Source organism: Helianthus annuus, chromosome 17 (assembly GCF_002127325.2).
Source record: "Helianthus annuus cultivar XRQ/B chromosome 17, HanXRQr2.0-SUNRISE, whole genome shotgun sequence".
In the NCBI taxonomy this organism is placed as follows: Eukaryota; Viridiplantae; Streptophyta; class Magnoliopsida; order Asterales; family Asteraceae; genus Helianthus; species Helianthus annuus.
In genome coordinates, this window is record NC_035449.2 from 28,421,567 (window position 1) to 28,493,655 (window position 72,089).

The 72,089-nt window shown below is 39.3% G+C and overlaps 1 protein-coding gene and 1 long non-coding RNA gene across 3 annotated transcripts; both read left to right on the forward strand.

Moving 5' to 3' along the window:
* Positions 1 to 36,030: 36,030 nt before the first annotated feature.
* On the forward strand, positions 36,031 to 38,691 carry LOC110898520. Of its 2 annotated transcripts, none has more exons than XR_004886511.1 (7): positions 36,031 to 36,286; positions 36,405 to 36,602; positions 37,013 to 37,303; positions 37,569 to 37,659; positions 37,752 to 37,955; positions 38,039 to 38,226; positions 38,467 to 38,691. It is a non-coding gene; the product is annotated as an uncharacterized LOC110898520 (long non-coding RNA). The 2 variants fall into 2 exon arrangements; XR_002569468.2 differs by having other exon boundaries at positions 37,241 to 37,303.
* Positions 38,692 to 53,292: 14,601 nt separating this feature from the next.
* LOC118488815 lies at positions 53,293 to 55,043 on the forward strand. Its single transcript, XM_035986183.1, has 3 exons — positions 53,293 to 53,589; positions 53,911 to 54,318; positions 55,035 to 55,043. The coding sequence occupies exons 1-3, from the start codon at positions 53,293 to 53,295 to the stop codon at positions 55,041 to 55,043; spliced, it is 714 nt and encodes a 237-aa protein (XP_035842076.1).
* The last annotated feature ends 17,046 nt before the right edge of the window (positions 55,044 to 72,089 follow it).

Here is a 72,089-nt window from a genome sequence, read left to right on the forward strand (position 1 = left end):
CCACCCCTCCTGTGCATACATATTTAGAGAGAGATAGAATACAAATTGAGAGAAAAAGAAACAGAGGTTGTCGGAAAGGAACCTGAAGATCGTGTCAGTTTATGGTGATTGTTGCCAGAACAACAAACTAATACCAACACTCCATCTTGCCTTCTCCTCTGCTCCTATACACCCGAATCTGGGTCGCCGGCGACGAAGTTTCCAGCCTACACCACTCTCCGAAACCGACGCGACAGCTTCAGTTAAACCTCCGAAACGAAAGCTCAACCACCATACATCCTACGCCAGGTACGACACGGCTCCTCAACCCCACTAGTTTACCGTCATCCGTTGTGTGGTTTAGTGATAGCCTGTTTTCAGTTGGGTGGTTGTGGTGATGGTTGTCGCAATAAAGGGGAACCGTCAGCTGGCGATTTTCAGTTGGGTGGTTATGGTGGACCTGGTGGTGGTCCTCTGTTAAACAGAGGAGAAGATGGAGAGGGGTGGGGGTAGATAATAGGTTATAATATAATAATGGTGGGCCCATTAGTAATTTAAATTATTTTTAATAAGAATTTTATATGTTTATTACAGCTATAGTCCCTGTGGTAATTTAATAATTGTGGGCCCATTAGTAATTAGAATTTTTTTATTTATTAAATGCACAGATAGTCCCAGTATTTTGCCCTTTTTAAGAAAAAAGGTATTTTTGTCATTTCACACCCTCTTAACTGAGAAAACTAACTGATGTTAGGCATAGGGACTATCCGGGAACGAAAATTGAAAAGTTGGGACTATAGCTGTAATTTTAAAAAGTTAGGGACTAAAGATGAAAAAATGGCAAACCACAGGGACTATCCGGGCATTTAACTCAAATAGATATTATTTAATGAAAAGAAGAGAAAAAAAATAGTTTTTAGTGCAATTATATAAATATGATAAAAAATTCAATGTGAATGCTCTAAACTAAAATAAATAAATCTAAAGAGTAAAATGCATAGATAGTCCCTGTGGTTTGTCAAAATAACACCTTTAGTCCCCAACTTCTGGAAATTACATCGGTGGTCCCTATAATTTGATAATTTGTTACTCGGATAGTCCCTGGAATGGATGGGGGTTAGTTTTCTCCGTTAAGTCCATGTGAAATTACAAAACTACCCATTTCTTTTATTAAAATATAAGAAAAATCCATACACACACATATATATAACACACTCACTCTCTCTAAAACACACAGTCTGACTCTCTATATTCTCTCTCTCTCAGGAAAACCCCCACCACCACCTGCCGCCACCAACACCACCACCTGCCACCACTCCCACACCACCACCTGCCGCCACCAGCACCAGCACCAACCTTCCGATCAAACATATCCACTGATTTCCAATACAGTCGCAACACCGGATAATCCCCTCTCTGCAACAATACAACCTCTAGGCAGTAGTCAAAACTCAATGCATTCTTTGTGAATAATATCAACATCCAACCCAAACGGTGTCGTTAGGTACACTCACTGCCGGTCACCATCCTCCGACCAGTTTCTCGACGTTTTCTCTCCGCTTTTATCCTACGGCGTCATTTCCGGTGACTCCTCAGTCGTTGGCGATGAATGAAGTTAGAGGTGATTACTGATTAATGTTAATTGTTAATGATCTTATGGATTGATTGATTGATTGGACACTAGTGTTGTTTGTTAGTTTTCACTATTTAACTAGCTAGGGTTTTGTTGTTGTGGAGGTTGAAGGTGGTGGTGTGGTGGTGGAAGATAAAGTAGGTTGTGGGTGGGTCCCATAAATAAACTAAAAGTGTTTTTTTAGTTTTTAAAAGATTAAATAGTTCTTGATTGTTTTTTTAGTTCGTAGGGGTAATTTTGTCATTTTACTTCCATTTAACAGAGAAAACTAACCTCCATCCACTCTAGGGACTATCCGAGTAATAACCGAGCAAACCACAGGGAGCATGAGCATGAGTGTAATTTTCAAAAGTTGGGGATTAAAGGTGTTATTTTAACAAACCACAGGGACTATCCATGCATTTTACTCAAATCTAAACTAATAATGATAAAAATTAATAAAATAGCGGGGCCATGTGCACCTCACCTTATCTAACTTTAACCATATCCATCACCGCCACCAGCTCCAACAACCACCACCATCTCCGGCAACCACCACCATTTTTAGAGATTCTAATCTTTGCAGATCAATCTGGTTGTTCTCTTACTTCTTTACCCAGCTGGATCTTAAGGTTATTCTGGGTTTGAAAATTGGTATGTTCAAGTATCTAGTGCAATTAGGATTTTCTGGGTATAATTGAGGTTGGTTCAATCAGGAGGCGAACTCATATCGTCCTGTTTTTTTTATATGTGAAACAAGAAGCGCAGTGAAGAATGCTACATTAATTGACTTTATAATAGGTGAAGGTAAGGGTATGGCTGTTAAGGCCAGAATTATTGTATAGAAGATCTGTTGGAGTGAAGGCTGTTATCGATAATGGTGTACACATCATCACTCTGTCGGTTGGAGCTCACTGTTACACTCCCTAGTATTATGGTGATTCCATTACTATAAGAGCTTTTAGAGCGATGCAAGGCGAGATTCTTACCTCCTGTTTAGCTAGAAATTCCGGTCCAGGTGCTTACATCGCGGTGAAAATTACTCCTTGGATTTTTACAATAGGAGTTTCTACTATTTGCAAGTTTTACTAGAGGAATGGTAGTTCAGATAGGGTTGCCGGTTGAGAGATAGTCTAGGGTTACAACCTCGTTTTTCTTGTTCGTTCTTCTTCAAGGTGTTATTTTCCGTGTTACTGTTCATTAGAATGAGACGTCACTGGGAGTTCATTGACAATGAAGACCATCAATGTGGGATTCACTTTTAAGGCAAATAGAGAAGATGGTGGGCACAAAAATTTGCATAATTGAGTTAAAAGAAAATTACAAAAATGTCAGTTGACCAAGTAAGATTACCAAAATGTCACCTTTAAGCTCCCATGGAGTGGCGCCTAAACCATGGGAGGCGTCCGTGTGTCACCTTCAAGCGTCCATCAATGGGGTGTTGACACGTGTCAAGAATCATGGATTGAGTCGACGGCTGACTCCTCAAAGGCAAAAAGGTGGCTGATGCGTAGGGCTGACTCCTCCTAGTGGCTTGGTTGACTCCTCCGATGCGTCGGGCTGACTCCTCCTAGTGGCATGGCTGACTCCTCCCTACTCACTTCATCTTCCCCACCACTACCATCTTCACATGTCAAACGGTTTTTCACCTGCAAATGGAGAAGGTGAAATCCTCTTTCTTCCCCCAATTATTATGAACCAAACCCCAAATCCCCATTAATTTTCACAACTAAATAACTCAATAACAACTGAAATTAATTAAACAACTAACCATGAAATAAGGCAATGAAATAAGTCTCTGAATAAGAAGCCATTAAAGACCGTAACCAAACAAGCTAAGTAAAGCAGCCATGATCACTATAACACTTACAGAAAAATACACCAACAAAACACCCTAACACTACCCGAACAGTTTACCGAGATCGAACGCCATTGATAGCTAATTCAACTCCACTTGAGGTATCTGGAGTACGAATTTCAATTGGGTTGAATACGAGGGGAAGTCGAAATTGGTGCCCGTAAACACCTGTATCCATATTGTTGCTACTAATATCGTCCATTTTTTACATTCAATTAGTGTATTCATTGTTCAGTTCTCCGGCAACGTCACTGGTAAGAAACGGGATGAGAAACAGAGGAGCATGGGAATTTATTGACTGATGTAATTACATGCATGTTTTAAAGGTGTAGTTGTGGGGTTTGTGATGGAAAGAGGAATATTAACACTTCCAGACAATTTTTTACCTGCAAATGGAGAAGGTGAAATGTTGAGATGGTGGGGGTGGGGAAGATGAAGTGGTAGGAAAGCCACTATGAGGAGTCAGTCATGTCATTAGGAGGAGTCAGCCCGACACATCGGAGGAGTTAGCCAAGCCACTAGGAGGAGTTAGCCATGCCACTAGGAGGAGTCACCCATGCCACTAGGAGGAGTCAGCCTGACGCATCAGTCACCTTTTTGCCTTTGAGGAGTCAGCCATCAACTCAATCCATGATTCTTGACACGTGTCAGCACCCCATTGATAGATGCTTGAAGGTGACACACGGACGCCTCCCATGGTTCAGGCGCCACTCCATGAACGCTTGAAGGTGACATTTTGGTAATGTTACTTGGTCAACTGACATTTTTGTAACTATCCCTTGAGTTAAAGTGAGAAGGAGATGGTGGGTCCCACCAACTAAAATCTTTATTTATTATAGGGGTAAATGACGTTGAAATGACTAGTTTACCCCTCAGGTGATGGGCATGGGAGGGAGACTTAACTAAAAAGCTAACAAGCATTAAGTATAGGGACAAAACGTGTTAACACTTCAAATGAGGGATGAAAGGTGTTAAAGGTGGACTGAACCTATTAACCTCAGGGACGAAAACTCCAGTTTACTCATTTTCAAATAATATTATAGTTAATTACATGATGGTCCCTCTGGTATGCACATATTGCATCTTTGGTCCCCAAAACTTTGAAACTAGTAGATGCTTCTGATGGTTTGCAATTTATAATGGTGATGGTCCCTGACTTGGATGGTCATTACATATTTCTGTTAAATGCATATAAAATGACTTTAATACCATTACTATTAAAGTAATCATGGATTAAAGTAATTATGCTATAGTCTAATCATCTTCACACAAATAACCACCATTTTTTAAATCATCTATAGTTGTGACTATAGAACCAACAACTGTTTTGACAATCCTGGTGGCAACCACAAGAGGTGCGGTGGCAAGATGTATACTGTTTTAGTCAAAAATCACACAAGGATAATGTAACCAAATCTGATTTTTGTGAGGTTAGATGCTTTGGTTAAATGAACAAACGTATGAACGAATAGAAAATGAAATCAATGATGAACACCGAGATTTATACGAGGAAAAAGCCCTTGATCAATGAACGATCTCCGGCATAAAAAACCTCGGGTGATGGAAACTACCGATGTCACACCCCAACCGATGGCGGAATCATCGGGGCATGGCACTGAGCGAAACAGATTGTCCAGAAGTTTCCATAACAATTATCATTACTATTCAATTTAAATAATACGTCCCATACCATATCTCAAACAGTAAATAAATTATTACAAACGAAATCCAGGCAAATATTCTGTTCCGACAACTCAGATTTAAATAAACAGCAATTGTTTATCTGCTTCTAGAGACCCTTAATTTGGCTACTACAGACAACTATTTGTTAGGCTCTAGAGCTTAATTCTAGCCTCGCTTTCCTAGCAGCTAAGCATCTTAAGCACCTGTCACATACGTTAAAATAAAATGTAAAGGTGAGCATACAAGTTTGATAACAGCATAATAGAGTTCGAAATAGTTTACGCATAACCAGCACGTACACAGAGGAAAACGATGCATGTTAATTATCAACATGGATCTATCGATACCAATGACTGCGTGTTGACTGCCCGAGGCAGTTCGCAATACATGATTACCTCCGTAATCCATGCAAGTAATTGTCCTTAACAACCCCCGTGTGAACGGGTGCTAAGTCCAAACTATAGTACTATCTTCGTTAAGGCAGGTAGACAGCATTCCACGTGTAAACATAACAACAAGCATTCATTTAGTCACGTAATACATGCGATAACGGTTAGCGTTTAAAGTATTGCGTAGTGTGTTCGATTGTGATTTAGATTAAGTAACGTATGTAACACCCAAAAGTGCGAAAGCAAAAAGGGTTCGAGTATACTCACAGCGGTTGATGGATTGAAGGGAGCGCTTGAGAGTAAGGTTAGCCTGAATAGTTTGATAGCATAGCGATAAGCAACGCGTAAAACGGAAAACAAGTGTTGGAGGGTCGGACAGCTGGTCGATCGGACGATAGTCCGCTCGGACGGCTGACCGTTCGGTTGACAGTCCGTTCGGTCAGTTGTCCGGTCGGACGGAAGTCCGATCGGATGGCTGTTCGAGTGGATGGTTTCTTTCTTTGAGTAGGATGTGTTTGTGTATGATGGTTTGACTTTTGAAGTTTTCGTTGTAGCATTTGAAAACCTTGAAGTATCTTTACCTTTCAGGTCGGTCGATCTGACGGTCGTTCGATCGGCCGGCAACCTGATCGGTCAGGTACTTCAGTAGACAAGTTCTCAGCAGGGTGTCACCTGATCGGACGGCTGTTCGATCGGGTGGCACTCCGAGTGCGTCGAACATTTTGAAAAATCGATTAAGTGTTGAAGTCAAGTATCTCATGATCCGAAGAGTAATCCAATCGGACGGCAGTCCGATCGAATAGCAGTTCGTCAATACCCAACCTTCAAATAAATTGATTAAGTGTGGGACCATGTGCTAGCCGATCGGCTGGCCAGTCGATCGGCTGACTGTCCGATCGGCTGGCTGTCCGTTCGGACAGCAGTCCGATCGATCAGCACGCTGAACTGATCGGCCTGTTCGTCTAACACTTGGTTGTTCTGATTGTTTGTCGTTTGTTCTTATTGTTTGTCGTTTTATCGAGGTATTTTGAGAACGAGTCGAACCATAGAACCCTCGTCTTACTTGGTTCCCCTGATCGGACAGGAATCACCCAAATCCGGCCGGTGAACTGTTCTGGACGGAGTTTAACGTTTAACACGAAATCAGTGAACCTCGTGGGTAGAATCCGGATCTTGAGCCATGCAATCACCGGAATGATTAGCAAGTCGTCACAAGCTCCGCTCCTATCGGTTTTGAAGACATTGAGTGTAAAAGAGTTGAAAGAAAGTTGGAAAACCATCTTTCAATCCTTTTCACCGTGTATATGTTTAGATCTATGAAAGATCTTTGTTTGTTTATATGGAAATCGGCTAGATCCAAGTTATTCTTGGTGGAGTGAGGCCAAAACATGAAGTTCTTCAAGAACCCATGATGACATCATCCTTAAATAATTGAATCTTCGTGATTTCACGGTGAAAAGTTAAGATTTGAAAGTTAGAAAGGTGTAGGAGTGCGTGTAGATCAAGAAAGTACAAGATTTAGGATAAAATCTTACCGGAATCGAGAGAAATTTGAGAAAAAGTGAGCTGAGCGTGCTAGTCGGACAGAGGTTTCCAAAAGTAGAAAGTTTGACAATGTCAGGGGTATTTATAGGATGCCAAAAGAGGTAAAGGCTGGCCGATCAGCCAGGCAGCTCGATCGGACAGCCTGTCCGATCGGACAGCAGTCCGATCGGCTGGCTGTTCGATCGGCTGGTAGCCTGATCGTTCAGCTGCCTGATTCGAGTGTTCGGCGCGATGATTTCTGATATTTCGATTTTGATTGTGACCGATGAGGATACGATGGAGTTTTCTATTCAAATTACTTTTAATCCCATCTACTATATCTAACACACAAGCATCTATATTTCGCGCTATCTTTTCGCCACCAATTATCAAAATTCGATTTCGATTGAGTTCGATTGGGTTTCGATTGCGATTCGATTGATTACCACACATAACATAAAGTAAACATGCACAAGTAACACATAAGGCACACACACGCGTATAACAATAACCAATCCTTGCGATATTTGAGTTTCGTGTTCGATGATGATTAGATTAGTTCGATTATTGATCAATTGACTTTATCGCATTGTTACTTCCTATTATTCACAGTCGTAAAACGGTTCGCATCGAGAAATATACTTCGATTAATTCGATTGTAATTAATTACTCCACATAATACAACTAACGTAAAAACATAAAATAGACTAATCACAGTCAAAGAAGTCAAAACAGTAATTGAGCAAGGAGTGACAGATCGCAGTTAGCGATCTTTTCTTCCTTTGACTTCAATCTTGACTTTGACTTTGACTTTTGAAAACACTGGGGTGTTACAGCCTCCCCTTGTTTAGGGAATTTCGTCCCGAAATTAGGTCGAAGTCGTATCAAACAACTGCGGGTACTTTGCCTTCATATCACTTTCGAGTTCCCAAGTGAACTCTGCGCCTCGTTTGCCTTCCCATCGGACTTTCACGATAGGAATGCGCGAGCGTCTGAGCTGCTTGGTTTGTCGATCCATGATTTCAACAGGCTTTTCCACGAAGTGCAGTGTTTCGTTTATTTGAAGGTCATCGAGAGGTACAATTAAATCATGCTCAGCCAGGCACTTTCAGAGGTTTGGCACGTGGAAAGTCGGGTGGACGTTACTAAGTTCCTCTGGTAGTTCGAGTCTGTAGGCGACTTTTCTGATCCTTTCCAGAATCTTAAAAGGTCCAACATATCGAGGTGCTAGTTTCCCTTTCTTGCCGAATCTGACCACACCCTTCCAAGGTGATACCTTTAGGAGTACGTAGTCGCCAACGTCAAATTCAAGGGGCTTGCGTTGTTTATCGGCATAACTTTTCTGTCTACTCTGAGCTTTCAACAAGTTGTCTCGAATTTGGAGGACTTTGTCAGTCATTTCTTGTAGTAGCTCAGGACCGGTTAATTGCGAGTGACCAATCTCGTGCCATACAATAGGCGATCGACATCTTCTTCCATATAAAGCCTTGAACGGTGCCATTTGGATGCTGGTATGATAACTGTTGTTGTACGAGAATTCGACTAACGGCAGGTATTTGTCCCAATTACCACCGAAGTCTTTGACACACGAACGGGGCATATCTTCAAGAGTACGGATCGTTCTCTCAGTCTGTTCGTCGGTTTGAGGATGGAATGCGGTACTTAAGTTAAGCGACGTACCAAGAGCCGCTTGAAATGTTTCCCACAATCGCGAGGTAAACCGAGCATCACGGTCAGAGATGATGTCACGAGGCGTCCCATGATTACAAATGATCTCGTCGGTGTAGATTCGGGCTAATCGTTCTACCTTGTAGTCTTCCCGTATTGGCAAAAAGTGGGCTAATTTGGTTAAACGATCAACAACAACCCAAATGCTGTCGTGACCTGATGACGTGTTCGGAAGCTTTGTTATGAAGTCCATAGCTATACTCTCCCATTTCCATATAGGGAATGGGGGTTGCTCGAGTGAGCCAGAGGGCCTTTGATGTTCAGCCTTGACTCTTGCACAAGTCAGGCACTTCCCAACGTAGAGAGCGATATCCCTTTTCATTCCCGGCCACCGGTACTTGTAACGAAGATCCTGGTACATTTTATCGGCATCGGGATGAATAGAATAGCGAGATTTGTGGGCTTCATCCATCAAGATCTTTCGCAGTTCAGTCCGCTTAGGGATCCAAATTCGGTCCAGAAAATAGAAAATCCCATTCGATTTGCTTACAAGCTGAGCTCCATCGTGATAGATTCTTTCCCTCTTCATGGTGTGTTCATTAAAACAGGCGTGCTGGGCTTCGCGGATGAGAGCTTCGAGATCGTATTGGGCTTGGGTATTACGAATGTTGAGCAAATAACTCCGTCTGCTGAGCGCGTTGGCAACGACATTTGCTTTGCCTGGGTGATAACGAATCTCAGAGTCGTAATCGTTGAGAAGTTCTACCCATCGGCGTTGGCGCATATTAAGTTCTTTCTGCTCAAAGATATGTTGCAGACTCCTATGATCGGTGAAGATCGTACACTTGGTACCATACAGGAAGTGTCGCCAAATCTTTAACGCAAAAACAACTGCGCCTAGCTCGAGATCATGGGTTGCGTAGTTCTTCTCGTGGATTTTGAGCTGTCGAGAAGCGTAAGCTATAACGTTGTCTCGTTGCATGAGAACACAACCATGGCCGAGGTTGGAAGCATCACAATAGACAATGAAACCATCGTTTCCATCGGGCAATGTGAGAATAGGAGCATTGCAAAGCTTATGCTTGATGGTTTGGAAAGCAGACTCTTGTTCAGTTTCCCGAACAAAAGGCTTGTCTTTATGCGTAAGAGCGGTAAGCGGCACAGCAATCTTTGAGAATCCTTCGATAAATCGTCGATAATAGCCCGCTAGTCCGAGAAAAGAACGGACTTCAGATGGGTTCTTTGGCATAATCCAACTCTTAACTGCTTCAATCTTCGCAGGATCGACATGAAAACCTTGACTATTAACAATGTGACCCAGAAACTGAACTTCCTCTAGCCAGAATTCACACTTGGAGAATTTGGCATAGAGTTGATTCCTCTGGAGTAGTTTGAGAACCAAGCGTAGATGTTACGTGTGTTCGGCTTTCGATTTGGAATAGATCAAAACATCGTCGATGAACACGATGACGAATCGGTCAAGATATGGTTTACACACGCGATTCATCAGATCCATGAAGACCGCGAGCGCGTTGGTTAAGGTAAAAGGCATAACAACGAACTCGTAGTGGCCGTAGTGAGTGCGAAAACGGTTTTGGGTATATCTTCTTCCTGAATGCATAGCTGATGATAGCCTGAGCATAGATCGATCTTCGAGAAACACGTAGCACCTTGCAGTTGATCAAACAAATCGTCGATATGGGGCAGGGGATAGCGATTCTTGATGGTTAACTTATTCAATTCCCGGTACTCGATGCACATCCTGAACGACCCGTCCTTCTTTTTAACGAAGAGGACTGGCGCGCCCCAAGGAGAGGTGCTCGGGCGAATAAAGCCTTTCTCAAGTAACTCCTGGAGTTGGTTCAAGAGTTCACGCATTTCGAATGGTGCGAGTCGATAAGGAGCTTTGGCAACAGGGTTGGCTCCAGGAATGAGATCGATACGGAAGTCGAAATCACGACTTGGCGGTAGTCCAGGAAGATCATCAGGGAATACCTGAGGAAATTCATGGACCACTGGGACGTCTTTGACTTCTGTCTTCCTTTTCTTTACCTCCTCCGCTACTACAATGTTAGCCAAGAAAGCTCTGTATTCCTTGCGGAGATACTTGCTAGCTTGGACACATGACATGAGCTTGAGACCTTTCGAAGCAGTTTCACCGTATACACACAATAAATCACCATTCGCGAGCGAGAATCGAATCATCTTGTCGAGGCATACAACTTCAGCATGGTTTTCGCGAAGAAAGTCCATGGCTACTATGACGTCAAAACTTTCGAGTTGCATCGGAATGAGGTCGATTGGGAAGATGTGATTGTTGAGCTCGAGGGTACAATCACGAAGAACAGAATTAACGGCGACAGTTCTTCCAGTAGCGACTTCAACTTTGAATGACGAGGGCAAATAAGAGCGCTTACGACTAAGGAGCTTCTCGAATTCAAACGACACAAAGCAGTTATCGGCTCCAGTATCAAACAAACACGATGCATAAATACCATTCACAAGGAACGTACCATTAACCACGTTGTTGTCAGCCTGGGCTTGACGAGCATTGATGTTGAAGGTTCTAGCGCGTGCTGCTTGTTACTGCTGCTGAGGCTGCTGCTGCTGGGGCTCTTGCTTCACAACCCTGTTTGGGCACATGTTTGCAAAGTGGTTAGGATCACCACATGCAAAGCAGACTCGAGCATTGATCGCAGGTGCCTGAGCCGCATGTTGGCCTTGCGGGGCTGGGAGTATAGCTTGATGAGCAATGGCAGGAGCTGTGGTGTTACGGGGACCATAGCAACAGTTGGCAGTGAAATGACGTACAAATTGCAATGAGCGCAGAAAGGACAGGCAAGACCCACCGGATGATGATATGAGCATGTCGGGCAAAGCGGGTGGGGACCTGTGTATGCGCGCTTTGCTGGCGGCGCATGAGTAACTGGTGCTGGTCGATGATGAGACTGCTGCTGAGCCGGTATGGCTTGTAGGGGAGCAGCAGTGGTAGTGGCAGCACAGTTCTTGTTGCTGGAGCTGCTGTTGTTGTTCTTCTTCTTGCGGCGTGATGACTTGGTTCGTTGAGCAGTGGCGGTTTCAGCGGTCGGTGCAGTGGTGGCTTGGTGCAGAGACTTGGAGGGCTTATCCCAGAAACCAGCTTTTACTCGCTTGTCATTGATCTCGGTAGCAAGCAAGTAAGTCTCTTCAAATGATGAGGTCTTTACGGCGTGAACAAAATCGGCAACACAGTCGGGTAAAGCTCGAATGTACTTCTTGATTGCTATCTCTGGCGTCTTGACTTGATCAGGACAGATAATGCTGAGCTGCTTAAAGCGAGCAGTCAGGGCAGCGTTGTCTCCATCCTTCTGCTTAATGTTCCAAAACTCGTCCTCCAGCTTTTGGCGTTCATGGGGAGGGCAGAATTCGTCCATCATGATGGCTTTCAGCTCTTCCCAAGTCAGCTCATAAGCTGCATCATTCCCGCGTTTGTTTTGCTCGGCCGTCTACCAGTCTAGAGCTCGGGACTGGAAGACGCCGGTTGCGTTTAGGGTATGGAGATTTTCTGGACAGCCGCTTTGGCGCAGAGTGACTTCGACGGAATCGAACCATTGAAACATAGTTGTTGGGCCATCTTCTCCGGTGAATTCCTTTGGTCCGCATGCCTTGAACTGTTTGAAGCTGAAAACAGTCTTGGCAGCATCTTTGGGAGCTTCGGTTCTCGACTCCTCAGATGATTTGTTGACTTTCTCATACACTTCACTCACAGCCTTTGCTACTTGCTTGGCGATGATAGCAGCAAGACGTTTGTCTCTCTTTTCTTGACGAGTAAGCGGGGTTCGGTGTCCAGATGACGACATTGTCTGCAACAGACATCGTCGTAGGTCTCAGACACATCATAATCGAATCTCACCTCACACGTCTAGTTCTAACTAAGGCTCAGTAACACGCATAATCACATAACACATAGGCACGATATCACAGATTCACATAATCACAGAAGCACATAAGCACGTAGGGCACACAATCACGGAAGCACGTAATCACAAAATCACCAAAAGCAGTCAGAATACAGAAACCTATTATTCAAAGTCCGCGAGTCGTTCGAATATAGCGACCGCGTATAGCATATCGAGTAGTATAGTATAAGCGTATAACATAATGTCGTTCAGATTGTAGCGACCTGTTGGCGTATTGAGATAGGAGAGCAATGCGGGTTGTGTGTGTCGATCGAAGTGAGTGCAAAAATCGAATAAATCTCAAAATTTTAAACACAGAAACAGTTAAACTCATATAAGCACATAAAATCAACGAGTCATCAGAGTCAGCAGTTGCGGGCTTAGAACCAAAACATGTAAAAATCGAGAAATAGATTGTCTGCGGCTATTAGACATTGACTACCCAAAGTGATTCGACTATTCTCAAGGATCTGTCGTACACATTTTTGACCTTCAGGATAGGGCCTCTGCCTCGATTCATTGGCATCCGACGCGCATCCCTTCAGCCGTATTGTGAGTTCAGGTCGTTGGAGTCCGTCGAGACTTTGGTGAGAGTTTTAGTAGAATCTATGGACAAGCCATCAAGGTTAGGGTTTCACCCCTAGCTTGAAAACTTCCCCTTGATTTTAGTAAAATAGAGGAGATTATTCATCAAAATATGGATTTCACTCCTGGTTTGGTATAATTCTCCTCGTTAAACAAGCGTTCGTTATTGAAAAAGAATAATGAAGAGATCATTGATAAGTTGATAAAACAGCATTGACCAAGCAATTTAGTCGAGAGTTTGCGGTTTTCACACCTAATCTTGACTAAATCGCTTTCTCATTATTGAAAGTTCGAGCGCGGTGATAGTGTAGCGTAGGCGAGAATAGCGAAGAAGAGCAATAAGCTTATACTTAGTCCCTAATGGACATGCACGAGTTGGTCTATTGGGTCCTAACTATAGTCTAGGTCTCTAAGACGTCGACCCGGTCTAGCTCGAGTCTGCCTAATTACCTATAGTTATGGCTCTGATACCAATCTGTCACACCCCAACCGATGGCGGAATCATCGGGGCATGGCACTGAGCGAAACAGATTGTCCATAAGTTTCCATAACAATTATCATTACTATTCAATTTAAATAACACGTCCCATACCATATCTCAAACAGTAAATAAATTATTACAGACGAAATCCAGGCAAATATTCTGTTCCGACAACTCAGATTTAAATAAACAGCAATTGTTTATCTGCTTCTAGAGACCCTTAATTTGGCTACTACAGACAACTATCTGTGGGGCTCTAGAGCTTTATTCTAGCCTCGCTTTCCTAGCAGCTAAGCATCTTAAGAACCTGTCACATACGTTAAAATAAAGTCAATACATAAAATGTAAAGGTGAGCATACAAGTTTGATAATAGCATAATAGAGTTCGAAATAGTTTACGCATAACCAGCACATACATAGAGGGAAACGATGCATGTTAATTATCGACATGGATCTATCGATACCAATGACTGCGGGTTGACTGCCCGAGGCAGTTCGCAATACATGATTACCACCGTAATCCATGCAAGTAATTGTCTTTAACAACCCCCGTGTGAACGGGTGCTGAGTCCAAACTATAGTACTATCGTCGTTAAGGCAGGTAGACAACATTCCACGTGTAAACATAACAACAAGCATTCATTTAGTCACGTAATACATACGATAACGGTTAGCGTTTAAAGTATTGCGTAGTGTGTTCGATTGTGATTTAGATTAAGTAACATATGTAACACCCAAAAGTGCGAAAGCAAAAAGGGTTCGAGTATACTCACAGCGGTTGATGGATTGAAGGGAGTGCTTGAGAGTAAGGTTAGCCTGAATAGTTTGATAGCATAATGATAAGAAACGCGTAAAATGGAAAACAAGTGTTGGAGGGTCGGACAGCTGGTTGATCGGACGGTAGTCCGATCAGACGGCTGACCGTTCGGTTGACAGTCCGTTCGGTCAGTCATCCGGTCGGACGGAAGTCCGATCGGAAGGTTGTTCGAGTGGATGGTTTCTTCCTTTGAGAAGGATGTGTTTGTGTATGATGGTTTGACTTTTGAAGTTTTCGTTGTAGCATTTGAAAACCTTGAAGTATCTTTACCTATCAGGTCGGTCGATCGGACGGTCGTTTGATCGGCCGGCAACCCGATCGGTCAGGTACTTCAGTAGACAAGTTCTCAGCAGGGTGTCACCTGATCGGACGGCTGTTCGATCGGGTGGCATTCCTAGTGCATCGAACATTTTGAAAAATCGATTAAGTGTTGAAGTTAAGTATCTCATGATCCGAAGAGTAATCCAATCGGACGGTAGTCCGATCGAATAGCAGTTCGTCAATACCCAATCTTCAAATAAATTGATTAAGTGTGGGACCATGTGCTAGCCGATCGGCTGGCCAGTCGATCGGCTGACTGTCCGTTCGGACAACAGTCCGATCGATCAGCACGCTGACCTGGTCGGCCTGTTCGTCTAACACTTGGTTGTTCTGATTGTTTGTCGTTTTATCGAGGTATTTTGAGAACTAGTCAAACCATAGTACCCTCGTCTTACTTGGTTCCCCTGATCGGACAGGAATCACCCAAATCCGGCCGGTGAACTGTTCGTGTCACACCCCAACCGATGGCGGAATCATCGGGGCATGGCATTGAGCGAAACAGATTGTTCAAAGAAATTCCATAACAACTATTATTACCGAATAGTTTAAATATCACGTCCCATACCGTGACCCATAAGATAAATTTAGTTATTACAGACATAGCTATCCTTCAAACAAAACATGTACCGACAACTCAGATTTAAGTACATAAATATAAACTGTCTTTGTTTCTAGACTCTTTCCTAGCCTCGATTTCACAGCAGATAAAGCAAGTAAGCATCCTAAACACCTGTCACATACGTTAAAATAAAGTCAATACATAAAATGTAAAGGTGAGCATACAAGTTTGATAATAGCATATAGAGTTCGAATAGTTTACGCATAACCAGCACGTACACAGAGGGAAATGATGCATGTTAATTATCGACATGGACCTATCGATACCAACGACTGCGGGTTGACTGTCCGAGACAGTTCGCAATACATGATTACCACCGTAATCCATGCAAGTAATTGTCCTTAACAACCCCCGTGTGAACGGGTGCTGAGTCCAAACTATAGTACTACGTTGCTAAGGCAGGTAGACAGCATTCCACGTGTAAACATAACAACAAGCATACATTTAGTCACGTAATACATGCATTCGGTTAGCATTCAAATAGTTTGAATAGTGTGTTCGATTGTGATTTTGATAAGTAACGTACGTAACACCCAAAAGTGCTAAAGCAAAAAGGGTTCAAGTATACTCACAGTGTTTGATTATGGATTGAAGGGAGCGCTGAGAGTAGGGTTAGCCTGAATAGTTCGATAGCATAACAATGAGTAACGCGGAATTGTAAACAAGTGTGAATGGATCGAATGGCCTGGTCGACCGAACAGCAGGTTCGATCGAACGGGCTGTTCGATCGGCCTGAAAGTCCGTTTGAACAGTCCTGTTCGATCGGTCGATAGGCTCGATCGGCTGGACCATTCGAGTGGATTGTTTCTTCTCTTATGTGTTTGTGTATGATGGTTTGAACTTTTGAAGTTTTCGTTGTAGTATTTGAGGACACTGAAGTGTCCTTACCTTTCAGGTCTATCGATCGAACGGTCTGTTCGATCGGCCGGCTTAACCGATCAGCTAGGAACTTTAGAAGTAGTTCTCAGCAGGATGTTACTCGATCGAACAGCCTGTTCGATCAGCTGGCACTCCATACTATGAACGAGTTGCAAAATCGATTAAGTGCTGAAGCATAGTATCTCATGATCCGAAGAGTAATGTTTACCAATCGATTAGCATATTCGATCGAACATCACCTCGTCAATAGCATACTTCATGAAGTTTGAAAAGTGAAAAGTATGGAACCATGTGCTAGCTGATCGGCTGGCCCGGCCGATCGGCTGGTATGTCCGATCGGCTGGGCTGTTCGTTCGAACAGCCTAGCCGTTCGGCCAGCAATTCTGACCTGGTCGGCCTTTCGTCTAACACTTGGCTGTTTGATTATTTGTCATGATTTTAAGGTAATTTGACAGCGAGTTAAACCGTAGAACGCGGGTTCTTACTTGCTTCACCGGTTCGGACAGGAATCACCCTAGACCGGCCGGTGAACTGCTCGGAATGGTAGTTTGATGTTTAACCCGAAGTCGGTGAACCTTGTAGATAGAATCCGAATCTTGAACCTCTTAACTGTTAGAAGGATTAGTTAGTTGGTTCGAGCTCCGTTTCTATCGGTTTTAAGGTTTTGAGTGTAAAAGAGTTGAAAGAAAGTTGGAAATCCTTCTTTCAATCATCTTTTCCATGAGAATGTTAAGATTCTTACCAATCTTAGTTTGCTTATGTGGAAATCGGTCAGATCTAAGCTATTCATGGTTGAATGAGGCCAAGGTATGATGTTCTTCAAGAACACCATGATGACATCATCCAAGAACACTTAGATCTTGGTGATTTCACGGTTAGAATTCAAGTTTTGAAAGATAGAAAGGTGTAGAATCGTGTAATGATCAAAAACGTACAAGAATTAGAGTGAAAACTTACCGGAGTTGAGAGAAATCTGAGAAAAGGTGAAGAACAAGGGCTGGTTCGGTCAGAGCTTTCCAAAAGTAGAAAGAGTGACAATGATATGGCTATTTATGGGCTCTAAACGAGGAAAGTGGTAGCCGATCTGCCAGGATCTTCGATCGGCTGGGCTGCTCGATCGAACAGCATGTTCGATCGGCTAGCCTGTTCGATCAGGAACCCCTTTTCGAGTGCTTCGCGACGATTTTCGATATTTCAATTTCGATGGACGATGATACGAATACGATAGAGTTCCTAGTCAAATTACTTTCAGTCCCAACTACTATAGCTAACATACAATCATCTATAAGCTACGTTTCGATGTTTGTTTCGATTGAGTTTGATTGCTTTTCGAGTTTCGATTCGAGTTTCGATTGATTCGATTGAATACCACACAAAACATAAAGTAAACATGCACAAGTAACACATAAGGCACACACACACATATAGCAATACCAAAATTTGCATAATTCGAGGTTCGAGTTCGATGATTGATTTGATTACTTGATTATCGATTGATTAACTTTATCGCATTGTTACTTCCTACTATTCACAGTCGTAAATCGGTCGCATTGATTAAAAATTCGATCATTTTACTTAGACAACACTTACTCCACATAATACAAAAATAAGAAAAGACCATTAACAGTCAAAGAAGTCAAAGTTGACTTGGACTTTGACTTTGACTTTGACATTCGAAAACACGGGGTGTTACAGCCTCCCCTTGTTTAGGGAATTTCGTCCGGAAATTAGGCTCGAAGTTGCACATCACCGTGAGTCGTTTACCAATTTGACGTTTATAATCTTTATTTAAACAGTTGCGGGTACTTGGTCTTCATGTCGCTTTCGAGTTCCCAAGTGAACTCCGCGCCTCGTTTGCCTTCCCATCGGACCTTCACGATGGGGATGCGTGAGCGCCTGAGTTGCTTGGTTTGGCGATCCATGATTTCGACAGGCTTTTCCACGAAGTGTAAGGTTTCGTTGACCTGAAGATCGTCGAGTGGTACGATTAGATCATGATCAGCAAGGCATTTTCGGAGGTTAGACACATGGAAAGTCGGGTGGACGTTACTGAGTTCCTCCGGTAGTTCGAGTCTGTAGGCGACTTTTCCGATCCTTTCTAGAATCTTAAAAGGTCCAACAGATCGAGGCGCTAGTTTCCCTTTCTTGCCGAATCTGACTACACCCTGCCAAGGGGATACCTTTAGGAGTACGTAGTCGCCAACGTCAAATTTAAGGGGCTTGCGTCTTCTATCGGCGTAACTTTTCTGTCTACTTTGAGCTTTCACCAAGTTGTCTTGAATTTGGTGGATTTTGTCAGTCGTTTCTTGTAGAATCTCGGGACCGGTTAGTTGAGAATGACCGATCTCGTGCCACACAATAGGCGATCGACATCTCCTTCCATACAAAGCCTCGAAGGGTGCCATTTGGATGCTGGCATGATAGCTATTATTGTACGAGAATTCGACTAGTGGCAGGTGTTTGTTCCAACTACCACCAAAATCTATGACACACGCCCGGAGCATGTCTTCAAGAGTACGGATCGTTCTTTCAGTCTGTTCGTCGGTTTGTGGATGGAATGCAGTACTCAGATTAAGCGACGTACCAAGAGCCGCTTGAAAAGTTTCCCACAATCGAGAAGTAAACCGAGCATCACGGTCAGAGATGATGTCACGAGGCGTACCATGATTACAAATGATCTCGTCGGTGTAGATCTGGGCTAGTCGTTCCACCTTATAGTCTTCTCATATCGGTAAAAAGTGGGCTGATTTGGTTAGACGATCAACTATAACCCAAATACTGTCGTGACCTGATGACGTGGGCGGGAGTTTCGTTATGAAATCCATAGCTATACTCTCCCACTTCCATATAGGTATTGGCGGTTGTTCGAGTAAGCCAGAAGGTCTTTGATGTTCAGCCTTGACTCTTGCACAAGTTAAGCAACTTCCAATGTAAAGAGCGATATCCCGTTTCATGCCCGACCACCAGTACTTATAGCGCAGGTCCTGGTACATCTTATCAGCACCGGGATGAATAGAATATCGGGATTTGTGGGCTTCATTCATGATAATCTTTCACAGATCAATTCGTCTAGGAATCCAGATTCGATCCAGGTAATAGAATATCCCATCTACCTTGCTTACAAGCTGAGCTCCATCGTGGTAGATCCTTTCTTTCTTCAAGGTGCGTTCATTAAAACACGCATGCTGGGCTTCGCGGATGAGGGCTTCGATATTATGCTGGGCTTGAATGTTTTGGATACTGAGCACATAACTCTTTCTGCTGAGCGCGTCGGCGACCACATTCGCCTTGCCTGGGTGATAACGAATCTCACAGTCGTAATCGTTGAGGAGTTATACCCATCGGCGTTGACGCATATTAAGTTCCCTCTGATTGAAGATGTGTTGTAAATTCCTGTGATCAGTGTAGATTGTACACTTAGTGCCATACAGGTAGTGTCGCCAAATCTTCAATGCAAAGACAACCGCGCCTAGCTCGAGGTCAAGGGTAGTATAGTTCTTCTCGTGGATCTTGAGCTGCCGAGATGCGTAAGCTATAACCTTGTCTCGCTGCATGAGAACACAACCAAGAACAAGGTTGGAAGCATCACAGTAGACAATGAAATCGTTGCTTCCGTCGGGCAGCGTAAGAATCGGTGTGTTGCACAACATGTGCTTGAGGGTTTGAAAGGCAGACTCTTGTGCGGTTCCCCACACAAAAGGCTTGTCTTTATGAGTAAGTGCGGTAAGAGGCACAACGATTTTGGAGAATCCTTCAATAAATCGTCGATAATAGCCCGCTAGTCCGAGAAAAGAACGAACTTCAGACGGGTTCTTAGGCGTAATCCAACTTTTGACGGCTTCAATCTTCGCGTGATCGACGTGTATTCCCTGACTATTCACAACCCAGAAATTGAACCTCCTCTAACCAGAATTCACACTTGGAGAACTTGGCATAGAGTTGGTTCCCCTGAAGTAACTCGAGAACCAAACGTAGATGTTGCGCGTGCTCGGTCTTCGATTTGGAATAGATCAAGACATCGTCAATGAACATGATGACGAAACGGTCTAAGAAAGGCTTACACACGTGATTCATCAGATCCATGAATACCGCGGGTGCGTTAGTTAGGCCAAAAGGTATAACAACGAATTCGTAATGGCCATATCGGGTTTGAAAAGCGGTTTTGGGGATGTCTTCCTCTTGAATGCGCAACTGATGATAGCCTGAACGCAGATCGATCTTCGAGAAACATTGGGCACCTTGCAGCTGATCAAATAGGTCGTTGATTCGAGGCAAAGGGTATCGGTTCTTAATGGTTAGCTTATTCAACTCCCGATAGTCGATGCACATCCGGAACGACCCGTCCTTCTTTTTGACGAAAACGACTGGCGCGCCCCAAGGAGAGGTGCTCGGGCGAATAAAGCCTTTTTCGAGTAATTCCTGAAGTTGGTTTGAGAGTTCCCGCATTTCGGATGGAGCGAGTCGATACGGAGCTTTGGCAACGGGGTTAGCTCTAGGAATAAGGTCAATACGAAAGTCGATATCACGACTTGGAGGTAGTCCAGGAAGATCATCAGGGAACACCTGAGGAAATTCACGAACCACTAGAACGTCTTTGACTTCAACCTTCTTTTTCTTTTCCTTCTCCGCTACTACAATGTTGGCCAAGAAGGCTCGGTATTCCTTGCGGAGATACTTTCTGGCTTGGACGCATGACATAAGCTTGAGACCTTTCGACGCAGTTTCACCGTACACAGATAACAAATCACCATTCGCGAGTGAGAATCGAATCGTCTTTTCAAACCACACAACTTCAGCATGGTTTTCGCGAAGAAAGTCCATGCCTACTATGACGTCGAAACTTCCGAGTTGCATCGGAATAAGGTCGATTGGAAAGATGTGGTTGTTGAGCTCGAGAGTGCAATCACGAAGAACGGAGTTAACGACGACAGTTCTTCCAGTAGCGACTTCGACTTCGAATGACGAGGACAGATAAGAGCGCTTACGACTAAGGAGCTTCTCGAATTCAAACGACACAAAGCAGTTATCGGCTCCAGTATCAAACAAACATGATGCATAAATACCATTCACAAGGAACGTACCATTAACCACGTTGTTATCCGCCTGAGCCTGATGGGCATTGATGTTGAAGGTTCGAGCATGGGCTGCTTGCTGTTGTTGCTGAGGCTGCTGGGGCTCTTGCTTCACCACCCTGTTCGGGCACCTGTTTGAAAAGTGGTTAGGATCACCACATGCAAAGCAGACTCGAGCATTGACTGCAGGTGCTTGAGCTGCTTGTTGGCCTTGAGGGGCGGGGAGTAGAGCTTGGTTGGCAGTAGCTTGCAATAGGGCTTGACGGGGACCAAAACGACAGTTCGCAGTGAAATGACCGTAAAGGTTGCAGTGAGCGCAAAAACGATAGGCTAGACCCACTGGATGATGATACGAGCATGTCGGGCAGAGCAGGTGAGGGCCTGTGTATGCACGCTTCGCTGGCGGTGCATTGATCGCTGGAGCTGAGCGGTGGTGCTGTTGCTGCTGAGCTGGTACAGCTTGTAGAGGAGCAACAGTTGTTGCGGCAGCACAGCTCTTGTTGCTAGAGCTGTTGTTGTTGTGCTTCTTCTTTCTTCTTGATGACTTGGAGGGTTGAGCAGATGAGTCGGTGGATGCTGTTGCGGTGGCTTGATGCAACGACTTGGTTTGCTTATCCCATAAGCCAGACTTCACTCGCTTGTCATTGATCTCAGCGGCGAGTAGGTAAGTCTCTTCAATCGTTCTTGGCTTGGCGGCGTGAACACAGTCGGCTACACAATCGGGCAGGGCTCGAATGTACTTCTTGATGGTTTGGTCTGGGGTCTTGACCTAATCGGGACATATGATGCTAAGCTGCTTGAAGCGGGCAGTGAGAGCAGCGTTGTCTCCATCCTTCTGCTTGATGGTCCAAAACTCGTCCTCCAGCTTTTGGCGTTCATGAGGAGGGCAAAATTCGTCGATCATAATTGCCTTCAACTCCTCCCATGTTAGCTCGTAAGCTGCATCATTTCCGCGTTTGTTCTGTTCGGTTGTCCACCAGTCTAGAGCACCGGACTGGAAGACGCCTGTAGCATTGAGAGTGCGGAGATTTTTAGGACATCCGCTTTGTCGCAGAGTGACTTCGACTGAGTCGAACCAGTGAAACATGGCGGTAGGGCCATCTTCTCCGGTGAACTCTTTGGGTCCGCATGCTTTGAACTGCTTGAAACTGAAAGCAGCTTTGCTAGCATCTTTGGGAGCGTCTGTTCGCGATTCTTTAGACGACTTGCTGGCGTTCTCATAAATGTTGCTCACCGCCTTTGCTACACTTTTGGCGATGATGGCGGCGAGACGCTTGTCTCTCTTCTCTTGACGAGTCAAGTGGTGTCGGGATCCAGACGACGACATGGTCTGCAACAGACATCGTCACGGGACTCAACACAACGAAGTCGAATCTCACCTCACACGTTTAGACTACTAAAGCTTAGGAACACGTCGAAACACATATCACATAAACACATAGGCACATAACCACAGATACACGTAATCATAGAGCACAAAAGCACATAGAGCACATAGATCACGGAAACACACAAGCACGTAGCTCTCCTATAAGCACAGAATATTCTGACTGCCTCAAGATCCTATCATTCAAAGCTCGCGTGTCGTTCGTACATAGCACATCGAGTAGTTTCGTAAAGTCGTATAGCGTGTCGAATAGTATAGTATAACTGTATTTCGTAGCATAGTATCGTCTAGAACTATAGCAACTTGTTACCATTTTGAGATAGGATAGCGATACGAGTCGTGTGTGTTAATCAGAGTGATAGCAAAAATCTAGCGATCATCAAAATAAAACACATAAACAGGTATACACACATAAAACACATAAAATCGAAACACATGATATCGAGAAATAGATTGTCTGCGGCTACTAGACATCGACTACCCAAAGCGATTCGACTATTTGCAGTAGACTTGTCGTCACTTTTTGAATTTGGGATCGCGTTTCTGCCTCGATTCTTGGGCATTCCGCGCGTATTCCCTAGGTCATACTTGTGAGTTCAGGTCGTTAGAGTCCGTCAAAGCTTTGGTGAGATGAAACATGTCCGGAATAAATTGCCAAGGTTAGGGTTTCACCCCTGGCTTAGCAATTTTTTCCTTGTTTTTAGGAAAATCTAAGAAGAATTTTCATCAAAATGGGGATTTCACTCCTGATTTGGTATAATTCTCCTTTTATGTTATTGAAAATATCAGGATAAGCATGAGTAAATGGATAAAATCATCGTAAGTCAGGCAATTCAATCGGGAGTTTGCGGTTTTCACACCTATTCTGACTGAATCGCTTGGCCTTAAACTGGAAATTCGGGTGCAGTGGTAGCGAAGAATTGTAGAATAGAGCACATAAGCTTGGTCTGTTGGTTCCTAACTATAGTCTAGGTCTCTAAGACAGCGACCCGGACTAGGTCGTGTCTAGCCTAATTCCCTATAGTTATGGCTCTGATACCAATCTGTCACACCCCAACCTATGGCGGAATCATCAGGGCATGGCACTGAGAGAAACAGATTGTTCAAAGAAATTCCATAACAACTATTATTACCGAATAGTTTAAATATCACGTCCCATACCGTGACCCATAAGATAAATTTAGTTATTACAGACATAGCTATCCTTCAAACAAAACATGTTCCGACAACTCAGATTTAAGTACATAAATATAAACTGTCTTTGTTTCTAGACTCTTTCCTAGCCTCGATTTCACAGCAGATAAAGCAAGTAAGCATCCTAAACACCTGTCACATACGTTAAAATAAAGTCAATACATAAAATGTAAAGGTGAGCATACAAGTTTGATAATAGCATATAGAGTTCGAATAGTTTACGCATAACCAGCACGTACACAGAGGGAAATGATGCATGTTAATTATCGACATGGACCTATCGATACCAACGTCTGCGGGTTGACTGTCCGAGACGGTTCGCAATACATGATTACCACCGTAATCCATGCAAGTAATTGTCCTTAACAACCCCCGTGTGAACGGGTGCTGAGTCCAAACTATAGTACTACGTTGCTGAGGCAGGTAGACAGCATTCCACGTGTAAACATAACAACAAGCATACATTTAGTCACGTAATACATGCATTCGGTTAGCATTCAAATAGTTTGAATAGTGTGTTCGATTGTGATTTTGATAAGTAACGTATGTAATACCCAAAAGTGCTAAAGCAAAAAGGGTTCAAGTATACTCACAGTGTTTGATTATGGATTGAAGGGAGCGCTGAGAGTAGGGTTAGCCTGAATAGTTCAATAGCATAACAATGAGTAACGCGGAATTGTAAACAAGTGTGAATGGATCGAATGGCCTGGTCGATCGAACAACAGGTTCGATCGAACGGGCTGTTCGATCGGCCTGAAAGTCCGTTTGAACAGTCCTGTTCGATCGGTTGATAGGCTCGATCGGCTGGACCATTCGAGTGGATTGTTTCTTCCTCTGATGTGTTTATGTATGATGGTTTGAACTTTTGCAGTTTTCGTTGTAGTATTTGAGAACACTAAAGTGTCCTTAACTTTCAGGTCGATCGATCGAACGGTCTGTTCGATCGGCCGGCTTAACCGATCGGCTTGGAACTTCAGAAGTAGTTCTCAGCAGGATGTCACTCGATCGAACAGCCTGTTCGATCGGCTGGCACTCCATACTATGAACGAGTTGCAAAATCGATTAAGTGCTGAAGCATAGTATCTCATGATCCGAAGAGTAATGTTTACCAATCGATTAGCATTTTCGTCAATAGCATACTTCATGAAGTTTGAAAAATGAAAAGTATGGAACCATGTGCTAGCCGATCGGCTGGCCCGGCCGATCGGCCGATCGGCTGGCCCGGCCGATCGGCCGATCGGCTGGTATGTCCGATCGACTGGGCTGTTCGTTCGAACAGCCTAGCCGTTCGGCCAGCAATTTTGACCTGGTCGGCCTTTCGTCTAACACTTGGCTGTTTGATTATTTGTCATGATTTTAAGGTATTTTGACAGCGAGTTAAACCGTAGAACGTGGGTTCTTACTTGCTTCACCGGTTCGGACAGGAATCACCTAGTCCGGCCGATGAACTGCTCGGAACGGTAGTTTGATGTTTAACCCAAAGTCGGTGAACCTTGTAGATAGAATCCGAATCTTGAACCTCTTAACTGTTAGAAGGATTAGTTAGTTGGTTCGAGCTCCGTTTCTATCAGTTTTAAGGTTTTGAGTGTAAAAGAGTTGAAAGAACGTTGGAAATCCTTCTTTCAATCTTCTTTTCCATGAGAATGTTAAGATTCTTACCAATCTTAGTTTGTTTATGTGGAAGTCGGTCAGATCTAAGCTATTCATGGTTGAATGAGGCCAAGGTATGATGTTCTTCAAGAACACCATGATGACATCATCCAAGAACACTTAGATCTTGGTGATTTCACGGTTAGAATTCAAGTTTTGAAAGATAGAAAGGTGTAGAATCGTGTAATGATCAAAAACGTACAAGAATTAGAGTGAAAACTTACCGGAGTTGAGGGAAATCTGAGAAAAGGTGAAGAACAAAGGCTGGTTCGGTCAGAGCTTTCCAAAAGTAGAAAGAGTGACAATGACATGGCTATTTATAGGCTCCAAAAGAAGAAAGTGGTAGCCGATCGGCCAGGATCTCCGATCGGCTGGGCTGCTCGATCGAACAGCTTGTTCGATCGGCTAGCCTGTTCGACCAGGAACCCCTTTTCGAGTGCTTCGTGACGGTTTTCGATATTTCAATTTCGATGGACGATGATACGAATACGATAGAGTTCCTAGTCAAATTACTTTCAGTCCCAACTCCTATATCTAACATACAATCATCTATAAGCCACGTTTCGATGTCGGTTTCGATTGAGTTTGATTGCTTTTCGAGTTTCGACTGATTCGATTGAATACCACACAAAACATAAAGTAAACATGCACAAGTAACACATAAGGCACACACACACATATAGCAATACCAAAATTTGCATAATTCGAGGCTCGAGTTCGATGATTGATTTGATTACTTGATTATCGATTGATTAACTTTATCGCATTGTTACTTCCTACTATTCACAGTCGTAAATCAGCCGCATTGATTAAACATTCGATCATTTTACTTAGACAACACTCACTCCACATAATACAAAAATAAGAAAAGACCATTAACAGTCAAAGAAGTCAAAGTTGACTTGGACTTTGACTTTGACTTTGACATTCGAAAACAAGGGGTGTTACGGTTCGGGAAGGAGTTTAACGTTTAACCCGAAATCGGTGAATCTCGTGGGTAGAATCCGGATCTTGAGCCATGCAATCACCGGAATGATTAGCAAGTCGTCACAAGCTCTGCTCCTATCGGTTTTGAAGGCATTGAGTGTAAAAGAGTTGAAAGAAAGTTGGAAAACCATCTTTCAATCCTTTTCACCATGTATATGTTTAGATCTATGAAAGATCTTTGTTTGTTTATGTGGAAATCGGCTAGATCCAAGTTTTTCTTGGTGGATTGAGGCCAAAACATGAAGTTCTTCAAGAACCCATGATGACATCATCCTAGAACACTTGAATCTTGGTGATTTCACGGTTAAAAGTTAAGATTTGAAAGTTAGAAAGGTGTAGGAGTGCGTGTAGATCAAGAAAGTACAAGATATAGGATGAAATCTTACCGGAATCGAGATAAATCTGAGAAAAAGTGAGCTGAGCGTGCTGGTCGGACAGAGGTTTCCAAAAGTAGAAAGTTTGACAATGTCAGGGGTATTTATAGGATGCCAAAAGAGGTAAAGGCTGGGCGATCGGCCAGGCAGCTCGATCGGACAGCATGTCCGATCGGACAGCAGTCCGATCGGCTGGCTGTTCGATCGGCTGGTAGCCTGATCGTTCAGCTGCCTGATTCGAGTGTTCGACGCGATGATTTCTGATATTTCGATTTCGATCGATGAGGATACGATTGAGTTTTCTATTCAAATTAGTTTTAATCCCAACTACTATATCTAACACACAAGCATCTATATTTCGCGTTGTCTTTTCGCCACCAATTATCATAATTCGATTTCGATTGAGTTCGATTGGGTTTCGATTGATTACCACACATAACATAAAGTAAACATGCACAAGTAACATATAAGGCACACACACGCGTATAACAATAACCAATCCTTGCGATATTTGAGTTTGGTGTTCGATGATGATTAGATTAGTTCGATTATTGATCAGTTGACTGTATCGCATTGTTACTTCCTATTATTCACAGTCGTAAAGCGGTTCGCATCGAGAAATATACTTCGATTAATTCGACTGTAATTAATTACTCCACATAATACAACTAACGTAAAAACATAAAATAGACTAATTACAGTCAAAGAAGTCAAAACAGTAATTGAGCAAGGAGTGACAGATCGCAGTTAGCGATCTTTTCTTCCTTTGACTTCAATCTTGACTTTGACTTTGACTTTTGAAAACACTGGGGTGTTACAACCGATCACCAAATGTATTGCAAAAACAATAATGATCCTTGTACAACTTCAGAAGAAAACAAGCTCAATACAATGGATTGCTAGTGTAAGTGTGTGTATTTCGCTAAGTGTTTGCAGAGAGTTGTGTGTTTTGTGTGTTGTATTCGAATTATGCCTAAAATGAGCTGTTTTCCTCTTTAAAGATAGAAAAATATCAAGTAACAAACTTTCCGAAAAAGGTGGAAGTCACCCATGTTCTCCAAAATGGTTATTTTTCATCAAGCACGTACCTATGAAGCATATTCTACGAGATTCCAGCAAAGAGTAAGCCCATGTCGTCCATTACCTGTGTATAAACATTAAAAACGTGACAAATGTTAAATAAATAAACAATAGTAATGATCCTGGATCCTCAGCCTCCCTGCATCATCCGTTAAGGATCCGTGATCCATGCCCAGTCTCAGGATAGATGATCCTTAGCATAAAATTCATGCCTAACATATACAACAAGAAAACTATATGGTTGCAAACATTGGTGACAGATCCAAGGCCATAAGGCGAGTAAAAGAGTGAATATAGGCAAGGATATGGTGACACGAGCTACAACCATAGCGGTATGAAGGCTACCAAATGACACGAAAAGAGAAAAACTAGTAAAATATAATACACACGTGATATATATATGTATGTATAATATGTCATGGGATCGACATGAAGAGAGGGGGAGGAAATAATGAAAAGCTTGTAAAGTAGGATTTTTGTACAGAATACTTAATTCAATCATAGCTAACAAATATGATAAAAAAATATAATAGATTCAAATAAAAAAACGTTGGATACATAAATGGAAGTTGTGAATCAAGTATGATTTTACGTATGTAGCAAAAAATAGACTATATGTGGGTAGGTTGGAGGAAGAGCTCAAAAATAGACTACACATAAGTGTGACTTTATAGCGATATATATAGAAGATTACACTTATTGGTGTTCAGCGAGAATTTTCTAGAATACTCAAACCTTCTAGTCGTTCTTTGTCATGTTACTAGAACTAAACATGGTGTACTCAGCTCCTCTTGGTTTTCAAATAGACAAGAGGATAAGGAAATTAACATCTTGATACAGTCACAATTAGAAACACTCTTTGGTTTATGATTAATTATTGTAAGTGGTTGGGTTATAATTACCGTTCTACTCACAATGCCGTTTGGATCACCACATCCAAGTATTTTATTTGGTCGATTCCATCAGTGATATGTTATCCGAAAATGCTATTAAATCAACTGATTACGTACGGTCAAGTAATTAAATACTTGATAGCTTGGTTATATGAAGTATCGTTATGTTGATAAGTATAACCTTTGTCTGTTTAATTTCCTCCATGATAAATATTAATGATACCTTGTTATACCAAAGTTGATAAGTATAACCTTTGTCTGTTTAATTACTGTTAGTTTTTTCGACAATTTTGTGACCGAAATTATCTCTAAGTTCTAATCTATTTATCTTTTCACTCGTTGCGACTGTATAATATATTTAAATTTTAATTCATTATTATTCATATTATTGTTTGCGGCCGGATAGAACCAATCACAAATTTGTAACAAGTTTGCGGCCATCAGGGGTGAAGTCGCAACTCGGTCGCCAGATTTACTAAATAACAAGTTGTGTAGTAGTAAAATATGTATAAATTGTCACTCACTATGTTTGAACTTCTCTGTGAGGTGGTGGGAGTGGATAATATCCCATATTGTCTATTTGTCTTGTAATAATTTGGTGTAAGCAGTGCCTAAAATTTGGATTAAATCAACCTTTCAAATATGATTGATAATACCATCTATGTATCAGTGTTGGTTACTTGAATTAATTAGGTCAAAAGTCCTATAAAAATATCTTAATTAAATTACACCAACCAACATATTGGTGACTTGGTTTGATTGACGAGACAGTAGGCCTGTAATTAAAACATATATATATCCCGAATGTCTACATGCATTCATCCTGATAATTAGTGGAATCTGATTACTCCTGGTTAGATTCAAGTGATTAAATCCATTATTAGTTGGTGGCATGTTTGGATCGAAATTTAACAACCCTGAATCCGAATTACTTCGTGTGTGATTTAAAGATGGTAGGGCATGGCTTTGTTTCTTGAACCAAAAAAGACATATTATGTGATAGTTGTCTCTAATTTATATATGTCAACTTTGCATTTAACTAAATCCCCAATATCATGTTTTACTCTCAAATTGATTAATTATTTGATGTTAAATCCCCAATATCATGTTATACTCTTAAATTTATTAATAATTTGATGTGATGTGTATATATATGACACAAGGGCCCGACTTAAAACATAAATTTATTTTGATTTGTTTAGAGTTATATAGCCAATAAAATATATGAAAAAAGGCAAATCAAGGCAGACATACAGGCAGTTTATTCGACACTTCTACTCTCGAACGCTACAACATCGTCTCATGGCTTGATAGGGTGTGAGCATGACTAGCACTAGCTAGCCCAATTGCCTAGGCCTGGCCTAGCATTAATCATATGTCAAGTGGAGTGAAATGTTATCAATGGGGTCACCACATGTTAAATGAGTCCACAAAGGGACAACCAACCTTGTAGCCGACTTTGATGAGGGTGTGAATGGGAAATCAACATTAAAGAGCCAAATGACGTGATGAGTATGTTGAGGTGGAAGGGGGGTGTAATACATTTGTAGTACTAGAATCTTGTGTTCTCGGTTTTATTTTATTGCTTTTATTTAATTTTATGTTTGCTATAACGTTTTAATCCTATATATTTCATCAATTCACTCATTTATTTAGTTAGTATAATTTGAATTTGAATTTGCATTGTCAATTTTAGCTAGGTTGTAACATTTGACGTTAGCCGACAAATTTAAAACCATCTTATAAAAATGGGATTTGATGTAATGTTTTTTATTTAGTTTTTGTGTTACCACTATATATTATACCCATGACCTAGTGATATGGTATTTAGCTAATTACCCCACCAAAATTTTGATTAGAAAACTAAAATCAAGAACATTATTTTTAGTTATTAGTATTATGAATTTAAAACGAACTTATGTTTATGTCCGGTCATACCTTAACATCGTAAGTTAATTAGTTTGGTAGTTAACGTTAGCTATAGTTAGTCGTTGGTTATTTAGGATTATCTACTAATATATTTTTAGCGTGTTGTAAATCCATAAGGATTTCTAATTTGCATATGCATTGTGTGTTTTATCATTTACTGACCCATTACATTATCATTCTAACACTTTGTTCTTTCATTCTCGTTCAATCTTAAACACGATATCATCATCCTTACAACAAGTGGTGTCAGAGCCACAGATTTTTGATTACCATTCATTTGAAAACGCAAAAAGGGTGTGGAAAGCAAGTTTACGGTCGTGAAAAGTATGTTTGGGCGAAGAACAATTTCAAAGAGTGGAAGAAGGAAGCTTGTTAAGTCCAAGAAATTAAAACTAGATGATGTTATCCATCAAAGTTCTTTAAGTAATGTGATGAACAAATAAGGGTGAAAACTCTCAGCAAAAGAAGGAAGCATGAGAGTCGTGTTTTTATTGTAAAAATCCAGGGCATTTCATGAATTACTTCGAATATTGGGAGGCAAAACAAAGGGATGAGACCCTACAAAAGACAGAGTTTATGGTGATAGAGACAAACAATTAATCGTAGAATGAGATATCGTATGTGAACCCAACCTATAATAATCACATGATTTGTAATCACAACCTATTTACCATATCCAAGAAAATTCAAGGGATCAAAACCAAAAGAGATGAAAACAGGGCTTTGGTAAAATTGATCTTGAAGTTGAAGGTTCAATGAAAGAAATAGCGAGTGTTATGTATGTGCGATCTCTTAAAAGAAAGACACTTAGTTTCGACCACTTGTTAAAGCAAAGATTCGAAGTGGTTATGTAAGGTAGTAAATGTAGAATCAAAGAGATGTTTCTATCAGGTTTGCACCAGTGAATTGAACGATTTGAAGGCAATAAAGAAGAAGACATATAAGAAAGTGACCAAGTGAATTAAACATAATATTTGCAACAATATTTCAAAAAGGTAGATATCTTGTCTAACCAAGAGACATCCTTCACCATCAAGGATAAACGTAAGTTAGAAATTCCATCCAACATAACATTAATGATGGTTTCCTAGCCTTCTTTGATCTTTTACAAGTTTATGAGACAATCCTATAGTACATGGAAATTTTTAATTTTGGAATTTGATTGTTTAGTTAACTGGTTATTAAGAAATTTCGTTAAAACCTGATCAAAGGATAAACCGATTCCTCGCTTAATGGAAGATGGTAAGGTAATAGAATTATTTGAACTTTACTTGGCGGTTATTATGAAAACAAAAATCTTTGGTCACTTGTTGCACGTGACATGCGACATGACTAGGACAAGGGTATGTTAATGAAAATGGTGTAGTACAATACCTTGAAGTATTAGGATGGTTCTATAAAGATACCAAGACAAGAAGAATATTGTTTGAAGATACTGATAACAATGGAGATGTTGATATTGTAGTGAAAGCAAACGCAACAAAAAGGCAAAAATTTTGGTTAATAAATAAGATGCATAGATAGGGGAGACAAGAAGTGATCAATTTACAGGAGAAGCAAGTTTAATGAATCATATGATGAAGTCATGAACTTCTAAGGAGATTGGAGTGGAGATTGAAGAAGCTGGGAAGCAAAGAGTAAAGATTTGAAGCATAGAACCTTCACACAGACCATTTTAGTTTGAGGAGGAATGTTGATTAGTAAACTAATATCAAGAACATTTATGTCCGGTCACACCTTAACACAGTAAGTTAGTTTGGCGGTTAAGGTTGGTAGTTAATGTTAACTACAGTTAATCAGTTATTTAGAGTAATCTATAAGACCATGTGTAATGGGCATTATAGGCGCGTGAAGGGGATTGAGAACACCCTCTCGTGGGCGTTATAGCGGTATGAAAAGGAAGAGACGTTTCTAGTATATAACGTCAAATGAGAATAAATAAAATTGGAAAGAAGGATTGAAAGAGCATTAAGGGGCGTTAACCCTTACACATATTTTTAAGGGGCGTTATAATGCTGATATGGCGAAAAATGCCCTTTATGGGGCATTAACCATTACTAATTACTAATGATCTAAATGCATATGCAAGGTGTGTTCATCATTTACGTAATGACCCATTACACAATCATTCCAACAATTTGTTCTTTCATTCTTGTTTAATTTCAAACTCGATATTCCAGTGCATACAACAAAAACGTGAGACACGTTTAAATTCTTATAAGTGCAAGATTAAGTGATATTTAGATGTTAAAAAATGTTTAAAATATAAATAAAAAAGTTGCTAATAATATTATTGATTCAGATACCACCTGGTCCCATATATATCATATGATCAACTACACGTGTTACTTTAAAGAAAATTGCTGTAAAGACTCTTTTTATTGGTTTTGTATACCGGTTCATGAATTTTAAACTGAATGTTCCCTAATCCTTTTACCCAAAAAAAATTTATCAAGTTTTTCCTTGTGATAGTCTATATGTTTTCAAATTTCAACATACCGTTTTCAACATACCATGAAATGTAATTAATAACTATTATCATTAAGAGATCTCCCAGACTGAAGTTTATTATTCTCTAATGTCTAAAATACCAATAGGAAAAAAAAAAACAAGAAGAAATTAAACATACAAGATAATATTAAACCTAATTTATTTTAGGTCTTACTAACAACAACCTTTAGCGTTACAGTATTAATATAAATATATTTTTAAGAAGATTATTTTTAACAATATCTTTTATTGATTTAGTTGATCCAAGCCTTGCATCTCCTTGTCTGTTTCTTTTGCTTTTAACACCTTGCTACAGTTTTGCTACAGTTATTTGCGAAATAAACACCACATATTGCATTTGGGCATGAAGGAGCTGGAAAGTTTATTTCACGTGACCTTGTCTTTTGACAGCCTAATAATTCAAAGTAAGAAAACAAATCAAACTAGAATAATTAGATGGTAATGATATATGTACATGCATCTAATCAATTTTTTATTATAAATATTTACCCCGATCAACATCTCTTAGCAAGACGTCTCAACGGATAGTATACTAGAAAACTGCTACTATTCTCATGTCAATTTTCGTGGAAAATCCGTAGGTAACTTGCACGATTATCATATTCATATTCTATCAGGATCGGTTGTTGGCCAATCGTACAATCAGAAGTGGATTTAGTATATGAAGATTGTGTCGGTAGTGGAGAGTTCAAATGAGAACAAATTTTTTGTAAGAAGAAAAAAGAAGAAATTTCAATCAATAAGAATGTTTTATTTTACTTCATTTAATATAAGTATTTAATTTTACTATAAGGGTACATTGGTAAATCTACATAGGTCACTAATTTGTAGTCTTCCTCTTTAATAGCTAACTACATTAATTTTTTTGTAACTTATCTTCTAAAAATATATTTTTTCAAAAAAAAAATAAAATAAAATAATTTAAAGTGTAAGATAAATTACTAGTTGTGTAGGATAAATTACGAGTTGTGTAGGATAAATTTCAACGTGTAGGATGAATTTCGAAATATGTAGGATAACTTTTGATGTGTGTAGGCAAAAAAAGTTAGTGTGGAGGATAATAGTCTTTATAACTAATTAATTAGTAAAAAATGATAATAAATGAGATAAGGAAAAACTATTTAATGTTTTACGAAACTACCCTTTGTTCTTTTTCTTCTCAATTAAATTTTCTTCTCAAATGAACCTTCCTCTGTGTCGGTATCTATGTCATACCTGTACACAAAAAGTTATTTGCTATATTTGTTAACCGTAGATATTTTTAGAAGGTGACACTGTAAGCCCAAAAGAAAGAGAAGCGGGGGATCTATTCACCTCTGGTAAGAATATTGAAATTCAAAGAATGTTAAATTAAATATGGTTATACTTAACCATGTGTGTTTGTGTCATGAATCAATCACAAGTATAAGAAAAATTGAAACTGAAAGTGGTAATATTCGCTCTGTTTATCATTCATACAAAGACCCCATAAATAATACAATTTCTCTCCATTATTTTAGGAGGAGATTTCTGTAAAAAAAAAATACAATATTTTCCTATAAATATATATCAATTTTCTCTAAATATATCAAGTCTATTAGAAACTAGATTAACAAGTTTGATAGTGGCTCTCATTGAATTTGTATGTATTTCTTGATTGAACATGAAATGCAAATTTCTCTAATAATGCTTTAAACTCTAGCTGACTAGCTTGCCATGTTATGCGGATTTGAGAGGGATTTTAAGTTGTTTTAAGTTTTTAGTGTGTGCTGTATAATTAAAGACATTGTATTAGTATATTTAACTACTATTAGGTGTATATCTAGCTTTATAACACTTTGGTGGTCAATTTTTCAAATTTGGCAGGGTTTCACCTTATTGTCTTTATGATTTCTTGATTCCCAGCAATACATAAAGTTACTTTAGTCATTGACTCATTGTGTCACTGCTAGGCGTACAACTAGTCAATTAGATAGTGATAGATAGTTGGACACTGGGATCACTGTACCCCAACTAATGAACGATGTCCTCTTCATCAGTTCGGAAGATAATTTATAGTCCGTGCCTGTAAATTTCAAGTTAGAGTGGGTGTCGGTGCAGGACGGTATAAGTATACATATGTAGCAGGAAGGAGGTATCGCTAGGGAACGACGCCCCATCCAATGCGGGATGGTGATGGGCAGGTATAGCTATACCGATGAAACCTTTTTTATTTTGTGATTTTTTAAAGTTTATTTGACAATATTATTCAAACATGCTATCTTTAATTTATATTGTACAAACCATTCATTTGGGGATGTGAAAGATGATCATTTCCATGCACTACTAGAAAATGGAGTATTAGACGGTGTTGAAGTTTTATTTTAGACGGGGTTAAAGCAATAACACCGTCTTAAAATCAATATCCATAGTTGTTTTGATTAAAATATTCAAGAAAATTCAAAAAAACCCCGTCTAATGCTTAAACACCGTCTTATACTATTTTATGCAACCTTTAGACGGTGTTGTCTTGAACACCGTCTTATAATCCGTGTTTTGGCAACTTAGATGAGAGTCTGGCCCTTGATCAACAAAAAGATCCAACGGTTGGTGTTATATCTTGATATATCCCCCCTAACATCAACAAAACCCTTAGGCGGCCTTTGCTTCCCACTTTCCCCCCAAATCGCACAAGCCTGAGAAGACACCACAACCACCTGAGATGGGCACCACCACCGGAGCACTAGGCACCCACCACTCGAGACCCCTAAATAACCACCGTATCTCACCATTCGCGTCTGCAGTGTCCGAGACCCACCATTCACCACCACCGAAATACGCCGCACCACCGCCGGTTTCAAGGAACTTACCACCGTATCTCAACAATTGATGAATTTGGTAATTTTTTATATATTGTGTTAATTTTTTCTTCTGGCACTTGGAATTTGGATAATTTATAGTCTAGGGTTTGTTAGAACTTGATATCTACAGCTAATTGTTAAAACTTGATATTTAGGGCCACTCAGACCAGCATTTTTCCACTCAGACCAGCAGCCCGGCAGCATCCTCTTACCCTGACAGGACCAGAAATCCGGTCGGTTATTATGCACAACTTGTTTTTGCTCTAAGTGTCGTAACATTTCCGCTGGTTTTAATGTCTTACCCTATAATTACAAGCCTAATTCCAGCTCAAACAAGTGTCCTCAAGCTTCAGGTATTCTAGTTTTCAAGGATTAATGCTGCTGTTGTTTTCATACTGTGATGCATATTATGATTTGAATTGTATGTTTTTCTATGCATACGACCAGTGGCGGACCCAGGATTTTTGGACAATGGGGTCCAAGAAAAAAAAACACAAAAAAAGTAAGAAACAGGTATTGAACCCATGACCTTTTGTGTGTAAACAAGGGGTTTTACCACTGCACTAGGCTCAATTTCTTTGTTATGGGGTCCAACTAAACTATTTTATGGGGTCCATAGACAATTTTATATACCGTTTCTACTACTTTTTAAAAAAAGACTGGGGTCCGGGGACCCCGTTCCTCGTAACGTAGGTCCGCCCCTGCATACGACGTAATAGTCTAATGCCATGTGTGATAACTACTAATCCTTTAAGTTTTTAAGGTTGGCCTATTCATGTTCTTGAAGATGTTAAAGATGCAACTCACAAGTTTTTTTGAGTTGCCAGCAGCTAAAGAAAAGAAGAAATACTCGAAAGATGCAACTCACAAATTATTTGATTACATATAATAATTATCTATCGCGGATCACGTGTGGGTCTAAACGGACTTAATTAAACTAACGAACGATACATATACATCTATCAATGATCACTGAGATTTTTTACTACAGGGTCCCGATTTGTCTGAGCTTTACAAGTCCGCAGTAGAGGCGGCGACTGTGACTGCGTATCTGGTTAGTTATTCGGTTACCCTTACGACTTCCATACGCCCGATTTAAATAAATCGAACCGTCTACGTGAACAAATAAATCTGACCAAATGTCTTATAAATGTTTTCTATACGCCCGATTTGAGCTTGATTACAAGCATTTGTTCTGGGTTAGTATTTGGTTTAGCCGATAATCCTAAAATCAAATCCAACAACATTGGAATAAGGTTTTAGATGGGTCAAATGTTTGACTATTTTTTTGGTAAAATGATGAATACTGATTGTTGTAGGTTAGTACAAAATGGACTATGAAAATGAATACCACCAACAGATCCCACAGTCAAGATATGATTATATGAATGCCTGATTGCCTTCTTTTTGGTAAGCATCTAAATTTTCATTTCTGACTTGATTAAATTTTAATTTATTTTTTATTTAATGGGATTTTGAAATTTTGTTATGTTGACTTTTAGATGTGGATGACACCCTTTATCCTCTAAGCTCTGGGCTGTCAGCTGAGGGCACCAAGAACATCAGTATTTAACAAACAAACACAACCATTTCATCACTATTTTATGGGCATAATACCTGAAACAGTGAAACTGCTACCCTAAGTTGATGAACATGAAAATCAACCTGTTTATAATCAACATCTTATGTTGATTACGCCTTAGAGAGTATATCCAATTTAGATAAACTTTTCACTACAATATACTTTAAAACCTATTAAACCTCTTTTTTTTTTTTTAATTTGTGACAGTTTTAGACATGCATCAATTGGAGTGATGGTTTATGACCAGGGATTTGTTGCGGAGATGAGTAGCCGAAGAAGGATGTGGTTTTGCTGGCAGTGATCTTGTAGTTATGTGTGTATGAGAGAGAGAGAGAGAGCCGATCGATCGCTCCCAAAGACTGGAAACCTTTTTTTTAACATCAAGCACATTAAAGGTATGTGGTGGTAATGAAAATTGGAAAATGTTGGGTGGTGGTGATGGTGGAATTGAAAATCGGAAAATGGTGGGTGGTGCTCATTTAAACAAAGATCAAATGAAATTGTCAAATGGAATACGTTTTCATTTAATAGTATAAATTCGAGTTTCAATATGTTTTGACACTGATGCCGCAGCAACGCGCGGCGGTTATAATACTAGTTTATGTTAAAATTGATAAATATATTTTTTTGTCCAGCTTGCATATGAGTACTTAACCCCCCTCCAGGCAGCTGTTTGGAAAGTATTTGACTAAGTATCTGATGAAGAAGCGGATGATGACACGGATATGACGTACAATTATTACATTTTATATCTTAGATAGTTTTATGACGTGTTTGTGAATTATGACTTAAAACGAACCCGGATTGTGACGTTTATGCTTATATTTTTTTTGAAAGGCAACCATTTATGCTTACGTTTATGCTTATTAGTTTATGTTTATTTTGTTTTTGTGTGTCATGAACCGGAACTTGGCAGGTTTGTATTGAAAAAACAAGAAAAACAAAAAAAAAAACGTTTTTTAAGCATCAGCGACGACGGAGAAATAGTGACGCGACGATTTATATCATAATATCAAAAGACGGTGTTCATCAAGTTTATCAAATTGAACACCAAAAGACGGTGTTCATCAAGTTTAAGCCGGTGTTCAAATTGAACACCAAAAGACGGTGTTCACCAAGTTTAAGTCGGTGTTCAAATTGAACACCGTCTAATAAGTCTTGATTTTAAACCAGTGTACATTAAGACGGTGTTGAAAACACCGTCTTAAAACCCATATCACCCCGTCTAAAGCTCTGTTCTGTAGTAGTGATGGTTTAAGACCGGAATGGAAAAATGAAGTGAACTCATGTGGAAGAGAGAGTAAGTTAGGGGTGTTAAGACACCCACCACTCTTAGTTTTTTTTATTCTATAAGTTTATAATTAATTTTGTTGATACAAATATTGAAAAAAGGCGTATGTTGATTTTTTTTCTTTGTAAGCGCATGTGAGAAGCCATTAATGAAAAACTTGGAAAAAAAATCCAATTTTGCAGGACCCAACTGCACTTACGAGTTCACCAACCACATTGAAGGTTGTCATTTTTTAACTTAGAGAACTCACGTTGAAGTCTTCATCTCCATATTTTAGAGATTTACTCATCCATCTGAATCCCCATCTCTATCTCCAAATTACAAAAAAATTGGCTATTGTGAATCTATATATAGAGAGATTTACTATCCACATCTCCAGAATTTAAAGATTGTATCTCAAGCATATTTGTTTGTACCTCATGCATGACAAAAGAAAGAAATAATAAAAAAAAAAATATAAAGATAACATAAAGAATGAGATGTAGGAGGTAATCAATGCACTACTTGTTAGACAAGCATGGTTAAATATATAAGCTAGATACAATACATAATTATGTTACATATTAGATTAAATATTAATTAGAGTAGTATGTCTTATTTATTTATTATTTGGGGACGGTTATCACATGTATACCCCGGATACATACATATACTTTCAGATGTATCACTTTTATTTTTTATCAATTCATTTATGAACAAAGAGAGATCTGCAGAACCCTAATCACATACGAATACTGCAAGGAATTCCAACATAGTGGTATCAGAGCCACAACGATCCGGACATCGTTTCAAATTAATCAACTGCATTCATGAAGGATCAAACGAAGATGAATCAATCACAGGGAATTCAAACCCAAATTCCCAAACTCACTGGACAAAATTATTACCACTGGTATATTCAAATGAAAGTGTTACTCGAATCGCAAGAATTATGGAACATCGTCGAAGATGGATATCAAGAGTTGGGAAATAATCCAACAAATGAAGCCAACACTGCATATCGAGAGTCAATCAAGAGAGATAAACGCGCTCTGCACATAATATTTCAATCAGTAAATGATACCGTATTCGAAAGGATCGCTATGGCAAATTCATCAAAGGAGGCCTGGAATATTCTGCATAAATCATACAGAGGAGAAAATCGAGTAAAAACTGTAAGACTTCAAACTCTTAGATGTGAATTTGATGCGTTAAACATGAAAGATGGGGAATCTGTTGAAGAATATTTCAATAGAATAACCCTAATAGTGAATCAGTTAAGAATGAATGAAGAAAAGATTAGTAAACAACGAATTGTAGAAAAAATTCTACGTAGCATGACTCGAAACTTTGAGTCGGTTGTAATCACTGTAGAGGAAACTAAGAATTTAGAAGATGTCTCCACCGAAGAATTAATGGGAATTCTGCAATCCCACGAATTACGAATGAAAAGATACGAAGATCCTCCGATTGAACATGCATTTCAAATTCAAAATGCCAATCAAGATAAGTTTCGACAAAGTCGAAACAGTGGAGTAGGAAGAGGACGTGGTAGATTTAGGGATCGATATTCAAGTTCCATTAGATGTTATAACTGTCAAAAACTAGGCCACATCGCCAAGTTTTGCAAACAGAAAGAGGAAAACGGAAGTACAGATAACATGTTAATTCATCAAGAGGATGAACCGGATGGAAAGGAAACAGATGATTCGATGTTCATGATTCTGAATATGGAAGAAACAGTGAATGATGATCATTGGTATTTAGACAGTGGTTGCAGCAACCACATGACAGGAAACCGAGACTTGTTCATAACGTTAGACGAGTCAATAAGAAAAGAGGTACGAATAGGAGACGATAAGAAGTTAGAAGTCGTAGGCAGTGGGGAGGTCATGATTATAATACAGGGACAAAGCAAAAGGATACAAAATGTATTTTATGTCAAAGGTTTAAGACATAATCTTCTGAGCGTGGGACAACTCATAAAAAAAGGTTACATGGTTAAATTTCAAGAAGGTAAATGCATTATAAAGGATGTTAGAAATGAAACCTTGGGTGTCATAAGGATGACAAATAACAAAATGTTCCCTCTCAATCCTGGAAAAGATTTAACGTTAGCATTGACCATGACTACCAAGGAAACCTCTACACTATGGCATAAGAGGTATGGACATGTGAATCTAGATACACTAGCAGATATGGGGAACAAAGATTTAGTGTATGGACTACCAAAAATTTCGAGAGACATAAGCATATGTGATGGATGTATATCGGGCAAGCAAGCGAGGAAAGGTTTTCCAAATAAAACGAAGTGGCAAGCGACTAAACCACTTCAACTTATCCATTCAGACATATGTGGTCCGATGAGAACGGAGTCAATTAGTGGATGCAGGTACTTCATTACCTTCATTGACGATTATTCTAGAAAAAACTTGGGTGTACTTTCTTAAACTCAAGTCCGAGGCATTGAATTATTTCAAACTATTCAAAGCATTAACCGAAAATCAATCGGATCACATGATAAAGACATTAAGAACAGATCGTGGAGGAGAATATTGTGGAAAATTATTTCAAGACTATTTGAAAGAGAATGGAATTCATCATCAACTCACCAACAGTTATACACCCCAACAAAACGGGGTAGCTGAAAGAAAAAACAGAACACTAATGGAGTTAAGTCGAAGTATGTTGAACATGAAGAAATTACCAAACAAATTCTGGGCAGAGGCAATAGCCTGCACCACATACATACTGAATCGAACGGTCACAAAGACTAGACCAAATACAACTCCATTTGAAACATGGAATGGAAGAAAACCAAATGTGGAGCACTTCAAAGTTTTCGGTAGTGTAGCTTATGTTCACATACCCAAACAGCAGTGGAATAAGTTGGATGATAAAACGGAGAAGATGATATTTGTTGGGTACAGTGGAAATAGTAAAGGATATAAGCTGTTTAGTCCTTTAACTAACAAAATCACTATAAGCAGAGACGTGATCTTTGATGAAAATAAAAGGTGGGTCATTAACAATGAATCAAACGAGACTCCATACATGATAATAGAGGATAATGCAGTACCAATGAGTCAAGGTATAAATGATCAGATTTATACCGATGATCATCATGAATCAAATCCCGTTCAACCTGAAAGCATAACAGACGATGTGGAAGTAAACCCTTTGAGTAACTGAATCACAGCAAACACAACAAAATCAAGACGATAGTGAGTTAGATCCTACACTAAGTCAAAATCAACATAATGAAGAAACCTCCTCTACTGATTCTGAAAACGAAACGATTCGTACAAGAAACATCAACAGTGTGTATAGAGACACAAGGGCATTAACTAATGAAGAAATACTACAAAAGTATAATGAAAATCAAGTGATCAACTTTGTACTCTATGCTAGTACAGATCCCACCACCTACGAAGAAGCCAGTAAAGATGAAAAATGGATTGATGCAATGGATAAGGAAATGGAATCAATCTACAAAAATAAAACCTGGGATCTGGTTGATCCCCCGAAAAACCAGAAACCTATAGGGGTTAAATGGATCTACAAGACAAAGTATGATGAGAAAGGAAATATAGATAAATACAAAGCAAGACTGGTGGTAAAAGGGTATAAGCAAAAATTCGGGATAGATTACCAAGAGGTATTTGCACCGGTGATTAGATTCGAGACAGTACGTTTAGTACTGGCACTAGCAGCTCAAAATGACCGGTATTTACATCAAATGGACGTAAAAACAGCGTTCTTAAACGGAAAACTGAAGGAACAAGTCTATATAGATCAACCACAAGGATATATCAAACCGGGAGATGAAGCTAAGGTATGTCATCTAAAACGAGCTCTGTATGGTTTAAAACAGGCACCAAGAGCTTGGTACAACAGAATAGATACGTACTTCATACACCACGAATTTAGAAAATGTACATATGAGCATACGTTATACATTACAGATACCAAAGACGGAAAACTGGTAATATGTTTATATGTGGATGACTTAATCATAGACAGTAACTCTATGAAGTTAATTTCTGAGTTCAAAGATGAGATGAAAAAGGAATTCGAGATGACAGACATGGGAAAACTGCATTACTTCCTTGGCATGGAAGTCTCCTATGAAGATGGCAATATAATCCTATCACAAAAGAAATACATGAAAAATTTGCTTGAAAAATACAGAATGAGTCAATGCAATACAGTTTCGACACCGATGGAATACGGAATAAAACTATCAAAGGAAGATCCGGAAGAGTTCATAAACGAAAGCATGTATAGAAGCTTAGTAGGAAGTCTAATGTACCTGACAAATACTAGACCAGACATAATGTTCGCAGTAAGTAAAATAAGTAGGTTTATGGAAGCTCCGAAACGAAGTCATTGGGAAGCAGCCAAGCGCATACTCAAATATGTTAAGGGAACTCTTGATCAAGGGATTACATACTCCAAGGGTGGAAAACAGAAACTGATAGGGTTTAGTGATAGTGACTATGCAGGAAATGTGGATGATAGTAAAAGTACATCCGGATACATCTTCCACCTAGGATCTGGACCTATATCGTGGCAATCAAAGAAACAAAAGGTAGTTGCACTCTCTTCAACGGAGGCAGAATACATGGCTCTAACATTAGCCGGATGTCAAGCAATATGGTTAAAAGGAATTTTAGATGAATTACAAGGAAAGGACAATTATCCAATACCTATTTACTGTGATAATAAGTCCACTATATGTCTGGCCAAAGATCCGGTGTATCATGGTAAGAGCAAGCATATACGTGTCAAATATCACTTCATAAGAGACCTGATCAGAAGAGAAGAGAAGATGTAACAATACTGTTCTGTGCAACCAAAGATCAATTAGCCGATATTATGACCAAGGCACTACAGCCAAAGGATTTCTTACGCTTAAAGACTCTACTACGCATGATGTTCCGATGATCTAGCTTACGGGAGGGTGTTAGACAAGCATGGTTAAATATATAAGCTAGATACAATACATAATTATGTTACATATTAGATTAAATATTAATTAGAGTAGTATGTCTTATTTATTTATTATTTGGGGGCGGTTATCACATGTATACCCCGGATACATACATATACTTTCAGATGTATCACTTTTATTTTTTTATCAATTCATTTATGAACAAAGAGAGATCTGCAGAACCCTAATCACATACGAATACTGCAAGGAATTCCAACACTACTAAAAATGAACCCTTAAATAATTATATGTTTTTTTATGTATGTAAAACAAGGGAAAAAAATTTTGGGCCCTTCGAAATATTGGGTCATGTGCGGTCACATCTTTGCACATGCCCAAGGCGGCCCTAGGAAGGTTAAACAAAATTCAGAGAAAGCTAATTTGTTTTTGTTTTTGTTTTTTTTTTTTTTTTGGGGGGGGGGGGGGATGGATATAGAGATTGGGATGTGGAGTAATAGTAAAGATATAGCAAGTCCGTATGCACCAGGCATGTACTTCCAAAACATCTAGAATACGCCTTCAATTATTTTGCCAAAGTGTAAGGTGTCTGTTGGACCAAGATTATCCAACCTAATCCTCTTATTAAAATGATCACCACTTGTGCAAACCGTTTTCTATCTTGGCAAACTTTTGTAACAGCAAGCAAAGGTGATGAAATTATATTGCCAATTTTGAACAAATTTGAAGTTGCTCAAACACACAGGCCCACCAGTGTGGTTGTTCACTAAGATATAATGGTTCTAATCCAACAAATCTACATTCATTATCTCATTTGATCCTGAAAATGCAAGTGGAACAAGTTTCCTCCCTTTTAACAAATTTTAAATACTCAACATTCCACTAATAGAAACAGCCTTGGTCAAAACACTGTGTGCGCAAGTATAATACCCTAACTTTTAGGTGATAAACCTTCAATATGGTAGGGCACTATATGCCTCTAATAAAGCTAGTCATACCCATGTGCTTCTTTTTGTAATGTCAAGTCCTTCATTAGTTTCATTGATAATTGTAAGTCATCATGTGATGAGTCCTACATTTTGTTTCCATCTTTTTATTTGAAGTATCCCTAGGGGTATATATACTAACGTCATATAGTTTCATTTTAAGACACAACACAATAGAAACTCCCCTAGTCTTCTTCCATTTGAAAAAACCCTCAAACCAATCCATTTTACTTTTACCAAAGACTTGAGAATTTCATTCCAAGATTCATTACTGTCAACATATGGGTATGGGGATAATCAAAATAGCCAATGCTAAACAAAAGCTCAAGAGATCCATTACGCCGAAGAAGAACGGATTGCTAGGTGCGACAGATTCGCCGAAGAAAGGCCATTTTGCTGTTTATGTCGGCGAGACAAACAGGAGATATGTCATCCCGATATCTACATTGGACCACCCTTTGTTTCGGGAGCTCTTACATTGGGCAGAAGAAGAATTTGGTTTTGACAACTCAGAAGGAGGTCTTAAAATTCCTTGCAGTGAAGATTACTTTGAAGGTCTCATTTCCCTAATAAATTCTACTTGAATTAGAGTATGTAACTTAGAGTTAGAGTTGTATTTAAACAATTTCGATGTATTCTTGTTTCGTCAAGAGAGTTGAAAAGCATGCCATTGAAAAGCTCATCCTTTTTAGAAGATCAAGGGAACCACAAGTGTAGGGATGAAATATTATCGTCCCTCGATTGGAAAACCGGCGATAAATCATTAGGTTGCACAAATATTAGACCAAATTCATGATCTCTAAGTTACTTTGAGCATTTCCAAATCATTTGACAGTTGTAATGGAAAATGTTTTAATCACTAGTGTTATTTTTGAAAGTTAATTTTATGATACCTCTACCACAATCTGCTATATAACTTAGTCAAATTGATATAGAAGTTATACATATATGGCATACTTTAGAAAGTTCATATGTTAATGATTTTCGTGGATCGAGAATTGATGTAAAAGGATATAACTTGATTAGCGATCCAAGAAGCATAGGCTGTTAGGCTCTGTCTGTTTTGCTCTCCGGTGTTTTATTTCTTACTGGCAGGGCCGTCCCCAAGAATCTTCGAAAATCCAGAGGTCAGGACGAGTAGAAAACTTAGGCGCCTAATAAAAACTTAAAAGATATATAATTTTTTATAATAAGTAGTTTTTTCTTTTTTTTTTTTTGAGTAAACTGCCATTTTGGTCCCTGTGGTTTAAGCACTTTTGCCATTTTAGTCCAAATCTCAAACTTTTTACATCTGGGTCCCTGTTGTTTGCATTTTGTTGCCATTTTAGTCCAAAATTCAAAAAACCTTTTTTTTACTATTGTAACCTGCTTATTTTGTCTTTTTGTTCAGGGGTATTTTGGTGATTTTAATTTTATTATAACATATTAAAACAATCAACATCTGCAGACCATCATCTTCTTCAAACAAACCCAAACCCTAACCGGATCTGCAGCCCACAACAACCACCTCCACCGTCACATTCAACCACGACAACCCTAACTGGATCTGGGCCCCACTAACTCCTCACCCTCTATCTCATTCCCCATTTCCCCTGCCCATTTCTTCTTCTTCATACAGACATCTATCTAGGTCAAAATCAAACAAAACACAACTCAATCAAAGCAACACAAATTCACAAACAAATCAAACCACCTGAAGTAATCTCTAAACAAATCAAACCAAAGTAACCTGAAGTAATCTCTAAACGATTTAGCGTTGCACAAGCAGTTATGTTTATGGATCTGAAGGGTGGCGGCATTAGGTTTCAGAGTGGAGAAAGAAAGAAGAGATCGGAGTTGAGGGTGGAAAGGAGGTATTAGTGGTGGTGGTGGTTTATTGTGGTGTTCTAGTTGACGATCAGAGATGGTGATGGAAACACCTCCACTACCGCCGCCGCTACCGCACCCAACCAAACACCTCCACCGCCGCCGCTACCGCACCCAACCAAACACCTCCACTACTGTAATCATCATCATCTTCGTAACCCAAACACCTCCAGCGCCGCCATCACTATCATCAATATCATTAACAACAACCACAACACCAGTCATCATCATCTTCGGCCAGGTGTGTGTATTTTAGAGAGGATGCAGGCGGGGTTGGGTGTGTGGGTGTATCGGCGCCGCCGGCTCCGGTGACCGGTGAGCAGAGAGAGAGAGAAGGGAGTGAGTCGGTGATGGTGTCGGTTGGGTTTATTGTGAAGGTAGAAGGGGAAAAAGAAGAAAAGGGGTGGGGTGGGGGTGGGGTGGGTAGTGGGGGTTGTGTGTAAAATGACCAAAATGCCCTTCAGAAAAGGACAAAAAGCCAGGTTTTTTTTTTTTTAAATCTGAGTTGACTTTGCTTTTGGACCAAAATGGCAACAAAATGCAAACCACAGGGATCCAGATGTAAAAAGTTTGAGATTTGGACTAAAATGGCAAAAGTGACCAAACCACAAGGACCAAAATGGCAGTTTACTCTTTTTTTTTTTTTTTTAATTTTGGGCCCCAAAGAGTGGCCCTGGACTATTGCCCACCCTACTCCTCCTCTAGGCAAGCCCAGCTCGCTAGCTACTTTTTTGATGTCAGAAAATGTACAGGTTGAACATGTTAACCATCATAGTCATTAAGTGATTTGATCAGAACCGGAAAAAGTTATTTTAGTTTATATGATTATCGAGTATAAACATGCATAAGGTTTTCTTTTGAGCAACTAAGAAGAAAAAATATATTTATAGAAAACACAAAAGCCTAGCGAGTAGCGAGTGCCATGATCAGAAAATAGAGCCCACCTCAACTATTACAATGTCATAGATTCAGTGACGAAGCTTGAAAATTTCCACCGGAGGGTCGGAAGTCACTGAACCTAAAAATTCTATACAAGTAATTTTTTTTTATAAAACCGGGGGGTCGAAAACGTATATACCTAAAAAATTCTACACGAAACGTACATACATAACACTACTGAGCGAAAAGTTCGGGGAGTCGGGCGCCCCTCCCAGCGCCTTGAAAGCTACGCCCTTGCATAGATTCATTCAACCCAATTTAAAACGATTACTTTTCAGAGCCTGAACTCAACCCACACCAGAACCATTAATAGTTCGAAAAAATGTCTAGGACATCATGTTAATCGTATTTGAAGTAATTTTTTATTAAAGTTATTTGGCAGTACTTCTCAAATCTTGAATCGGATAATTCAAATAAAAAACAAGGACGGCTATGATCTTCTGTATAAAAATTTGTACCCCACTTTGTATGTAAAACATACCAAAGACCTTTTTATATAGGCAGGTGACCATCACAACATTTAAGTTGAAACGTCACAAGTTTTCATCAAAGGGTATGTTAGCTGGAAGTTAAAACCTATAGCAGTTATTTTGTTATATCTCATTTGCCAACTATCATATCTGAACTTGAGCAAATGAAAAGAAAGCGAAAGTGAAAGCAGCTATAACCTCAACTTGTTTGACACATACACCAATCTTTGTCGTCGATTGAGATACAGACGGGTTGACGATTGACAAGAAGATAGGATGAAATTATTGGCATATTTCTTTAGAGAAATTAAAAATGTATTGCATAAAAGTTAGTCAAATCATGTATCGTGATTGAAATCATAAGAAGAGGTAAAAGAAAAGAAGATTTATTGAAAGGGACTTTTGATTCTTTGAATTAAGCTTGGATTCTGTCACGGCCCAAATAGGGTTTGAGTCAAATGGATCACCTACCTCAAAGTTTAAAGTTAAATGGGCCTTCAAAACGAAGAGCACCTATCAGCTTCATCGTCATCCTAGTGGTCTACATATGACCATTCAAGAAGCTAAAGAAAATCATCTTCCATGGAATAGATGTTGGTACTTGGTAGAAATAAATTTCAGATTCTCATATTAATTAAGTTAAATCCGATGATCTTAATTGCTTATGGAAGTATGGTCTTTGGATACACTAGCAGAAATTAGCGCGTTGTTTTACGACCAAGGCTTTGGTAGGAAAATCGTTGGAAAAGGGTGTTCCCGACTGTAAAATACAGGTGAAAAAAATATCCAACAAAATTCAGACTACTTACTAGCTATACATATATATTTATTTATGTTTTATTGTTTTTTGAATTTTCATCAACCATATTCCGACCACTTATTTTATTTTTATTTTTGCTTTTTTCCGACCACTTTTTTGGTCGAAAGACATGAGTTTTCTTGTAGTGATAAGGCCACACGGGGTGGCATCGTTATGGGCCGTGATACAATAGTATCACTCATGGAACACCGCCCCGCCTAATTTCATCACTAGTGATGGAGTATAACGAGTTATATGTATAACGCGTTGAAAAACTTTGGTGATGAATGTGTATCTTGTACATTGTGCATTAAAACTTGTACATTGGAATCTCATCACTAGTGATACCACCCCCCCTACATTTCTATCATTAGTGATAGAATATTGGGTGATAACATGGCATGATTTGATTGGATAGTGAGAGTGATAGAAACTATCACTAGTGAACCACCCATCCTCCCCTAACATCAAAAGCTTGTCTCGCATCCTCACTTGCTTTTATTTGTCATCCTAGTTAAAGTTCAACTTTTGGAATAGATGAATCTTTCTAAAAGTAAACTTATGTATCAAAATGTAGATATATAATAATAGTTTGCAAATATATTTGAAATTGATTTTCATTTTGTTAAAAAAAAAGCAAGTGACTTTTGATCGTGTCATGTCTCAGTAATAAGCAAGTGACTTTTGATCATGTCATGTCTCAGCAACACGTTCCATTAGTCTACATGGTATGGTGACCATCCTCCGATGATCCGTCACCTAAGCGCTACATCATAGTCCTCTCTTGAGGATGGTTCATCCCACAAAAACAATGGAAATGGGAGGATGATCCTACCCCACTAGTTTATTATTATTTTTTTTAAATCTTCCACTTTTTTTTAATATTCAACAAATAAAATAGGAAAATACTTTCATTAATATTAAAAAAACAATATATAAATATGTACTAATCTTGTGGGATGGTGTTTGGGTTGGCGCCGGGTGGGATGTTCGAGGGGACGTTCCCCATACCGCTAAGCCTTAGGTCTTGATATTATCGAACAATCAAACTACTGTGTGGGAGTGTAAATATGTACTAATCTTGTGTCTATTTATAAATTGAAAACTAAAATAAAGATGTAGCTGCAGACATTTGTCATTTTTAATACAGGCTAAAACTTCAATTCCAAAAGGTTTTGAGAACCAAAACCGTGGGCTGTATATTAAAAGTAATACTGCCCCAAGTTGGGTACGTGGTTGATGTACTCTTGCAAAAAGACAATACAACATGAGAATCAATTTGTAACATGGATTTGTTTCAGAATTGAACAGAAATATTGATATTGATAACAATTATAAATAACAAAATTACTATTTGCAATTATTTATTTCTAGACATAGTTGGTCAGTTGCGACGTTGGGTAAGAGCATAGCATCCACATCTCATCCACCATCACCTCCCTCATCTTTAAATTTAAAAGAACACGGAAAATCGTAAAATTAAACATTTGACTCACCCACTTTATCAAAATAAACATTGATTGGGTCTGGGGACTCAAAGTTTGTATCCGGCAAAAACTCGATTTTATTATCTTAAATTTGGTGTGTGTTTTATAAAAATTACTATCGTATGAAAACGTTATACTTGTTTAAAAATCGTGGTTGAAAAGAAAAAAAGTAGGTATGAAAACCCATGGCACAATCTCAGACACAAACTTTGAGTCACAAATGCAAACTTTGCAGAGTTTTTTTTCTCAAAAGGGTGTTTGTGGAAAAAGTAATTACCAAAATAGGTGATTTCAAAAATATTTACCAAAATAAGTGTTTTTACACTCTCACCCTCTCATCCTTCACATTTCTGTTGTTCTAAGAAAAAGACTTCTTTTATCAAATTTAGACCATTTCAATAATCCTCATACTTCACCTTCAAATTTATTCACACACAATAGAGGCTCTCGTCCTCCCAATTCAAGTTCCCATGAATATTTATGATAAATCCTTGAATTGAAATCTCTCACATCAGTTTCTTTTTCCTCCTATTTTGGATGAATTGAAATCGTGAGAGGGAAAGCTTCTTGGGTTTTGATTTTAGTTTTTTAAGTTAAAAAGAAAAAACCACCTATTTTGGTAAATATTTTTAAAATCATCTATTTTGGTAATTATTTTTTCCACCAACACCCTTTTGGGAAAAAATTCAACTTTGCATGGATTTCAAGGATCGCGTCTACCACAAACGCGATTGATGTTCATTTTGGTAAAGTTGACTGGTCAGTCCATTTTCGTGATTTTCCCTTTAAAAATGCGAAATTGGATTTTAGTAGTCTCACCTGCAAGTGGTTGGCCATTGACAACCCACCTTTGAATATTACCACCGAGAGTCCCACCTTTTAAGTATTTCTCTCTCATTGCGCCTCCGTTAAAGAAAACTTAATAGAGTTAAGTTTTTTTTTTCGAATTACAAACTAATGTTTTAGGGCTTTTGATCAGAACGAGTATACGAGTCGACTGATGTAAAACTTACCTCGAAACATTGCTCCAAACGGCTTGATTTTTGTTAATTGGAAATTTAAACACCCGAATTAAAGCACGGTTTTCATCGTTTGGAGCACTGTTCGGAGGTAAATTTTACATCAGTCGACTCGTATCCTTGTTCTGATCAAAAACCCTAAAATATCAGTTTGTAATTCATGGAAAAACTTAATGTTAGGTGTTTTTAACGGATGTGTAGTGAGAGAAAAATACTTAAAAGGTGAGACTGCTAGTGGTAATATTCAAAGATGGGATTGTCAATGACCAACCATCTCTAATATGGGATTATTAAAATTCAATTTCCCGAAAAAAAATCTACTAAAAAGCCACTCCATCCCTTCTATTATTTATCTACTCCACCTTAACTTACAAAAAGATGCTACACTATTTTTCTTATATATAAAAAACTATTGTGCATCATCCATTAAATTGTTGTGACCGTATAAAAACAAGAAATATAATAAAAAAAGGGTTTGTAAATAAGATAAAAATAAAAATAATAGATGTTATGTAAGAGGTTTTTTTTAAAATGAGAGATAAATTTTAAAAAGTATAATTTGAGAGATAAATTATATGATTTTTAGATAAATTATATGGTAGTGAATCATACCCATAGAAAACTCACCTTGAAGCGTGAGAAAACCCACTAGTATTATAAAGTCGAATATTAAACGTAATTGATAGTATAAAACATGCATTAAGTATATTAAAGATGTATGAAGTGAGTTTATTTATGGTAAAAAGTTGCAAAAATTAAATTACACACACTAAGATACGAAAACTCCTAGTAACAGATATAAAAATAATTTTAAAAAATATAAATAATTTAAAAATATATATATTTGATATGTGAATTGAGTGTTAGATAAGTTAAATAATTTAAAAATAAGTAAAGGGTGGCACCTAAGTGAAAAAGAAGGCCAGAAAGGTACATTTATTCAATTCCAGGCTCTAGATAATTTAAGGGTCGTATTATTGACACACCTTGGCTTATTAAATCGACACCCCCAATACGCATCGTATAGGTCTATACGATGCGTATTGTGTTGGTAATTAATTCTGTGTCAGTCAAAGACTGACATTGTCTCACGGGGGTTAAAGTAATACGCATCGTATAGGCCTATACGATGCGTATTACTTTCTTTAGAAAGTACGATCAGCTTTCCGTCACTATTGAGTGACGTAAAGTGATTGACGTATGCCCTATACGCATCGTATAGGGCTATACAACTCGTATTCTTTTCTGAATTTGAATTCTTCTTCCCCTATTTAAACGACGAAGAAGACGATATATATATCATCTTCGTTATATATTCACATTCACTATCAAACATGTCTTAGTACAACTATGTTTTCGGTGAGCCGTCTGAGGCGGACACGAGCACGTTTATTTCGGATAGCAGTGTGGTATATCATTTTTTTAACGTATTCTGTTTTTTTTTGTTTATGAAATACTTAGCACACCGTTTGTATTAGGCGGGGTCTAATGTCCCTGATTCTTACGATTTGGGTGGAAATGATGATCACGCGCACGAGGTCATGTCGGGCTATTCTCCCCGTCATAATGAATCGTCGTTGCCAGACCTCAACGAAGTAAGTATATATATTTACTTTTTTCTATTCGGCGTTAAACTTACCATTACCTTTTACTCGTTGGTTTTTTTAGTCTGCTATGCCCCGCCAACCGTTGCTACCAGATTTGAACGCGTGTAGACATGATCAAGGTTATAGGTCTCCGTTTTATGAACCCAGTTACGTTCCCTCGTACGGACAGGAAGAATATGGCAATAACGTTTTCGTTAGTGGTCCCTCGGGAGTACAAGGAGACCTTAGTCACCCTTCTTACGTGCAAGAGTCATTGGGTGATGATCCAGCCATGCAAGAGTCATTGGGTGACGAGCCAGCCGTGCAAGAGTCATTGGGTGACGAGACACCCGCTTACCCTGAAGTTTCGTACAAAACTGATCAGGTACGAACGATATATATTTTTGTTAAATGTTATATTTTTTTTCTGTTAAATTATTATACAATTGTTAATACAAAATACATTAAAATTGTTATATTTTTCAAATAGGATAAAAATTAATTAATAAATGTTATATGAAATATATTTATAAAATTAATTAAACCTATTATATTTTTTACATATTATAAAAAAATACATTAAAATATTTTTTTAAATGTTAATCAACAATTTTTTTAAATATTAATCAAATATTTTTTTTAAGAATTTTTAAAAAAGTACATTCAAAATTGTTATATTTTTTAAAATTACTTGTTATATTTTTAGGATTTTTTATCCCGCGATGATTTGGAAAGTTGGGTAAAACGAAGGGGTTTAGCCAACGGATACATAATTGTTACCAGACGGTCCAAGGATAACCGGGTGTGGCTCCAATGTTGTCGTAGCGGCGAGCATGAGAGTAAGGCCACGGTTAGGAAAACCGGCAGCAAAAAATGCGCGTGCCCTTTTATGGTGATAGGTTGTCTCGACCGGGGCTGTATGTCTTGGCGGATAGATTATCTGAACAAAAATTTTAACGAGGCGCACAACCACGGCCCTGCTGAACATCTGGAGGGTTACGCGTATGCCAGGAGGCTTACTCCTAATGAGTTTAGACTGGTGCAAGAGCTGACAGATCAAGACATACAGCCCCATACAATTTGGAAGGCCGTAACCGAACAGAACCCTGAGAACGTATGTGTTCCGAAAGACATACACAACGCTCGCCAAAAGATTAGGGCCGCGAAGTTAGAGATAAAACCGTCTCCCATGCAGCGACTAGAACAAATCCTCCAGGAAAAAAATGACCTATTACATACAGGCGGAACCTTCCACCAACGTCGTTCAACATATATTTTTCTGTGACGATATGTCCTTTGAAAAGTGGAGGGCATTCCCGCATGTGCTTATGATCAACGCTAACTACAAGACTAACATGTACAATCTTCCATTTTTGCAAGTTGTGGGTATGTCGTCGACAAACCACACCTTCTGTGTTGCGCATGCATTTCTTTCAAACGAGCAGGAGGCAACGTACGTCTGGGTATTGGAGAGGGTCAGATCTATGCTGCATGAGTGCATGGAGTCGCGTGTAATTCTAACGGACAGGGACCAGGCACAGATAAACGCGTGTAGAAAAATATTCCCTGGCACACACAGATATCTCTGCAGGTTCCACATCTTACAAAATATTGTGAAGCACTGCAAGGGTTCGTTTAATGGCAAAGATTGGGAAGCCTTTATAAATCAGTGGAAAACAGTGTGTAATTCCGCTACCGAAGAGTTATACAAATATAACGTCCTCAACCTTCAGAGACACCTTGTCAATCAACAACTTACATGTATGTTCTCACTAAGTAAATACATTCATACAAATTGATATAAAATTTGAATATGTTTATTTTTTTCAGATGTTTTGAATTACCTATGGAATAACTGGTTAAGCACCTCCAGACAATTGTTTGTATCTGCATGGACCAATCAAACCCTGACATTCTTGCAAAGTATAACAAACAGAGCTGAAGGCGCACATGCTGCATTAAAGAAACAGCTTACTACACCGAGATGCAGTCTGGAATCGCTGGGGAAAAAGGTGGACACCTTGGTACTAAAGCAATATGCGCAAATAAAGAAATCCTTGGAAGAAAGACGCACCAAGCGAATGAACAGCCACCTTCAGGTTCCTATGTTTTCCAACCTACTTCTTAAAGTTTTCATCCATGCTCTTAACCTATTGGAGAGATTGTAGAATACAAGGTACTTATAGACTTATAAAAAATATTTTGTTGTCTTAATTTAATATGATTGTCTAATGCTGTTTTTTTTTCTTTTTTGCAGACTGTGTCATTCAGCTCGAAGATATAGACATTTTCTGGAGAAAACTTGACCTGAACGCATCAAATTTTGATGAGGAAGATGTTGATGTAGACAAACAATTAGAATATGTGAAACAAAAATTGTCTACCCAACCCCCGCAAGTGAGGAAAAACGTCTTATCGAAGATCATGGCAGGGGTAAACCCATATATGAGCGACAAAAAACCGCCTGTCGTACAAGAAAACACTCGCGGGCGGCAAACTTCCAAGGTCCAACAACAAAGAAAAGAGCAAGCTGCTAAAGATAGCTCACTTGGGCCTCCCAGACAACAAAGTAGGTGTGACCCTCCTCGACATAGCTCTTATGTACCATCGGAAGATTCCCTAATACCGATTAACGGAAAGGCATTGCCCTTGCCAGGCTCTTCTTCACGTGAAGATGTTGAACGATCGCGTCGATTTAACGACCTTTGAGACTTTAGAGACATTGCAGACGTAGACACTGACGAGGGAATGCTTGAATATGCGCACTGATACAAAAAACAAATTCCAAAAGTGTTCCACCCCTACATTTCAAGAATAAAAGATGTCAGGCCGGATGGACATTGTGGGTTTCGGGCGGCGGCTGTGGGCTTAGGGTTTGAACAAGATTACTTTGGGCATATTTGAAACCAACTACTTGAAGAGCTGACGGGTCCGAACAAAGAAAAGTGGGAGTACATCTTCGATAGTGAAGTACCAGGGGACTACGACCAACAAGTACAGATAATAAATTTTATCGGGGTTGGAATGGCACCCAGGGAACATTGGATGGTGATGCCTCAAGCAGCACTCCTTCTTGCCAATAGGTTTGGCGTGATTGTTCACATATCATCCAAGGTTGTTCTACTGTATTTCCCTTATATGATTGTAACAACTCCCACTAAAATCAATAATTAGGATGATAATTATCTATTAAGGAAACCCTAATTAAGACACCCAAGTAATTCTGCATTAACCCTAAAATTTTCAGAACAATCGGAATCAGGATCAGGGCCCCTAAAACTCAGGAGGGTAAACCCTAGTTGACGATTATCTATAATACTTGCTGTCTAAAATTCGTTTGAGAAAAGTGTCAACTCAGCATAGCTAGTTCCGAACCTGGCTACCCTATAACTAGACTGCTTCCCTTACGGACCGTAAGGGAAGTGGCTTACGGTCCGTAAGCGTGTCCAAAAATCAGTATAAATAGCAGACATTGGCACTTGAATTCTGTGTTTGAAACGACGGAAATTCTCAGTCTGTACGTAGAGTTATAGCTGAAACAGTACAATTAAACACACACAATCACGAAGTGCTGCCGCAATCAGGGTAATAACTCGATCGCTATTACGATTCAACGTCCGATCGATTATAACTATCCAACGATTGTCCGAGTGCTGCTCAAATTGAGCTTGTACTTTGATTATTCGTCGTGATTTCGACTTGAATATTTGAGTGTTGTTCGAATTCGGACTATGCTCTGTTATTCGTCGTGAATCCGTTGAATTATTAAGTATTGCACTTGTAAATCGTTGTGAGGGTTTAATCTCGTGAATTGTCGTAACTGTTGTATTAGTTACTAACCCGTTTGTGTGTGCATTATGTTAAATTAGGTTAATCGATGCTAATCAGTAGGCTTATACTCTGCTCGTTAAATCTGCAATGTGAGTCATTCTTCTTTTTATCAACTGTTTTATAAAACTCCAAATTATTTTCAAAGTTATAATTACAGGGATTAAGTCTTTGTAATCACCAAGTTACAGCCGGTATGTGGGGTTTTGTATACATTACTTGATAATCTTCACCATTGGGGCAGCCATTGGGTGATATGACCATAATCACAGACACCATTGGACAGGTGGGCCAATGGGTCGAGTGGTAAAGTACCGTGGGTAGTTGGTTTGATATCAGAAACATTGTAATCGCTCTTAATACTGTAAATTATAATAACCGTATGATTTTCTGCAAAATGAATGATTCACTCAGTATTTCCCCGCTGACAAAACATTTTTCAAACATGTTTCAGGTGATCTGTTATGATCCAAGAAAAGTGCCGTGAAGCACTACAAGCTCCGAGAAGTGGCTCAATGTGAATAAATAAAGAAACATGTTTTGAGGAATAAAGATTTCCCTGTGAAATCATCTTTTTGTAAATTATGGGATTTTATCCCTAAAAACTTTATGTAATATATTAAAACGGGCATTTTTAATATTAAAAGATCCTGTATTAAAAAGACTTCCGCTGTCGCCTAAATTAGATACCACGGGATTCCTGCCCCGCGGCTCTTGAACCGGGTCAAACCGGGGCCGAGGGGCGTGACAATGATCCAAATTACGCACATGACCCCCATCAGTTCGTTACACTGTTATTTGTTAATTGTGGTCATTTCATCCACGTCAGACTTGAAGGGGACTATCCAATGCCGCCACCGAACCTTACATGGAGTAGACGCGCGCGCCAAGAAGCTTTACGTTGGACGGAACACTACACGGAATGGATAGCGTTTTATGATATGCTAATGAAGCCTAACATTGACCCTACATTGCTTGTTATTGATTGATTTGTAATTTTAAACAATAATTTATTTGTATAATGTATTCCATTTGTTTATTGCCAAATCAATTCATTATATTGATAAATTTGTAATACGAAAATACGGTAAAATATTCGAAAATGCGCTAAAAAACGTCAAAATACGTTACAGTACAATTAAATACATGAAAATATGCCAAAATACGCTAACATGCGCTAAAATACGCTAAAATGTTTGAAAATACGGTAAAATACGTTAAAATACAATTAAATACGTCAAAATATGCTAAAATGCGCTAAAATACCTTAAAATACCATAAGATACATGAAAATATGCTAAAATGCGCTAAAATACGCTAAAATGTTCGAAAATATGGTAAAATACGTCCAAATACGCCAAAATACGCTAAGATGCGCTAAAATACCATAAAATACCATAAGATACATGAAATATGCTAAAGTACGCTAAAATGTTCGAAAATACGGTAAAATACGTCAAAATACAATTAAATACGCTAAAATGCGCTAAAATACCTTAAAATACCATAAGATACATGAAAATATGTTAAAATAACTTAAAATACGATATAATGCTCTAAAGTACGCTAAAATGTTCGAAAATACGGTAAAATACGTCAAAATACAATTAAATACGCTAAAATACGCCGAAATACGCTAAAATGCGCTAAAATACCTTAAAATACCATAAGATACATGAAAATATGTTAAAGTACCTTAAAGTACGATATAATGCTCTAAAGTACGCTAAAATATTCGAAAATACGGTAAAATACGTCAAAATACAATTAAATATGCTAAAATACGCCGAAATACGCTAAAATGCGCTCAAATACCTTAAAATACCATAAGATATATGAAAATATGTTAAAATACCTTAAAATACGATATAATGCTCTAAGTACGCTAAAATGTTCGAAATACGGTAAAATACGTCAAAATACAATTAAATACGCTAAAATACGCTGAAATACGCTAAAATGCGCTAAAATACCTTAAAATACCATAAGATACATGAAAATATGTTAAAATACCTTAAAATACGATATAATGCTCTAAAGTACGCTAAAATACGCGATTAATGATATTTTCCACGAACGTATACATATAACACGACACTATGGAGTACAAGTGGACTTCAAACAAAACTGTACGTAATTGTAAATTACGATATTCGCACGCAACCGAACGTCACCGAAACGACGTATGTTGAAGTCATACGTCATAAAACGACAAAATATGCGAAATTTTGTCAAAAAACGACTCGTATACGCGTCGAACCGAGGAAAACACGAAAAACCAAATTTTCAAACTATGGCATATACGATCGTATAGGCCAAAGTTGTATCGTATTGCACTTTCACACGCATCGTATAGACCTATACGATGCGTTTTATCCTCTGGATTTATTTGAAAAACAGGGGTATATTGGTAATTTACTAACCATCGTATAGATCTATACGATGCGTATAGAATGAGAAAACGATATAACCCCTTAAAACACAGGGGGTTTATACGATCCAAAAACAAACAAAACTCAAAATACACCCAAATACACACACATACGATGGTATACATACGGTCGACATACGCTCGAGATTTGAAGATCGAAGACTAGTACGGTACTCATCTCCACACCCTCATCATTTTAACCTGTTAGATTTTGCATTTTAGCCGTATGTTTATTGTGAATTTTGGGTTGAAAACTAGGGTTTTTTTTTGGGGGTTTTGAAGAACTTTTGAATCGATACGATGAGTTTCGGCCTATACGCATCGTATCGTTTCAAAATTTCAAATTTTTGTCAAGAATAGATGGGTCGATACGATGCGTATCGACCTATATGATACGTATCGGTTCATAATTTCATTGTTTGTTCAAGAACATTTGAACTGATACGATACGTATCAGCCTATACGCATCGTATAGGTTCATAAATTCAGTGTTTTCTCAAGAACATTTGAACTGTCTGTATCGTGCGTAGGTCGGTAACGAGCATCGAAACCTAATACGTCGTAGGTAGATAATAATTATAATATACCGTTCGGGTCGTCCGTAACGCGATTAGGTCCATTTCGAGCGTCGAAACCTAAGACGTCGTAAATATATAGTTATTTTTTTTATTTTTTAGTCGAAACGTCCGTATCGCGCGTAGGTCCGTAACGAGCCTCGAAACCAAATACATCATAGATAAATAATAATTATAATATACCGTTCGGGTCGTCCGTAACACGATTAGGTCCATTTCGAGCGTCGAAACCTAAGATGTCGTAAATATATAGTTTTTTTTATTTTTTAGTCGAAACGTCCGTATCGCGTGTAGGTTGGTAACGAGCGCCGAAACCTAATACGTCGTAGATAGATAGTAAATATAATATACCGTTCGGGTCATCCGTAACGCGATTAGGTCCATTTCGAGCGTCGAAACCTAAGACGTCGTAAATATATAGTTTTTTTTAGTCGAAACGTCCATATCGCGTGTAGGTCCGTAACGAGCCTCGAAACCAAATACGTCGTAGATAGATAATAATTATAATATACCGTTCGGGTCGTCCGTAACGCGATTAGGTCCATTTCGAGCGTCGAAGCCTAAGACGTCATAAATATATAGTTTTTTTTTTTTATTTTTTAGTCGAAACGTCTGTATCGCGTGTAGGTCGGCAACGAGCGCCGAAACCTAATACGTCGTAGATAGATAATAATTATAATATACCGTTCGGGTCGTCCGTAACGCGATTAGGTCAATTTCGAGCGTCAAAACCAAAGACGTCGTAAATATATAGATTTTTTTTTATTTTTTAGTGGAAACGTCCGTATCGCGCGTAGGTCCGTAACGAGCCTCGAAACCTAATACGTCGTAGATAGGTAATACTTATAATATACCGTTCGGGTAGTCCGTAACGCGATTAGATCCATTTCGAGCATCGAAACCTAAGACGTCGTAAATATATAGTTTTTTTTATTCGAAACGTCCGTATCGCATGTAGGTCGGTAACGAGCGCCGAAACCTAATACGTTGTAGATAGATAATAATTATAATATACCGTACGGGTCGTCCGTAACGCGATTAGGTCAATTTCGAGCGTCGAAACCTAAGACGTCGTAAATATATGGTTTTTTTTTTATTTTTTAGTCGAAACGTCCGTATCGCGCGTAGGTCCGTAACGAGCGCTGAAACCTAATACGTCGTAGATAGATAATAATTATAATATACCGTTCGGGTCATCCGTAACGTGATTAGGTCCATTTCGAGCGTCGAAACCTAAGACGTCGTAAATATATAGTTTTTTATTATTTTTTAGTCGAAATGTCCGTATCGCGCGTAGGTCGGTAACGAGCGTCGAAACCTAATATGTCGTAGATAGATAATAATTATATTATACCGTTCGGGTCGTCCGTAACGCGATTAGGTCCATTTCGAGCGTCGAAACCTAAGACGTCGTAAATATATAGTTTTTTTTATTAGTCGAAACATCCGTATCGCGCGTAGGTCCGTAACGAGCGCCGAAACCTAATACGTCATAGATAGATAAAAATTATAATATACGGTTCGGGTCGTCCGTAACGCGATTAGGGCCATTTTGAGCGTCGAAACCTAAGACGTCGTAAATATATAGTTTTTTTTTTTATTTTTTAGTCGAAACGTCCGTATCGCGCGTAGGTCCGTAACGAGCCTCGAAACCTAATACGTTGTAGATAGATAATAGTTATAATATATAGTCAGGGTTTAAATTAAATAAAAAATGTTATATTTTGAAAAAAATTGATTAAAATTGTTTAATCATGCAGATATGGAAGTCGCAATGGGTAGAGGGAGAGGCCGGGTAGGTGGTGGTGGAGGTAGCGGTGGAGGTGGCGGTGGAGGTGACGGTCGAGGTGGTGATCGCGGTCGAGGTGGACGTGGCTGCGCACATGGAGCGACGGGGGCGTTGATCGCGGTGGCGGTGCCTGGTGGGCGTGGACGTGGACGCGGCCGTGGGCGCGGGTGTGGCGCTGGATTTGGGCGCGGGCGTGGCGCTGACCCTGGAGAGGATCCCCTGTTGGAGAATGATTATCTGAAGTTCGAGGAGGGGAGCGAGGCTTATCACAGATGTCAAAAGTTTCGTCGTATGGAGATCGGCGACCATTGTGCCCTCGATTGGGATGCTCTAGAAGAGGGCGCGGAGGCGGCGAGAGCCCGAGGGTTCATCGGAGACGATACTCCATGGTCGAGGTATACTATTTGTTACTGTTTTTTCTTTGTTTTGTATACGACATGCATACTAACCACACTGTGTGACAGGTTGTTCGATATGGCATACACACCGACTTACAGGGTCATGGCGTGCGAGTTTTTGTCGAGTTTCGACTATGCTCCCAGGCCTGCAGACCGTCCAGAGGAGGATGACGATGAGGACGACCCGTGGACAGAGGTTAGCTTTCGCCTAGCGGGGCAGTGGCATTTGATGTCACTCAGACAGTTTTCCGAGCACTCCGGCCTTTATAGGGTGGAGGAGTTAGACACCCCCATCTACACCGACGGCATATGGATGGCCCCCCGTACGAATCTAATGCGGTTCTGGCAGGTGATCAGCGAGCATCGCTTCGGCACGACGTCGAAGCAGAGGCCTTCCTATATCACCGACCCCCTCTACCGCTACTTGCACAAGCTTATTGCCACATCTATAGCACCACGCGAGCAGAGTCGTGAGTGGTGCACTCAGGGGGGTCTCTTTTACCTGTATTGCCTTATATGGGGGGAGAGGTGCGCCCTCCATCGCTGCCTAGCCTAGTGGTTCGCGACGGCGTTCCACAGGCAGGATAGGTTTGTGCTGTACGGGGGGCGTACATCACACGTATCGCCGTCTCCTTGGGCCTTGTTCCCCAGCAGGACCAGTTATTCTCGGATGGGGGCGTGGTGGAGCCGAGCTTGTTGACCCGTGCTACCCTGATCGGCATGCACGTGACGCGTGACTTCCCAGGGCTCGGTCTGCGACTTATAGGAGGGAACGGGCAGGTCTTCGAACCCGTCGCTCTCCCAGACGAGCTACCGGAGTTGCTTCCGGAGCCGGCACAGGGTGAGGGTGAGCCGGCGGATGGTGATGCCGCAGAGGGCGACGACGGCGATGACGACGATGGTGACCACGTGGAGCCATCACCATCTCCCCCGCCGGTTCCATTTCCGTTAGGTGCTCCGGCACAGCAGGCGCAGCCACATGGGGTGCCTCAGTACCCCCATCACGTATTCAACGACGAGCTCGATCCAGCTGTGGCACGTGCGTTGGCTGAGTTGGAGGACTGGATGCAGGCGCGGATGGAGGCCGCTCACGGCCGTATGGAGCGTCTTTTCATGGAGGCGATCCAGGCATTCCGGCGTGGTGAGCAGTCCGGTTCGGATCAGGGGGCGGGGACCTCAGGCACTGCGGGGGCGGGGCCCTCAGGCACCACTCAGGATCCACCGCTTTAGGATCGTTGTACTTTTGTTGTATTTTGACGGTTTATGTATTTTGAACAATTGCCCGTGTATGTACAAACATATTATGTAATTAAATTTGCAGGTTCAGTTTATTTGTATTTGTGATTGTTTATTTTAACTGTTTAGATTGATATGCTTGGTTACGTACAATCGATAATACGATATTAAGTTAAAAATGTGATCCGGCACGATATAAAAATAATACGATACTTAACGATATAAAAATAATAAAGATTTTAATAATTATTAAAATAAAAATAACTAATTTAAACGCCAATAACAAACCCAAAACACCAAAATCCCAACACAACACACCAAAAATAAACTTCAAAAATTCAGGGTGCCAATACGCATCGTATAGGCGTATACGATGCGTATGATGCCAGCCTCCAGACAACACCTGCACCTGTCAGTTTGCAATGTTTTTTAATTTTTTCAATACGCATCGTATAGCTCTATACGATGCGTATTGAAATTCCAAGATGTGTAAATAGATAATGAGGTGTGGGAATAGAATTCCCCTAATTTAATAGACATGAGATAACAGAAACAAGTAGGCCAATCATGTTATGCAATATGTGGAGGGATGGGGAAAACCATATTTAATTATTAATACACTAAGCAGATCCATGTGATTGTGAGGTAGCCCTTGTTGAAATTTGACCATCATATCTTTCAAAAATCTATATCATATATTCATATGCAGTAGCAGCTACACCAGTACACTCACTATACATTGCAAGTACATATACAAGTACAGTAGTGAAAGACACCTCCCAAACAGTGCTCACTTCTCAAACCTATTTTGACTACAATTCGGGTAGAATACCATAGCCCACCATATCCGGGTCAGGGATCTGGTTCACGTTGGGTCCAACCATGGGCTCCGCTTACATGGCAAACTGTATGGGACAAGGCCGGCCCTAAGAATTCATGTACCCTGTTCGATCTCGAAAAAACGTGTCCTTAGACCTTAACGAAATTGGGTATTGGGCTCACTAAATGTCTAAACCTAATGCCAATGGGCTAATAACTAATCTAAACCATAAAAATAATTTTATAAGTGGGTCTATGATGGTGTTTGTACCCGATTTATTTATTTATTTTAACATATATATATCGGAGTTATTTTAAAAATAACATGCCTTCGAAATATCTAGCCCTTCCCGGTGGTCCTTCCCGCCCACCTTCAGGGCCGAGACATGATTATGTGCCCCCCAATCAAATGGCATAGCATAGAATATATGTACTCATGCTATCACACAAATAAGGTTATGCAATCTCTCATTATTTACAAGTTTTTGATTAAAGTGCAGTCACTTATACTCATGCCGAAGGGCGGTCACATGGAGTTTTCCCTTCCTGTGACTAGACTAACGGTGGTTTGTATTGTAGGTTATATCTGTTCAATTCAATCCGTGTTACCGTGTGGGCCGGATAGCTTTCCCTTGTTGGAGTTAGTATCCAGATCCAGTGGTTAGGTGCTTGCTTCTTAACTTGCTACCACCAAACAGATGATCAAACTGTACGATGGGCACCGGCCCAAATTAACGAAACGTAGGTCAAAGGAAGAATTCGAGCTCCATGCAACTGGAGGACTTATGCCTTTGTCACAACTCGATTACACACTTTGTAGTTTGAGGACTGGTACTTATCATCCTCCATAACTGTTCAAACATATATAGTCATGTTTCTATTTGCGATTATCATTATGTCACAAATTAAGATCGAGCATGAAAGGAATCGTTTTAAACAGTTGAACACTTCGGTAATGACAGGAAATAAAAAAGTTCGCAAGAATTGAAATCTGCATTGACTAATAATATTTTTTTAGTGTATTGAAAACTAGATTTTCTGTATAATTTATTGAATAGTCGAAAACTATAGAGACAGAGAGATTACATTAATAAAAAGAAAGATAACCAACTAATTAATGATAATGATACATTACTTATTTTAGTATCAAACTTAAAGATATATGATAAATCATTTATCCAATAACAATAAAATATGTGGAAACTTAAAGGTATATATTAGATAGTAAACTCGACACACGCTAACAGTCTTAAGTAAAAAATATGTGGAAACTTGTCATATCAGTGGCGGAAGCCAGGCTGGGATGGCAGAACCCACACAATTCTTTCAGAATCGTTAATACAGTTCTAACAAAACATGATTTATACCCCTTCATGGATATGGGTAGTGGATAAGGGCTCTTTTCTTTAGTGGTAGCTAGCTAGGAGAGAGTCATGGAATATGCTTATACCCCTTCAGTTGGTGCTTTATTAACTCATAACTACATAAAATATTGAAACATTACTCAAGTATATAAAACTTTGATATGCTTTTATAAAGTTCACTTTGCTCAGTTGATCAGTACACTTGGAAAATATTTCTTATCCATCCATCCAATCAATTAATGTATATTTGTTTTATTAATTTTGCCATCATTAGCCACCCAACTTGGAATGAGTTATTGAGATTATAGCCCACTGTTTCATTCTCACAACCTTTTAGAACTGAGTATTTCAAAGACAGAATGCACTTATTGATTTAAAGAAATTTCTTCCAGTTAATTGAATATGGAGGTATCTTAGGTGTCTTTAACTTTGAGTCTTTAAGTTAGTGAATGTGTTTATTTTCCAAGAAATGATACTACGCGCTCTAAGTCACAGTTTGTTTGCGAATATATACCTATCTATTTAGAGTAGTCGTTGAAAACTGAAGAATTTGAATTGCAAATTTCAGAGTCTTTACCCATAAGTCAGTCTTTTGGTTGCTAATTTTCATCTGGAAAACAGACTAAAGATTGCTGGTCACACTCAAGATTCTAAAACGTATGTACGTACGCAACTATCATCTCTTGGAAAACAAACATATACACTAACTTGGAGACTCAAACTTATAGACACCTAAAATACCTCCATCTGCAATTAGTTGAAAGAAATTTCTATAAATCAGTAAGTGCATTTTGTCTTTGAAATACGATCACTTCTGAAAGGTTGTGAGAGTGAAACAATGGGCTATAAATCTCAATAACTCGTTCCAAGTTGTGTGTCTAATGATAGCAAAACTAATAAAACAAATATGTATGTAGGTCCAGTTTGTTGCTTGTTAGTCCTGATCATGACCACACAGAAACATATAGGCCATGTTCTTATATATATAGATTTGGTGGTTGGATAAGAAATTATATTTTCAAAGTATATTGAACTGACTACTGAGCAAAGCCATGTGAAGCCTCACATGAGTAGGGCCTTGCAGACAACTATACACCATAAGAAATAATATATATTTTCCATGTATAGACACTATAAATATGATAAGCCAATACGTTTGATATCCATCAACCACACATTATTTTCTCAATACCAGTGTTTTAAAATCTTAATTTCCACTCCGAAAAAATGGGTGCTTTCCGGTTGCAAGCATTGGTTGCTAACACAAAACAACTAATCAAACATAACAACAAACACCAGCGAGATGTTCCCAAAGGATATCTGGCGGTGTACGTAGGAGAAATACAAAGGAAAAGGTTTGTTGTTCCTTTATCTTACTTGGACCAACCATTCTTCCAAGATTTGTTACGGAGGTCAGAGGAAGAATACGGGTTCAACCATCCAATGGGAGGACTTACCATTCCTTGCTGTGAAGAAGCTTTTGTCCGTCTTACTACGCAAATACACGTTTCATAGTTTGAGAACAAAAATTCATCATTCTCCAAAGATTTTGGCTAGCTACACTGTTTTTCACTAGGCTTATTTTTTCTTGACAGTATATTAGGTAAAGTTGTAAAATTAGGGGACATTCCCATTTTCTATAGTTTTATATAAATTAGCTTTTTTTTCATATGTATATAGAGCAAGGTTGCAATACTACCTCTCTTGTTGGAAAGTTTGACCGATGTGGAATTCATTAATATGGTCTTCACTGAATATGGGCCAAGTAAAAAGTGTATCAGTAATTGGCGCTTCTAATGTAAACAGACCAATGTAAACAGAAATTGAAGATTTTGGGTTTCTGGAACCATTAAATGACTGAAAGAAGGATGGTAATTAAACACTCATGAAATGGTGCTAGAACTTCAATGAGGCTCCATATGATTTAATTACACATGTGATAACAGAAACAAGTAGGCCAAGTACGTTATATTTGTTTATTAATACACTAAGCAAAGCCATGTGACTATGTGAGGTAGCTGCTGCTAGTACACACTATAATGAAAAGGGATTTTCTAATGGCCCACCCCCCTTCTATCCGCACACTTTTTCAATTCAATACGCATCGTATAGGCCTATACGGTGCGTATTGAAATAAAGTAAAGGACATGGCAGACTGACAGGTGCAGGTTACGTTTGGCGGCGAGCTTGATACGAATCGTATAGGCGTATACGATGCGTATCAGGCCACTGTTTTTTTGAAGTTTATTTTTTGTTGTGTTGTGTCGAATGCGAACCCGAGAAACGAAAGGAATTTCGAGCACTTGGTCGATGACATGATAGATAAAGATCTTGACACGATCATATCCATTTTCAAGTATTATTAAAACCATTCAAGCCCACCAGTCTACAATATGGTCCCCAATTTGCGGAACATAATCCCAGATTGTCTAAAGAAGCGCTTTTATCATGTGTTATATGGTAAACAAATACCAGGGGTGTATACAGATCTCTATTCGGTCATCTTTCCAAGCTTTTACACACGAATATGTGGTTCCCAATTTGCGGAACATAATCCCAGATTGTCTAAAGAAGCACTTTTATCATGTGTCATATTAGATGCGTATCACGTGTGTGACAGCCCGTAACTTTGAGTTAAAAACCGTTTGTTTCGCTTTTACAAAATAAATATATACTTATCTTATTCGATGAATTAAAGTTATACTATTTAATTTATAGTGTGCAAACGTATAGTAGAAACCAAGTCCATATTATGTTGAACCGACCCGAACCGTTTGAACCAAAGTATATATCTCGGTTGTCGATCCGACCCACTCGTGTAACTCGAAACTTATGAGGCCTAAACCATAACTTCATTATTACCAGTTTTATTAGTTGAGCTGACTAATTATAACTTCACAATTAGTTGGATAATATATATAAAATAATAATAATAATATAAATATATGTATGTAATATGAATATAAAACAATGCAACTCTTGTTAGTTGCATGATTAATTGTTTTGCATTTGTGAGCTGCATGCTTGCAACTTTCGTGAGCAGCCTTTTGGCCCAACCCCAACCCCAAGCTCAACCTCATTATTAATTATTGGCCTATCTCACGATTTGTTTTCCCAAACCGCCACACCCATATTTTCCCCTAGCATGTTTTATTTTATAACTTCCCAAACCCTAATCGTCACTCTGTGCTCCCTCCCTCTCCTGTCGGCAACCAAGTGATCCAAGAGAGTTAGTCAAGTTCTCGGTTTTTACACTAGCGACCCCCTCAAGCATAACTCGGTAATTTTTGCGTTATAATTGATTTTCTTTGCATATATTACGAAGTATTGTGGCTGCGTTTTTTGATTTTGGGATGAATGTCGATGCATCTTGATAATACTTGTGGTTTTAGTTGTTGTAGATCATGTGTGTTTAAGGTATAGGTCGACTATGGGTTCACTTGTCATTAGAGTTTCGATTCTTTGCGTAATTGTTAATGCACTTTAGGTGATAAGTGCATGTCTCCCAAGTTATAGGGTCTTTATTGTACATTTGTAAAAGATAGTCCCAAGTTTATCCTAGGGACATTTTGTCCAAGTTTTAGGTTGGTTTCTCTAGTCAGACCTTTTTGTATGGGACTAAGGTCAGAGTTTGTTTGTGTAGACCTTTTGTCTGAGTTTTGTCTAGGTCAAAAGGTCTGAGCTTTGTGCTATATGTTTTGTCCGGGCTTTCTAGTTAGTCTTGAAAGTCCGGGCTTTGCCTTGTATATATACTTTAATGTGGAATAGACAAGGTAACGATTCTGTGTGAAATTCTGTGCACCTAACCCTAATCATTATGTATGTTTTGTCTGGCGGCTGCTTTGTGTGAGTGACGTCATTCATCTTCATCAAGAATACTCAGTGTATTCTTGATTTCTCTCTCAAATCCTTGCATTCTAGTGTTTCATCTGTAGTGGTTGATCATCAGGTGGATTCCGCACACCTGTTGATTGCTTCAGCTGAGTGAGATCTTGGATTAGAAGGCCTTACAAGTGGTATCAGAGCAGTGTGCTCATACTACTGTAGGTGTTCTTAGTTTGAAGGTTTTGGTGAGAAAAGTTCAATCTTTGATAGGGTTTAGTGAGAGTTTAGTGAGTTTTTGTGTTTTATTCATGATTCTTCATTCATATCTAGTGATTTGATGATGGATTTTGAGTAGTTTGGTGATTTTTAGTGTTTTCTTCATCTGGGTTTTACAGGGGTTTTTAGTTCTTGTTCATTGTTCATACAGAGTTTTGAAGGTGAAAAAGATTCTGAGTTTGATCTTTGGAAGCTTTGTCCGTGGTTTACATTTTGTGTTTGTGTCTCCGGGGTATTGTTGAACCAGTTTGTAGTCACATTGGGGAGATAGTCCGGAGATTGGCTCTCTGAGTTTTGAAAACTCTTTGTTCTGAGTTTTGAGACTTGTTCTGAGTTTCAATTCTTTACCTTTGTTCAGTGTCCGAATTTTCTTTTTAAAGTTATTTAGAGTCTGAGTTTCTTAGTAGTAGTCCGTAGTTCAACCTCTATTTACTATTTCTAGTTAGTCCGAGTTTTAACATAGATTTTAGAGTCCGAGTTTTGTTGTTTCTTTATTCCGAATTTTAGAGTGTCCGACTTTTAAATCTGTTTAGTAGAGTCCGACTTTTTGAGTCCGAATTTTAAAGTGATTGGTAGGAGTCCGACTTTCAATCTGTTTTAGAGTCGACTTTTAGGTATTAGTAGTAGTCCGACCTTTAATCATTTTATTAGTGTCCGACTTTTTACTAAGGTTAGAGAGTCCGAACTTTTAGTCTTGGTAGTCCGTCTTTTATCTTTTGAGTCTAGGTAGTCCGATTTTTATACAAGTTAGTCCGACTTTTGTTTTTGTCTTTATCTAGTTAATAGAGTCCGAGTTATATGTAGTTATCATTAGGTCCGACCTTTCATTCAGTTAGTTAAGTCCGACCTTCAATCTTGTCCAAATCCCCTTATTGTCCGAGTTTTATTGTTTCTTTTGAGTCCGAGTATAGTCACTTTAGTCCGAGTTTTAAAGTCACTATAGTCCGACTTTTAGTTTCTATCTTGTCCGACTTTTGCTGTTGAAAGTTCTCTTGTCCGAATTTTTTTATTGTTCTATTTAGTCCGAAGTTTAGGTTATACTAAGGAGTCCGATTTTTTTTAAGTATAAAGTCCGAAGTTTTCAATCTTGGTTTAGTCCAAGTTTATTCCTAACAGTGTAGTCCGAGTTTTTCTGTTCTGTGTGTTTTATTTCAGGTTTTAGTGATCCGGGAGCTCAGACACTTCACTCCGTGTTTTCACTCCGAGTTTGAACTTAGAAAAAGTCTTCTGTGACACAGTTCTTGCTTGGAAGTCCACTGTTTGTTTTCTGAAATGGCAAACAACAATCTGACTGCAATGGTGCAAAACCTCAAGCACAATGTTGAGGTAGGAAGTAGCGACAAACCTCCTTTGTTGATAAACGAGCTTGACTTTCCTGAGTGGAAGGAACGTTTTGAAAGGTGTGTACGAGCAAAAGACATCAAAATCTGGTTGTGTATCGTTAAAGGATGTGGAGCTACTCCAGTACGTACGTTGACGATTGATATGTATTTGGCACTCACTGACGACCAGAAGAAGTTTTATGACTGTGAAGAGAAAGCTATGTCAATGATAACGATGGCAATGACACAATCTATACTTCATACTTTCCGTAAGAGAAATAGCTCAAAGGAATTGTGGGATAGTATGATCCAGCGATATGAAGGAAACAAAATGTACAAGAAACGACGTCTCGAACGTTTGAAGACTCAATTCGTTGTGTTCAAGGCTTTGAAGAATGAATCATTTGATGACACAGTGAATCGATTTTATCATCTGCTGAGCGAACTTGATAGAAGTCAAGAGGGTATCTACACGGAATTCGAGAAGGTTGAGAAGTTTCTGAATTGTCTTTCGAGAGAATGGAATATGTACACCGCTTTGATCAGAGAGGGTGTTCTCTACGAAGAGCTTTCATTGGAAGAAGCTGTTCAGAAACTGAGGGGTTACGCTTGGAATATGGAAGATCAAGCATCTGATTTCGAGAAGATCCAAGATCCTCAGTTGTATAAGGCTTCGAAACCAACGGATAAGGGTAGTAATGGTGGTGTCGGTGTCGCTTTGTATTCGGAAAATGAAGGTCCTGCAAGTGAACACGCCTTCATAAGCAACAATGACAGTTCAGGTGGAACAAACAATTCAAAGCAAGGGATGTACTCTTCTAGTGGAGCTCAGAAATCTCAAGGAACAAGCCTGAACATTCCTAAGATAGATGCAAGCTGTTTGAAGTTGATTGAAGAAAACATGAGTCTGTTGGCGTCCTTCATGACTGCCTACGAGAACTTCTGTCTTGGAAAGCTCGTTGAACCGTCAAGTCTCGATGAGGACTTTGATCAGATAGATAAGACGAAATGGAAGAAATTGA

Bases quoted from the DNA above. Each gene is read 5' to 3' on its own strand.
- LOC118488815 (XM_035986183.1), top strand. From the start codon at position 53,293: ATGCCCCGCCAACCGTTGCTACCAGATTTGAACGCGTGTAGACATGAT. The intron at 53,590-53,910 runs GTACGAACGATA...TTATATTTTTAG, and splicing joins TTTCGTACAAAACTGATCAG to GATTTTTTATCCCGCGATGA.